Source organism: Delphinapterus leucas, chromosome 18 (assembly GCF_059928025.1).
Source record: "Delphinapterus leucas isolate spDelLeu-1000000601 "Yukka" chromosome 18, BTC_Dleu_Yukka2, whole genome shotgun sequence".
In the NCBI taxonomy this organism is placed as follows: domain Eukaryota; kingdom Metazoa; phylum Chordata; class Mammalia; order Artiodactyla; family Monodontidae; genus Delphinapterus; species Delphinapterus leucas.
Window position 1 is genome coordinate 66,782,513 of NC_143146.1, and position 72,089 is coordinate 66,854,601.

The 72,089-nt window shown below is 41.1% G+C and overlaps 1 protein-coding gene across 2 annotated transcripts; it reads right to left on the reverse strand.

Moving 5' to 3' along the window:
• Positions 1 to 18,160: 18,160 nt before the first annotated feature.
• SERTM1 (serine rich and transmembrane domain containing 1) lies at positions 18,161 to 46,882 on the reverse strand. 2 transcript variants are annotated; one of them, XM_022574675.3, is made up of 3 exons: positions 45,884 to 46,882; positions 44,008 to 44,073; positions 18,161 to 21,912 (listed from the first exon to the last, which is right to left on the reverse strand). In XM_022574675.3, exon 3 carries the CDS (start codon positions 21,733 to 21,735, stop codon positions 21,412 to 21,414), a length of 324 nt encoding a protein of 107 aa, XP_022430383.1. In that variant the 5' UTR covers positions 21,736 to 21,912; positions 44,008 to 44,073; positions 45,884 to 46,882; the 3' UTR covers positions 18,161 to 21,411. The 2 variants fall into 2 exon arrangements, with proteins under 2 accessions (XP_022430383.1, XP_089755794.1); XM_089899668.1 differs by lacking the exon at positions 45,884 to 46,882 and having other exon boundaries at positions 44,008 to 45,835.
• Positions 46,883 to 72,089: the final 25,207 nt, after the last annotated feature.

Here is a 72,089-nt window from a genome sequence, read left to right on the forward strand (position 1 = left end):
TGTTTGCTTAATATTATCAATTCTCTTTTGGTAAATTATCTTTAAGCTAATTGTATTTTTCATTGTTTTATTTTCCATTTTGCTTTTTAAGCAGAAAGAAGAGGCAATAATAGTTGCAGGAACTTCTAAAAGTATAATTTATGTCATAAACTAAGATGAGGGTTGGGGGCAATAACTCTTCATGTTAACATCAGCTTTTGAGGATGGGCTGAGAGTCTTTTTAAAATCCCTAAGCCTACCTTCTTACGGTTTAGAAAAAGCCCATGCTCAAATTCTCAGCTTTAACTTCAGGAGAGCAGTGAGCCCAGTCCCAATGACAGCTCAGGAGAATTGCCAGAGCATTAATATCACCGTGTAGAATGAATCAGGTACAAAATGAGGAACATTACTCTGTGGTTTTGAACCTATAAAACAACCTGGCTTTCTACAAGTTGTATAAACTGTGCATAATACAGAAGGAGGAAAATGTGTGTGGAAAGTTCTGCCTCGGAAAGGGCTTCTTAGCATAAAAACATAAAATTTAACCCAAGAAAATCCTTAAAAATCATTGACCATGAAACCCACAGAGGAAGGTTCAACCAAGAATCCATAACTGTTATTAGAATTTGAAATATGCCAGATGGGCTTCATAAAGACTAAAAATTGACTAATTTCCACAAAGCAGGACTTCGATTCATTTAGCTTAGTATGTAAGTCTTTGTAATAAAAAATATTTATTTTCCCCTTACTGGATGCCAACCGTGGAGCTGAGTTCTGTATATACAAAGGTGCATAAGACATAGTCCTGATAGGGAGGAACACAGACACAGGAGCAACCGATGACACTTACAGGGTGATGAGGGCCTTGAGAAGCATAGGAAGGAGTCAAAGAGGAAGTGACATTTAAGCGACTTTACTTGGAGTCAAAGAGGAAGTGACATTTAAGCGAAATTTTGGAAGATAAACAACAGTTCCTCAGGTATACAAAGTAGATGAGCAGTGTTCCAAGCAAAGAAAACAGAGGCACAGAAACACAAAAGAGCTCCTTAAAGAACTGCAGTAGTTTGGAAGTGGCAAGAGTGCAGAGTACATGTGGAGTAGGGTGGAAGCAGAGTAGAAGGGGTGGATGGAAAGGAACCAGGTCGTGAAGGGCCTTGTTCTTGCAGAGGAATCTAAACTCGATCCCTCAGATAGTGGGATTCACCAATCGGGGAGGGATACTCCTAGTCACATTTTAGCAATGTCACTAAGAGTAGGCTGGATTGGAGAAGAGCAAGACCGAAGGCATGGGAACTAATAGTCCAGGATAGAGAAAACAGGGGCATGAATTAAGTAGTAGAAGTGGCAGGAAAAAAGAGAAAATATTAGGAAGGTTTTTAAGAAGTGAACTGACCACTTGGTGATTGATTAGGTGTAGAATATGAGAAAGAAGGAATCTAGAATTGCATTTTCATCTATTTCCTTGATGTGATTCTGCATCCCTGTTTCTTCCAATCCTTTGTTAGTTTATTCAGTTAACATGTATTGAGGGCCTATTATGTGCCAGGTGTCATAGTAAACACTGAAGATACAAATTCTATTATTTGACAAATATTTCATAGACACCTGCTCTCTGTCAGGCATTGTTCTAGACTCTCCGAATCCAGCAGTGGAGGAAACAGACAAGACATGTTGAAATAAGCAGAAAATCCAAACAAACAAAAAACAAATAGAGGAATAAAAGGTTTCCCTTTATTAACTTGATGGGGAGCAAGGAAGACAACCTCTAAAGCAGCTGCTTCAAAGTGATGGAGAAAAGGAGTCAGTCTGAGAGCAGGTAATGGAAATTCTGGCAACAGAAATGAGAGCAGTTTCAAGCATTCTGGGCTTCAACTTTTAGCAAAACAGAATATTGGTGATGTGGGTAGTCACAAGCAAGAACAAAAGGACCCCAGCAGTTTCCCTGGGAAAGGTGCAAGGGGTTATTTCTTGGGGACTCAACATTAGAGCCAGGTAGAATGGAAAATTATGAGACCAGGGAAATTGAAGACAGTTAGGAAAATATGGGCTTTCAAATTCTTGCCCTCCTGCAGTTTACCTCTAGTGGAGAAATAGGTGATAAACAAAATAAGTTAGTGAATTATACAGTATATTAGAAAGTGATAGATGTTATGGAGAGAAATATAAAGCAGGGAATGGGAACAGGGAAAATGGTGTGTGTGTGTGTGTGTGTGTGTGTGTGTGTTCACAGACAAATGTGTGTGTTCTTTTAAGTGGGATGGCCAGGGAAGGACCCACTGAGGCAGTGACAGATGCAAATAAGAAGGAGGGCCAGTCTGCAAAGAGTTCAGTGTCCTGGTGGAGTCAGACAGGTGCAATACCACGTGAGACGTTCTGAGCTGGAGGAATGCATGGTGGTGTGGCAGCTCGTGCATTGGGTACCTAACCCAGCCAGGCAGCAGGGAGTGGTCAAGGAAAGCATCTCCAATGAGGTGCCACTTTAGCTATAACCTGACAGTTGAGTTAGAGTAAGTCGAGTAAGATTGATGCAGTGGGTTTTGTTCCAGGAAGAAGGACCATCGTACGCCAAGGCATCAAGTTATGATAGTTTGGAAATTTCAGAGAACTTTCAGTAGCTTAGAGCTACTGAGAGCAGGGTGTGCATGGAGGGGTCACAGTGACAAGAAAGGAAGGGCTGGATCATGGATGGACTTGAACATCACAAAAAGGGATCTGGATTTCAGACTGAAGGCCATATGTGTGTGAATGTGCATATTGTGTGCCCATGCACGCGTGAATGCCTGTGTGTGCGTGTGTGACTGCAAGATTTTAAGTACTAAAAGGATTTTAAGCAAACGAATATTGGATTGGTTTTTAGAAAGATTCGGCCCATAGTCATGTTATAGATGGATTACAGGAGACTAGGGAGTAATAGAATCCTATACTAGAGTTAAGGAGACCAGTTTAAAGCTCATTAGTAAATTCAGGCAAGACAGGAGGAAGGCTCGAAGAAGTCAGAGGCAGTGGTAATTGAAAGGCGGTAGCAGGCAAATTCAGGAGCTATTTAGATGGTCTCTGTTGATGGCGCAGACTCTCAGGCCTTCAACTCCATTTCCCCATCCATTCCCTTCATTGCTGGTGGCCAGGAGCCCAAACAGACTCTTCCACTTCAAAACCTCAGCCCAGATGAATTGATCCATCCATCTTTGATGTTACTCGAGCAGCTTCTCTGGAGCCAGTGCCTCCTGTAGTTTATGGTGTAAATCATTCCACAGAGCCGTGCTAGGCATCATGCAGGTGGGTATGAAAGTGAGTGAAACAGTACTACTCACCCTGTGCAGGTCGAGTGAGAGGAGATGGACTGACAGACTCCAGAAAGTGCTTTATGGCAAGAGCATAAGGGACTGAGTAACGGAAAGCAGGTGCTCAATAAATATTTGGAATATGAAGAAGAGAGGCCCAGCTCTGTCTGGGGGAGCTAGAGGAGATTTCACTGAAAGACATTTAAATTGGGTCTTGAGGGAGGAATATGCCGTTTCCAGGGAGCACAGGGCCAGCATTCAACAAAGACAGACTGGTAATGGCAATGGAGACAAGCATAGGCAGCTGTGAAATTCTTTTTCTGTTTTGAAATCTCGCTTAGGTCCACAGCTACACTCTGTTACCTAAATTCAGCCTTCTGATGAGGCAGGAAGGAAATGATTTCATTCTGAAGGCAGAGACATAAATAATCACAGAAAACCAAAAATATGACGCTATTTATTTCTGGTTTTTCTGTTAATGTATCATTAACATTTAGAATAAAAATCCAGGGGGAAGCTAATTCTAATATTTGATATGATTGAAGAAACAGACTGAGGAGAGTCTACGAAAGGCCTGGATCTTCTGTAAGCATCTGAGGAAGGAAGATGTTTAACTTTAAAGTTAAACCAAGAGTCCAGAGTTCCATTTCTTTCCACATCAGTCGTGTCTCACCTCAATGGGTCGAAAGTATTAAACAGACACTAAATGAGGTCATGGAAAGACTTTCAGGCAACATGAATTTAGGAGTTGGGGTTGACCGAAACTTAAAGTTCCACAGCCATAAACTCCCCCATAATTTCTTCTCATTAGCTTTTTATCACCTTTAAAATAGAGCACGGATTCCAATCCAACTGCACATAAATGAGAAAACAGTGAAACTTGCCAGAGGCAAACATTACATTTTGGTTAACACTGAATGAAGTTACAGAAGTTTCTCTGACTCAGCCAGTTATAGATTTGCATTTGCTAAAGATGTAATGTGACAATTGGGTTTGTAGTAAGAATGTTAGTAACTGGTTCTCCAGCTGCTGACATTCAACCAGAAATAAAGTTCTGTGGCCTCAGAGCTAAAGGACAGGTACACACTATACAATCAAGAACTCAGCAAGTGTTTACATCTACTACTTGCCTTGCCCTTCCCTAGGTTATATAGGAAACACAGAAAGAAATTTAAGACATATTTCCAAACGGGCCCTCCAAACAAAGCACAATTAAGTACCCTCCCCCTCCCAAATATTACCTAGTTTTGACTTGTCTGCCCCTGGCAGAAAGAGTGCTCAACAGGGACTGGAAGAGTTGGACAATCCTGTGGAAGTTGTAGAGTTTAACTTGGCCCTGGAGGGATCTAGGAGGAGTTGGGAGTGGGTTGGAGGGGGGAGGAAGACATATCAACTGGAAGGGGAGTGGAGATAGGACAGGCTAGGCATCAGGGCCCTGCAGAAAGGAGATGGTTCTGTCCATGAGGAGGGGGCCTGGGAGGGCAGGAGTATAAATAAGTAGCAGTGGAGCCAAATTCTGAGGGTCTTAAAAGCTGCACAAAGGAATTAAAGACTTGATGTGGAAGGCAGTAGGAGCCATTGTAGGTTCTTGAGCAGGGCTTCGAAGTGGTAAATAATGTATACGTTTGGAAGATTCCTCTGGCAGTGTGGTACAGACTGGATCAGACATGGGAGAAAACAGTCTGGAAATTGTAGTAGTTTTCCAAGTTATTGTAATTATTCAGTTCTGGCTGACCATGTAGGGACAATGGGAATAGAAGGAAAAGAAATCCTTTTATCATCCCTTATTATCCAAATATTGGGTGGGGGTGGGGGTGGGGCTGGGAGAAAATTGGTGTTTGATTAGGAATCTGGGAAAATAGCTAAACAAGTTTATTCACTGAACAATTTGGGACGATGTCATGATTCTCCAGTGTTCCCTAACCTGTAGGAACAGTCATTTCATTTGAAAATGACTGGCTTTGCATTCCTGTCAGTGGAATCCTGGACAGGGAACAAAGTGGTATTTCAGCTGGAACATAGAAGCCAGTATCTGCGGAAATGCAGACTTTCCAAGTCAGAGAAGAAAACTCAGATCCAGAGGGAAATGTGATGGCTGGCATTTCTGTGACAGAGAGCTGTGTGGTGCAGAATCTGCTCTTATCTGGGGGCCAGGGTTACCCAATTGCCTTGGATGGCACTTGGAGGACACAAATGGAAAAGGTAAACCCTCCTAAGGGATTTCTGAATTCTCTACAGAATTTATATTTCTTAAATATACAGAATTTATATTTCTTTGTTCTCAGTCACAGGATTCTTTTATTTTCAAAAGAGTTTCTTAACAATCTCTCTCTTTTCTTCCTGTGGTCTCTATCCTCATCCTTTGTATTAACACCAAGTTAGAAAAGCAGATTTCCACATTTCATTCTTATTTTTATGCATTCGTCTTTATTTATCCATGAATATATCCTGCATTATAGCAACGTGAGAATCTTCATCGTATTTGAAAATAACTTAATTTCTACAATGCTCAATAATCAGTTTCCTTTTTCAGACATAACATTTAAACCATCAATAGAGAAAGGCTTCTGCTATTCATGGTGAAAAATCAAGAGAAGGCTGTTTTAGCATGTCTACTGCAAAACCATTGTTGATGACCAAAGTTCAATTTAGTTTACTAGACTTATTATTTTTTTAAATAGAATTTTCTAACTATGAAATTAAGGAACACTGATGAGATGAGCTATGTTTTGATAATGCCCTAAATATAATTTCATTCATTTAATCCACAAACATTTGAGTGTCTCTTCAGTTTTAGCAGCATTCTCAGTGCTAGTGATTCCAGTTTCAAAGGAAGAGATGACCCTCCTCTTGACCAGGGCTGATCTCAACCATCTATACTCTGCATCTCATTTCCTCCCATCCTCTCTGGGATCTTTTAAGTATTAATTATTTAAATTGTCCATTCATTCATTCAACAAACATTTCTGAAATGCTATACACAGCCCTTTGCTAGGTCTGGAAGTGAAGGGGTGAAAAGACAAACCTGGGCCTGCCATGTTAGATGGATCTTGCCATCCAGGGAGAGAAGACTGTCCCCTTTCTGGTCCATCTTCTGCCTCTCCACTCCATCAGACTCCTTCTCAGCCTATAACACAGCCAAGCTCTTTCAAACTGAAAGTCAAAGTTGATGCAGCCCTCTTTGGACACCTGCTTCTACTCTGCAGTTTATATTCCATGATACTGTGTTCTCCCGCTCCTTGCATTTCACACAACTCCTGCTTCATCTTATTGCTGGATTCCTTTCCTTTTATGTGCCTTTTTTTTTTAAAGCTTTATTATAGAAGTAGTATTTATTGGGTCATGCACTGCACTGAGCAATTTTATTATGATATTTAATTTTTTGGAAATCCTATGAAGTAGGTATCATTTACTGCTCTAAAAGGTTGAGTAGATTATTAGATCTAGGGTTAAAATCTAGTCTGATTCCAGGAGTTGTTTTACTTATAATTAATTCAATACATTTCCTCCCACTAGATTATTACAAAACAAAAGGGATTTTTACCACAATTAAAAAAAGAAACAGGGCTTCCCTGGTGGCGCAGTTGTTGAGAGTCCGCCTGCCGATGCAGGGGACACGGGTTCGCGCCCCGGTCCGGGAAGATCCCACATGCCACGGAGTGGCTAGGCCCGTGAGCCATGGCCGCTGAGCCTGCGTGTCCGGAGCCTGTGCTCCGCAACGGGAGAGGCCACAACAGTGAGAGGCCCGCGTACCGCAAAAAAAAAAGAAAAGGGGAAAAATCTACCACAGAATAATAATTCCAAACAAAAGGAATAAATGTAAGTTTATATACTTCAACCATTAATTGGCTTGTATTTAATAACCCCACTTTGAGAATAAACTCATTATATTAGCTAGGTATGTGTTTTATATAGTTCATTTTAAGGTATAAATCAGAAAGCTAGATCACTGAGCTAAAAATTCTAATGGTTATTGACTGAAATGACTTTATGGCCGAGTTGAAGGTATAGTTCACTTTTTACAAAGAGATCAGACCCCATTTCTAACAGTTTTCTGTCTAAAATTAAGTCATACTCCCTTATAAAGTATTGAGGATTTTACTCTCTGCACTGGAATAGATATAAAACTACATCTTGAGAAAAATCTTGGCTGTGTTTTTCAGTGTTCCTCCAACCTACTCCTCAAACAGAAGCCCATCTCCACACTGAGATGAACTTAAGTTTGTTTCTTTCACAGGACCAAAGCACAGGGGTATGTCTTTAAACTGCAAATGAAATGACTATGTTCATACTTACCAAGAACACCTCAAATGTATGGTTATCAAAAGAAGACTTCACTATGCATTTATTGTTCTACCCAGAATTACTTTCTGAGAAACTCATACAACCACATATATTTATACCCTGGCATAATTTCTTTGTTTCTCCCATAGAATTACCTTTATGAAAGCCATTGCTACTATTACTCTAAAGATTCAGGATTGGTGAAAAATCTTTAAAAAAAAAAAAAGGTTATCAAATTTGTAGGCATATGTTTGTTCATAATACTCCTTTACTATCCTTTGAATGTCCATGGGATCATTAGAAGGATAATAGGGATCAGGAGGGATGGCTCCTCTTTCATTTTTAATGTTAGTAATTTGTGTCTTCTGTCTATTTTTTTAAGTTAGCCTGCCTAGAGGTGTATCAGTTTTATTTTATTTTATGTGTGTTTTAACCCCAAAGTTCAGTCGTTAGCCTCTTCTCTTCTGGATTTGTACAGAACACCTAGGGAATCTCATTCATGTCTTCAGCCTGGCATTCCTGTCAACTCCAGACCCGTATTTCCAGCTGTCTAAAGGACCTCGTCAACAGAGACATCAAAATTGGGACCTCCAAATTCATTATGTCCAACCTTGCAGACCTCCTTCCCACCTTTCTATTTCTTATCCCACTGGATGATATCATCACCACTCAGTTACGTGGGCCTGCCTCCTTCTCCAGCTCCTACAGCTCTTATCACGTTGCTTTGCAGCAAGTTACCACCAGGATAATCTTAGGGAACAGATCTCTCTGAGCCTCTCTTTCTTCTATGACAGAGCTAATGATCGCAACCACATGGAGTCATCGTGAGGATGAAGAGCAATTATATATAACATCTTACATCGTGCCTGTCCTGCAGCAGACACTTAGCTTGTGTTTGTTTCTTCCTTTTCCTTTTTCCTTCCCCTCCTCCCCCTCTCCACCAGACCGTGAGCTACCTGAAGACAGGGTCTGCATCCGTGAGGAGTAATTATTTAGTGAATCACAGAACCTATATGACAGGGACCTAAAATATGCAGACCTTCTAAATCTGTATTTAAAAATCTTTGAGGCTACCAATCTTTCAGCTTTCTGTATTCCTACTGTCGGGAAGTACAAAGAGGTACAAATTTAGGATAAACTCTGTACAGTGATTGCAGTAAATATTAAGGGTTTTACATAGGGTGTATTTTCACATGTATTAGGAACAGACCACCTATAAAACCTACAGTAATGCATTCAGAACACAACCTGTAGCCCACATTTCTAAAATCCACCAAAGTTCTCAATCTGCACATTGTATGAACCAGAGGCTTTCTTGTCCTTGCTTTTAATGGAGTCTTTTGTTTTCATCAAATTTGCATTTCATTGGATGCCAAGGTATAGATTATTTTTGGTAAAATAGCATATTTATCCTGCGAGAAAAAAATCAGAGTAGCACACTTCCTTCATGAGGAATTCTTTGTTGTAGTTTAGCATTCACTATGACAACGTGGCCAAGCGTGGCTGAATTGCCATCTAACCCTGAAAAAAAATTATGATTCTAGCTATGTGCAGCTTATAAGCAGATATTTTCTAATTATACAGAGATCTGTTCAGTGTTTTTCTAACTTGATTGTTGTGTGGTATGTAGTGGTTAATTGTGTTTGCTTGAGCAAAAAAGTCTACTTGTTTAAGAAGGCAGATTGTAAGCTGCTGAGTCACAGAACCTCCTTTGGCAAAGAGAAAGTGGACCCAAAAGAGAATCAGTAAAGCTGGGGGCACACAGTCCATAGGGAGGGCGTAGGATGGAGTGTGAATATTCTCCTCTGGCCTCTAGAAGCTGAAAGGAACAGGTCCAAAGCCTTGGGCAGCCTGCAGATTGGGAAGTGCAAACACTGGAAGAGGCTACTCTGAGCTTTAAGCAGTTAAATGAGTTGGGAAAACCATTTAAACTAAGATTTTTTTTCCTGTTTTCACTCATTTTATGAGGTATTGTGTAGCTTATAAACAAATATTTTTAAGTGAATTTTATTTTGTTTGTTACTCTAAATGAATTCTGTATGGAATTACTAATGAGCCTGAGGGAAATTTAATTCTGTGTTTCATAGATGACACTCAATCATTTGTGGGCTCTTTATGGAGGGAACCTCATGTGCTGGGCCTTGGGCTGTGAGGATAACTTGCAAGCTTAGAGTATCATGTGCCCGGGAGACAGATGAATCAACACAGTGATGTGTGCTGTGTATTTACCAACAGGGAGCGTTGGTAAACAGAAGCATGTAAACAGAAGAAATACCTGACCTGGCCTGGGAGGGTCACAGAAGACCCACAGAGGAACTGACATCTAAGTGATAAGCTAAAGGATGTGTATGATCTAGCCAGGCCTTAGGGAAGGGGAGAGGTATTAGTGTTCACAGGCAAAGGAAGCTGCTTGTGCAAAGGTGGGAGGGGAGTGGGGGGTTAAGGGGGTATTGCAGATCCTTCCTTGCCTTTTGGGGTGGGTGGAGCATGTGTGCAGGACTGGCTGCAAAGAGGAGAAGAGAAGGCTGGGGGAGCTGTAAGAAATAAAGAACAGAGGGGCATTGCCTGAAGGCTTTACAACCAACCACTGGAGAGATTTTATCTTTATTTTAATGGAAAGCTGCTGAAGGATGGTAAATGATGGATCAGATCTGAATTTTCTTAACATTACTTTAGCTGCAGGTTGGAGAAGAGATTGGAGGAGAATGACTGTGGAAGCTGGAATTAATTAATTAAATCAATTAATTCATTAAGGATTGGAGCTAAGTGGCCTGCAATAGAACAATGGTACTGGGGAGAAGTGAGTGAATTCAGGAGATCTTTGGAGATCTGATGGTCAGGCTTTTGAGACTGTTTGAATGTGGGTGAGGCAGTAGGAGGAACCAAGCAGGGAAGATCTCAGAGGGGGAGCGGTTGTGGGGCAGGGAGCGGGAAGATGAGGACATCAGGGCTGGATGTGCTGAGTTCGGGCCCCAAGGTAGCTGGACTGTAGGTTGACTGAGAGTCATAAGCATGTAAACAGAAGTGACTCCATGGGAGTGGATGTGATTATGGATGAAAAGAAAAGATGACCAATGACAAATATCTGAGGAACACTAACATTTAAATGAAGAGTCCAGAAAAAAGATGCAGAGAAAGCGATTGGAAAACAGTGGCCAGAGGAATGCCAGGGGAGTGTGGGTTTGTAAAGCAAGGAGAAGAGAGAGTTTTCAGGAGGGGATGTTCAACAGTGTGTCAGACTCTGCAGGGAGTCCACATGGCAGGGGGGAAGGATAGAGATGTGTCCACTGAATTTAATGACAAAAAAGTTGTTGGTGACCTTCAAAGAGCACAATGATTTTAGTAAAAGGTGTGTGTCTATGTGTATGTGTGTCTGTGTGTGTGTGTTTGCAGAAACCAGACTGCAGCAGGTTGATGAGTGAATGGAAGCAGGGGAGGTGGAGACAGATCTTTTGCATAGTCTAGATGATATGAGGAGGAGAGAGGGTGAAGGCTGAGGTCCCCTTGCTGCTTTGGACCATTTCATGGGCTCACTCAAGTGCCCTCCTAAGAACCACTCTTTATAAACTAGATAATTTCCCTCCATAACTGCTCTGCCTGTTCCTAGCAACCTTGGTTTCCAGAGCCATGTTCCCAGGGTCTTGACATCTTTCCTATTTGCTCTCTCCCCACAACTTAAGTTAGGACCAGGGAGGCCCATCCAGAGAATAAGAGACCGTATCATAAGGAGAAAAACAACCTTTAAAAACGCTACTCTTCATACATGATGACATTCCTTTGCTAAATTATTGTGTCAAATTTGATATGCTGAACATGGCATTAATGTAGGAAGAAAGAGTAGTATCAAGGTTAGAGTGAACTGTTTCTACACATATTTTAGTTATATTTTGGAACAGAGGTAGTACCAAGAGTAAGAAAAAGCCATTCTGCCACCAAAACAAAGCTGATCATTCTAAATGTTTTTTGTGAAGTTGATTATCAAGTAGTGAGCTCTGTCACAAAAGATGGGACCATGCATATTGATGTCATAAATCAATTTCCTCCTTCAATAAGTTCTCATGGCAGTGTAATTGAAAATCAGATCCTATGGAGAAACCTTCATAGACTGGAGTATAAATGTCTCTAGAACATTGGCTTTGCTGGGATCACAGTCAAGACAGTTTTAAGTGGCCCAGGGTGCAGAAGAACAAGCCAGCTGGTGTTGTGGATTCTGAGCACAGGGCAGACAACTCCCTGAATGAGAGGCTGCTTGTTCCTGGGAAGAGTTGAGGAAGCCAATGGAATCGCTGGAGAAGAGGAACCTTTGGGGTTAATGAAGGACAGTATCAGAAGGAAGGGGGAGGGAGGATGTAGCCGAATACACTATTCTCACAAGTTGGAGGGAACCCAAACCAGGAGGCAGTAAAATCTCTAGAGGGGAAAAAGAAGTCAGGCAGAACTGTGGATTTCATTTAGCCTTATAAACAGTGTAGGATAAATTGTCTGCAGGATCACTGAAGCAAAGAGTACAAATAAGCTTGAAAGACTCTGATATTTATATGGAACAGCTGATTGAGAGCTGCCCTAGCACAGACAGCAAGAGAGGTTTAAAGTCTCAAAGATGCCAGATTTACTGAACCGAATAAGATGCTTTTCCCTGTTCAGCAATTTATTGGGTTCTTTGGGTTATTACTACTTTCCTCATGTCCTCATGAACATTTTCAGGACATATGGTATGCCCTGCCTTATCAAACTCCTTCTCAATTAAAAAACTCAGTGATCCAAGCTGTGGTTACATATCTCTCAGCCTGATTTCTTTCCACTGGCTTTTCTAAGCAAAAGAGTATTTTCTAGAGCTTCCAGGATGAAATTGACACGTGGAAAGATTCTTAGCCTCGGATTCAAGTCATTGCCACTGATTTTTTGGATGGTGCCCATGAAATCACTGTGATCAGTTCTCCTCATGGGATTCAGGGTTCTCATGCTGCCCTTCCTCTGGGAGTAGAGGGAATTTGTTCCTGCATGGTTGGTCTGTCTTTCACTTCCTCATGCATTCTGCAAACATCACTAAGCTATCGTATGGCTGGAAAAAAAAGACTTTAAATTTGCAAAGCACTTTCATATGTATTATGACTCCAAGTTTCAAAAAGCTCAGGAAGCATATGGTCATGTCATTCCCTTGCTTATGAGGGCTCCACAGCAAGCCCCCAGCCACAGGATAATGCCCCAAACTCCTGTGGCAGACAAGGCCTGATGGTTTACATCCTGGCTGGCGGGGACCATCTCCCACCACACCCTGTAAGAGCCCTAACTAGCCGTTTTGTCATCCTGGGGTCCAGCAGGAAGCTCACCCTCAGATCCTCAGAGATGGAGGTGTATGTAGGAAGGTGGCGAGGAGGATGGCCTCTTTGTGCATGGCCGCTTGTCCTTGATCTTGGATTTCAGGTTCCCTCTCTCCACCCTGTAAAAGTGCTGCAACAGGTATTGAGCTACAGGCTTAGAGATGCCACGCAGACACGAGGACCCCAGGAATTAAGATGCTGCACCGGGAGCGGAGGGCCTAGACACTTTGGAAGCCGGTCCAGTGCTGATCTGCCTTCCTGTCTATGTGTTATATGCTAATGGCATGGAGCGCTGTATGATTCCTCACACATACTAAGCCCTCTTGACCGCCACGGCTTTGAACTTGCTGTTGCTGCAGGAATGCCGTCTTCAGCGCCCGTATACATGGCAAAGAGCTGGCTCAGGCGTCCTCAACTTGGAACAGGCTTCTTCCTCTGTGTGTTTGCTGTACCTTATACTTACTTCCAGTAGAGCTAATTTTACGGCTTTGTAAATTCTAATAGCAGTTTGTTCCCACCTCTAAGCATTTAGCTGAGGCTGGGTTGGCATGACACAAAAGTGTGCATTCGTGTCTATGAAGTGAAAAAAATCACCAAGACATTTGGAAATGGATAGCAAAAGCAAATGGTTAATATAATTTTTAACTTTGCAACCAGTTGTTTTCATATGTTTATCCTTTGTGTAAATAAGCAGAGCATATAGACCCAATCAACAGATGGAAGACAGAGGAAGAAGAGGTCAATTTGATGTGTGAGGAATTATTACTTTTTTGTTCCTTTTTTTTCCCCAGGTAAATCTGTGAAACCTCTGTTTTGATTTGTGGTCTTTTTGTTGGCCGACTTTGAGTGATTGAAATAATAGAGATTCAATAATTATCTTTACACTGTAATCCTCAGATGATCATCCTTTGGGATGTAATTTCATTTTGGGGAAAGAGAGCCCAAAAAGATGATCTTTGCAGCTCAAATAGCATCATCTCAGAAAGGCCTCTCTTTCTACCTGGTTTAAACTTCCAGTTACACTCAATTCTTTCTATTTCCTTTTTCTACTTTATTTTTTCTCCTATGCACTTAAATTATCTGACCTAAAATGTATTTTACTTATTTATCATGCTATTGTCTGTTTCCTCCACTAGAATACAAACTTCTCGAAGGGCTTTGGTTTGTTTTGCTTACTGTTGAACCCTAAGAGCAAAGAAAAATCCTGGCATATAGTAGGTGAGCAATAAATATTTGCTGAAGGAATGAACATCTCTTCTTTTCATTAGGAATGAGTCTGCCCCAAGGAGGGGCTCTCTGTATGCCTTGTATATGTGTTCTCTGCTCTCAGCTGCTGTGGAGCTGAGACGTCTTTGTGTCCATGCTCTGGAAGTAGGGCCCTTGCTCAGTGTTCCTGGCTCCAACTTGGGCACGTGTATGAGAAAGGAGGCTGTGTGGGACCTGTGTCCGTGGTTAGATAAGACAGCAATAGCCTGTGTTCTTCTCTCCATTTTCAGCAGGTACACATTTATACTGGCCTGGGACATATTGCCAAGTTTAATATTTGGTTATATAGTTATTCCTCAGTCACCGTTGTGAGTAAACATTTTCCCAAATATATCTATTAAAAATGACGATTTCTGGGCTTCCCTGGTGGTGCAGTGGTTGAGAGTCCGCCTGCCGATACGGGGGACGCGGGTTCGTGCCCCGGTCTGGGAGGATCCCACATGGCACGGAGCGGCTGGGCCCGTGAGCCATGGCCACTGAGCCTGCACGTCCAGAGCCTGTGCTCCGCAACGGGAGAGGCCACAACAGTGGGAGGCCCGTGTACCGCAAAAAAAAAAAAAAAAAAAAAAAAATGACGATTTCTGAATGAAAGGAAGAGAGGAGTAAAGAGCAGTAGTTAAGTTGCAGAACTTAGAGCCTGATTCTTTGGGTTGGGGTCCTGATGATTCTGCCACTCACTAGCTTTGTGACCTTCCTCAGTTTCCTCATCTGTAAAACGGGAATAATAATAGTATCTACTGCAAGGAGTGTTAGGAGTGCATACACAAAGTTCTTAAAAGAGTGATGTGCAATAGTGACTATGTAAGTGTTGGCAATTAATGTTATTTGTCATTATTATTATTCCTGCTTGAATAACGGTCTTGAGCTAAATAAGTTTACTTTTATTGCTAGTAGTAAGCATGTTTAATACTTTTAATATTATTACAACTGATATTATAGTAAACAAATGAATCTGGCATTTTATTAACGAGAACTCCCTCCGGACTGGCATTTATGCCTATAGAGCTAAAAATGATGTTTATAATGATAATTCTGGGTCACTGAGAGATCTTGAATTAGCTTCTGAATTATCAACGTTACTACAGCTTTGGGGTTGAGTGGATTTTGTTATAAAGAAACTGTAAATTACTTTTTTGAAATATAATAGTCCAGAAGTAGCAATGTACAAAAATTCTTCAGTAAGTTTACATTCTTGAATGCCAGGGAGAGGTAGTACAAAAACTCCTCAAAATATAAGGGCATAAAGACAGTCTGAGAACCAGTAATATGGTGTGCAACTAAACAGCACATACTGGGAATCCAGAGGTACTGGTTCATTGGGCAGCACTGGATGATTTGGGCAAATATGCAGAGGCACTGTGTTGCCTGACATCTCCAGGCACTGTCTCATCCCACCCTGACTTTCCTAGGGTGATTCCAATTTTGACTGTAACCCCAAATCTCTCCAGCATATTCATGACGCTTCATAAGTCAGAGGGTGCTCACCAGTAGACTTCATTCTTGAACTGTCTTTCCGCCATTACTGCTCACATGATGACACATGACTCTGTCCCCAAAGCCTGCAGACCTTGGGGGGGTGATAGGCTGGAATAAGTCAACAGGGCCTCGTGTTTCTTCGCTGAGGCTATGGGAGCTTAGAGAGGGAGTAAGGGAAGCAAGATGACAGCAGAACAGGTAGGGTCAAATGAATGAAAGGTTAGGTTGGAGGTGTGAAAAAAAGACGACTGGAAGAGGAATTAAATTCATGAAGGTAGAGAGAGTAGATAGTAGGCAGGATAACACAGGGATATTTGAACTGTCAGGAGCCAAACGTTCTACCCAGCGTTTGCTTGATATTTGCACATACAGTACTACTCACCACATATTAAGCAATGTGGTTAGATGGTTTACATACCATTTCTGCTTAATTTTTACAACCTGTAAGGAAGATACTGTTCTCTTTACGTTATTAAGATCATGGAGGCTCAGAGAGGTTGCCTAAGGTCACGGAGGTAATAATTAGGGCTTAAGGATTTGAACCAGCCTCTGTCTGAATCCACACCCTGTGTTCCATGGCACATGGAGTGAGTTAAACAGGGCAGGCAGATAACTGAGCATAAACTACCCAAGAGTGTCAACTATTCACAAGAGGCTAGAATCATAAAGAATAAGCCGTATAGTAGATAAAGCATGACTGCTTTTTCAGGAATGGAATTTTAAAAGTAGCAAAATTTTAAACACTTCAACTTTACTGCAGTATTAGTTTTATTGGAACATTAGGCACACATCACGTTAAAAATACTGGAGGGCTTCCCTGGTGGCTCAGTGGTTGAGAGTCCACCTGCCGATGCAGGGGACATGGGTTCGTGCCCCGGTCTGGGAGGATCCCACATGCCGCGGAGCGGCTGGGCCTGTGAGCCATGGCCGCTGAGCCTGCACGTCCGGAGCCTGTGCTCCGCAACGGGAGAGGCCACAACAGTGAGAGGCCCGCATACCGCAAAAAAAATAAAAATACTGGAGTAAGAGTTACATGGGCTGAAAATGATTGAAAGACTTTAGACCAGGGCCAAATGGGGACAAGTGAGGAGAGGAGAGGAGGGGAATCTGAGTAGGTGGGGAGGTTGGGGGAGAAGGAGAGGGAAAGAGAGAAGGAGGGAGGGGAGAGGGAGGGAGGGAGAGAGGTGAGCGTGTGGAGGAGGAAGGGAGTTGTGTGGTAACACTCGTTCTAAGCTAAGACCGTTTCCATGGCTAGAAGATGAACAGATATTTGTAGCAGGGAGAACAACTCTCCACCCACTCCCATACCCCACCCAGGGTGGATCCGAATAGAACTTTGTGTCCATCTCTGGTCTATTTTCCACAAAGTAGCTAGAGTAATCTTTCTTAAACATAAATTCAGTTATTTAACTTCTCTGCTTAAAACTGTTCAGTGGATTCCCCCTGCTCTCCAAATAAAACTCAAATTCCTACTATAACCTACTAGGCCCTGTATAATCTGCCCCTGCCTACCACTCCAACTTCATGCTGTGCACCTCAGCACTCTGACTTTCCTGCTCACAAGAACTGAGATCTTTCCTGCCACAGGGCCTTTGTACATGCTACTTCCTTTGAAAAAATACTCTTCCCAGCGTGTTTCAATGCTTACATGTGATCTCATCAGAAAGGCCCTTCCTGACCACCATATCTTAAGTGAGTTTCCCTTCTTGTCTATCATTTCACCATTTTATTCTCTTCATAGAGCTAACTGTAATTGTAATTATACATATTGTTTGTTCATTTGTTTCTGTATTTTCTTCACTAGATTATAAGCTTCCTGAGGGCAGGAACTATATCTGCTTGTTATACTTAGTGACAATGGACTTACTTGTTTATTTAATAAATACCTGATGATAATGATGTCTCCCTACAGTGTTCAGGGTGGCACACCCTCCCTCAGAAAGGATCAGAGCTAAGATAAAGAAAAGCAGTCAGTACTTGGAATGGTTTGATGAGGGCTCTGAATAGTCAGATGTGAAGTGACTACAGGAATCAGTGAGCTCTGTTGTAATGAAAGGAGCGTTACTAGGAATTGTCTCTTACAAAATAGAGATGTTTAGGCTGGTTTTGAAGTTGAAGAATGGTTAAGGAGGAGCTCATGTGCTCTGCTCACTGTTGAGGGCAGGGTTATAGTGAAGTCAGTGGACTGTGTAAACTGTGTTGTCTTTGAACACTGAGAATTGTTTGTTCCTGGGAGGTTTGTGTGTGTGCGAGAGTGTATGCTACACACCACACACACACACACACACACACACACACACACACACGTGGGATTCTGAGAGCTCCCCACTGGTGACCAGGAAGAAAGAGCATAGTTGCCCTCTCAGGGGGATAGACTGAAGGGAGCTGGCCTGGGAGCCCCAGAGCTCCCCTTGGACTCTTCCGCTTCAGCCTCCCACCAATCACCCATGGGAACTACCGCCTCCCCGTACACCCTGTTCTGAGTAACTCAAGTTCTGGGAAGTGCAGTGCTGAGGCTTGGGTTCTGTGTGTTGTACCAAGTAGGATGGATCTTAGAGGGCCTCCTAAAGGACAGGGGGACCTGGCATTGGTCTGAAGTGGGAGCCTCTTCAGTGGGGAGAGGCAGACCTCAGGCAGCAAGTCTAGACACTGGGGTTTTTCTTGGAGAACGTTTCCTTTTCATTCGCTGTTCATTCATGTGCTGTTGTTTTCCTTTGCATTGTGGAGATAGTCTAGTTTGGATACTGTGTAAAACATTTTCTCTCATTTGATAAACCTCATCAGTGACCCCCCAGTCCTCTAAACTAGGCTGTTATAGGCACATGATCTTGTGAAAGAGGTGCTGTGGGGAAGAAGGGCTGTGACTTTCCTTAGGTCCCTCTTCCACGGAGCCCAGTGTGATGGCAGCCACTTTCCACCTAGGAAGGTGGCCTGGAGTTCAGCCCCGCACCCCCCCAGTGGGCAGGGCTGTGAGCCGTGTGAGGGGCGAGGGGACACTTTGCTTGGAGAGACAGCAGTTACTTAGGCAGCGGTCCAGAGGTAAGACCTCCCTGTCCTCCACAAATACGCTTGAGCAATATATGCGACCCTTTCTCTGCCACAGTGTGTCCTACTGACCATGAGCATCACCCAGCATCCTTGTTAAAAATACCACTTCCCTGGCTCCACTCCTGAGGTCTGGACTGTGGCCCCGGAACCTGAATATTTCCGAAGCATCCAGGTGATTCTTCTGATCAGGGAAGTGTGGGTCTCACTGCCCCAGAGGGAGGGGACCCTTCAGAGGTGGGGAGAGGCTGACATTTGGGCCACTAGTTATTGACCCTGCTTCAGAGAGGATGTGAAGGAAAAGCCTCCCTAGGAGAGAAGCTTGCGGACGACCTCACTGAGAACAAACAATAAGAGAAGAGCCAGGCTTTCAGTGGGCTTGATTTCTTTATTTATAAACCAGTCTTCCAACCTTTCTGAACTTCTTAACACAAATTCATCTCAAGTTGTACAATCTGTTATCCTGACAAGCTGGGCATGACAAATCCTGTTTTACATCTTTGAATGTTGCTTCCAATCACTCTAGTTAACCTTGAGAGCTAGAAACATCATGGCAGGGGGAGGGGGAGGGGTGTGTGTGACTGCAAATTTAAAAAAAATGTTAGTTTTACTTTTAGAAGCCTTTAGATCTCTTCCAGAAGGAAAGAGTATAAAGTTACCCCTTAGAACAGATCATACTAAGATTGTACTGTTGTGTGGCAAATTTGCTCCTTTATTTTTTAAAATCAGTTCATCCAAGTCCTTTCTTCCTTGGTAACCAAAATAGCACAAGATTAATCAAAGAGCAAAAGTGATAATATAGATGCCTCTGTAATCCTGTGCAGCTTTCACACAACTCTTAATTGGGAGCGTGTGAATATATATATTATATATTCTGAGAATGTGTTGTGTACAGACACACAAACACACACACACACATATACACACACAGAATGCTATAATGGTCTAAAATAGCAGAGTTTTTCTGGTCCAGCATTTATACTACATAATAACATTCTAACACACTGCCATGCTTTAAATGACAGCAAAGGCAAAATTTTCACTAATTATACATTTTAGGGCAGCAACGCTGTGCAGGTCTTATGGTGTTTGAGGACATTTTTGATATATATAAACCTTTCAATGTGGTCTGATTTAAGTGAGGCTTATGGATTTAAAAGAAAAAAAAAACCTTCTGATCTTCACTTACCGATCCGCATTTCTCTCAGCATTTTAGAATGACAAAGATAGACCCTGTGAAAATGGCGGATTCTTTATCCCATCCCAATTCTGGATGGAGATGCCACATAACCAAACCAAAGGGTGGGTTGAAGGCCCACCACTTAAGATTAGTAAATGTTTTGGACAAGAAGGATCCAGTTGCCATGGGCAGACAGGGACATGTTGATGCAGTGGGCTTTGTAGGCTGAATACATTCAGTGTTTACACCGTGGACCATTTATTTTAAAAATTAAATTAAAATTCTTACTCTTAAGAAGCCACAGTTTGCTTGCTTTGTTAGGTTTTTAGGGGCAGCTTGATTCCCTCCATATTCCATGTCTATGTTCAGGTGTGTGGCTCATTTCATGGACAAAGCCTGAGTTCAGGCGTGCTTGGCTGACCACAGTATGGCAGCCCCAGGATCACTAAGCTCCCAGCAGCTACCCAACGTGAGTGTTTACAATTTTAAACATAAATCCACATCCTGGAATCCTAATGTAGAGTATTATGTTAACACACAACAACAAGTTATCAGAGACCTGTAACGTGCATGGAGTATATAATAACATGGACATTAGCTATTGAGTCTTCTAAGTTTTGCAACCTAATGTGAGTGAACAAACATCTGAATCTTGGAGTCTTACTATAATTCTGCACTAAACTTATAAAGACTGTGAAACTGAATAAAGGAACATATACAACTGTGAGGAGTTATTACTGTACGAAATACAACTAAATTAGTATTTTCCATATGTGTGATTCCATTGATGGGAATTACAGATATAAAATAAACATCCTGGTGTCTGTTCTGGCGCTTCTCTTAGTAATAGCAACAGCAATTATCACAAAGAATTCCACCATGTTAGGGGCATTATGACTATAACATAAGTAGGTAAAAACCCAAGAGGCAGAAATACATTACAAATGGCATTATAACACATATTTGTCTTGCTATTAAAAGTTAAAGTCTTCCAGAACTTTTCCACATATGACTTAATTCATCAATAAATGTGATTTAGAAAACATTTAAAATATTTTTGTCCCCGGTTTTAGAGATGTTATACATGAAATCTAAATTGAGTCTTTTTTTAAAATTGGTGTTTCCACTTTATCTTTTAAATATGGATAATATCTTTCACATTGCTCAGACTTCACTTAGCCAGTTTCTGCTGAGTCCATTGATTTTACGGTTTTGTAAGAGAAGCCAAGTGCAGAGCCCTGATCCAGCATCCTCTGCTAGGCCGCCTCAGGTGAGTTCTGCCTCAGGTGTCCAACAGGGTGGCCTGACCCACTGAGAAGAAGCCAGCCCCAGATTCACCAAGCAGTCTGGGTGAAATTCTGCACCTTGCATGCATTTCTGTCAGCATCAACTCCGACATTCACAATGAAAAGCATCATGAACAGGAAAAGAAATCAGGGCTGAAGGAGAAGGAGAACTGGGTCTAATCAGTGGAAGAGAACAAAATGGGTGTTTCTTTCCTGAGGCACGTACTTCATGCGACACTTCCCGAGGGAAAACTCCCCGAGGCCCGCAGCATTGAAGGATTCTTACATTTTCTTCAGGAGGAAAGGTTTGAAAAAGTGGACCTTTGCGAGGAAATACTGCAGACTTCCAAGTTGGTGAAAGAACTTCCAGCGTCGCTTGGATACTCCGGGTAGGAGGAACTGGAGGAGATGATATTTTTGAGCCTCTGGAGGGCAATGATTAAAAGTAGAAGCAGGAAAGCTAACAGGCTGAGGAATATGGACACATAGATGTAGACATTTGACAGGTGGCCTGAGGACGGGTCCACCGATGTGGACAGGGATGTGGGAAATAGCTCGAGGAAAGTTCCATTCTCCATACTCCCCGAGAATACAGATGAAGAGTCAGGTTCAGACATCTTTATGGAAGGTCAAAGAATGCACAGTATATGAAAAGCAGTTTCACACAGGGGTCAACAGGGACAGAATCAGCATTCTTTTTGTCATGATAGCATCAGCAAACATTGCAGGTGGTTAAATCAGTACAGCAAAACTCAGTTTCCAAGCAAAGGCAGCAGGGTATCAGGTGTCCATCACTGCAAAAACAAAGACAAAAAAACCAAAACAACTGAGTGCATTATTCAGAAAAAATTACATTTGAATCTCACTTCCAATTTTCATTTCAGCAAAGGCTTAATTATAAAATCAACCGGGGAGGGAAAAGAATGAAATAATTTCCCCAGGAACAAGTAATGTTTCTGTCTTTCTATTACAAATGATGATATAAAAATGCACTTTTATTTGATCTCCACAGTACCCTAGGTGCCAGGTTTCTGCAAGGAACTAAAAATGAAATAAAAAGGAAAATATATTTCTGATACGTTCCATCTGCTGAGATTTCAACAGATGCTCCAAGTGCATGCTCTGAGAATAGGACCCCAAAAGTTAGCTCCAAACCTTCCTCCTCCAGAAAATGAATTCCCCGCACTCTCCAGCCCACTAGCATAATTCCAGACCAGTATTTCCTTCTAGTATGCTTAGGAGAATCACTGCACATGTAAGTTTGCTTTTCATAATTTGCTAATTTGTTTATTAAAATATATCTTCTTGAGCTTGGAGGCCATTTCTACATAGTTCTTTTCTTTTAGGTCTACCTCTGTACTTTGTTCTGCATATGTTAGGCATTCAGTAAAAAACCTTTAGATTAACTTAGAAGAATAAAGGTTTGATTTCCTCTGAATGGTAGAAAGAGTACTAGCTTTGCTGTCAAGAGATTTAAGTTTGAGGCCTGAATTCTCCTTTATCTTTGGGAAGTTGGGCAAATTGCCTACATTTTCTGAGCTTCACTATTCTCATCTGTAAAATGGTATATAGTACCTGCCCCATTCCCTCACTGTGTTATGCAGGGATCAAGATAATAGACAGGGAAGCACTTTGTAAATTGTTAAGATTGGGCCAAAATGAGTTTACTGTGTGTGGGTTGTGTGTGTTTGTGTGTATATGGTGGTGGTGGTGGTGTGTGTGTGTGTGAATGGGTGCTGAGAAAGAAATGCTCTTGGCCATGTTCCCCCTCCTCACGGGGTCCCTATGAGGAACACTGGAAACAAAGTGGACTGAATCAGGCAGATAGCCCTGGGGCAGAGTATGATTCTGCAGGCTCCAGGCGCGGGGGCGGGTGCCGTGTGTCTCTGACACCCTCGCGTCCGTGACTGGGGAAGTCATAGCCAGCTTCTGCCTAGTTTGTGCGGGGGCGAGGGAGGCAGCCTGAGGAAGAATGATCCCTCCCGATGGATGACTGTCTTTCCTCAAATCCAGAAAAGATGCTCTTCCTAGCTCTTTATGGCATTAGATCATTTTGTTGTAAATTTCCAATTTCCTTGCATCGGATGTAGGGAAACGCTAATGCGAAAATATCCACTCTGCCCTGGCTTTCCCTTTCCCTAACCTCTGCCCTGCATTTTACCTTGAAAACTTGCCTTTCCCTTCCGTTCCCCAAATCTAATTAAGTGGCTGATTCCTTGAGGGGCTGACAGTGGCCGCTGTGGCTGTGGCTGAGTGGCACTAATGATCCCTGGGAAGGAGGGGACCCTCCTGAGAGGGCTGCCCTGTCGGCAGTCAAGCAGGCTACTCATCTTAGTGGCTCCTCAGAGGGGCCACGGCAGTTCTAGCGCTTCCTAAAATAATTTGACTCCTAGTCCTCATTACACTTTGCCTGCTGATTTTAATTCCACTAAGTCTGCTACAGGCTCCTAACAACCCTTAGAAAGAGAGAGGGAGAGAAAGAATCACGGTGGGACTACAAATGTGTCACAGTGATCTGGCAATACCTTGTCTCATACAGCACATAAATGCTTTAGGGGAAAACAGCAGCATCTCAGAGATAGCATGATGTATAGGCAAGAAAACTAGGAAAGAATCTCATGGGCTGGATGAAAAGAAATCTTCAAGATGTTTTGGTAAGACCTCCTAAGTCTAGCTGAGGAAACTGGGAACAAAGAAGCTGATCGATTTGACAAAAGAAATGTATCTAATTAGAAGATAAGCCGGGACTTTCAGCTCTGCCCATCCTCACCCTTTATACCATCCGGTCTCAATTTTCCTACCGTTTGGTAGTAATGATTTTACATACTCTTTTTCTGGAATGGGCAAGAAGGTAGGGGCTGTGCATTTTATGTTGCTCCTCACACAAACTAGTTTGTAAGGGAGGTAGAGCAGAAATTATTATTCCCATTTTGCAGATGAAGAAACTGATCAGCAAAGAGATTGTGATTTACTCAGGGTTCACAGCTAGTCAGCAACAGAGGACTGACAAGAACCCATGCCTGAACAGCATTCTTAGTTTCCTCAAATATGGTAGGAAGAGAAAATGACGAGACTCAGGTAATTAGTTCCCACCTGCCACTTATTTTGAACAAGCTAACAGTTCAGTCTTGATATTTCAGTTTTCCCATTTGTCCAATGACACCTTTCCTACCTCTCCACGAGATCCTAAGTTAGGATGTGATCCCGTGTCCAAAATCATACTTCGAAAATGATAAAAGGCAATCCAAGTAAAGGGCTGGTAGACAGTTCTTTCTCAATGCCTAGAAAGACTAGAGGAACTTCCAGGTCTCTGCTAGTCCGGTAATTCTGACACGTGCAGGTCATCGATTCAGCTGGAATTGGCTGATTTTTCTAAAACCACCTTCGCTACCCAGAACTGTATAATTTTCTGAGGGTGAGGTTGGAGGCACAGATAATGTCACTGGCAATTCAATGGCAGGGCTCACAACTGGCTGCCAGACCACTTGCTAAAACAAAGGTATCTCTTTACAGTGTAAATATTCCAAGAGCACTTTTCACATCCTGAAGATCACCTTCTTTCAGACAAAAGCCCACTGTGAGCCTCAAATGTCTATGGAATAGTTTATAGCAAATGAGGTTAAGATTTGGGGAAAGCATCTGATCTTCCAAGTGACATTGGAAGATGGTAGAAATCAACAGATGAAACCTTGTGTCCTTATTTGACATTTCACAATTAAGTAACTTCTCTAAACATCCTCCCCCCAATACTTTAGATTTAATATTACTTCCAGAATACTTCTTAATTTAAAATGACAGATATACGAATTTCATTTCACTCTTCTACTCTGAAACAATAGAGCATATGCAGTGTTAGAAATCATTTTAATTTGATGACATTAGTTCTCATTTTCTTATAGATGTTTTAAAAATTGATAAATCTTCTTTCTCTCTGGTGAATGTTTTGACAATCTATGTATAATGCTGAGGACGATCCAAATTGTGTGTGTTCAGGCACTGGGACAGTGTGAATGAGGCCCAAGGAGGTACTGTGGAAACAAAATCAAACAAGTGTGTTTCAGGATGCTGCTTTTTGGGCTGTTTCTTCGAAACAGATTGGGTTCAAAGGAAAGAAGAAAGTGACTTCATCTTAAATGCATAGCCTTGACCTATCTAGGGGCAGCGACAGCAGACTCTCATTTCAGGTAGCACCTAAAGCCATGTGGGGATTGTGATGCTTTTTTTCTGAGCCATTCTCAGAAAGTGATTTTTGAGAAAGGAAAATGAGACAGTGAGATCACAATATTATAAATGAAGATCTGTGGATATGTTTAAGTTCATGGTCAGCCAGCTTTCCCTTTGTCTCTTGGAATAAAGAACTGTGCTGAGGAGAAATCTACAAAAGGCAGTCACCTCCTGAAGTGAGCAAGGACTGACTATAATCTCACCGTGAGCCCAGCGGGGTGGGAGATGGAGGGACCTCAGGGATAAGTCAGACCTTGGCGGGGGGTGGGGGTGGGTCTCTGCTTCCATGTCACTCAGCGCCCAGCCACTGTGACTCCTCTGAAAGAATGGAAGCTTTCCTTCCCATGGGGTGATTAGGGCTGTAAAGTTTTGGAGGAACAAAGCATACTCTCTGGTGTGTACCTTGCTACTTGGTAAAAGGAAGAAGAGCTGACAGGCCCTCAACTCTTGAGTTCTCTCACCTAAGCATCGCCAGACCCCTGGCCGCCAGCCTGTCTGTGGGCAGAGCCTCTGCCAGGGCCTTGACTTCTACAATGCAACGTGTATAAAACTCTGCCTACAGTCAACCTCAAACCTGTCACAGCAATCTCTTGAGTTTCTGACATTTATTTAAATACATTTCTATGTGAATAACAACCCTTTGAAAGTTTTTTTTTGTTGTGGAAAACTGGGACAAGCTGCTTTGTTCCCTTGCAGACATTATTCAGAGTCCCCTAGCTGTTATGACGTCAAATCAACATTTCATCCTTATCAAGCCCTGCTGTGTCATTCTCCAAAAGGTGTTCTCCCAAACCATTAGCAACGATTTGATAAAGTATTAATGTGATACGGTAAAGGCTTTTTCTGGTCTACAAATGTAAAATTTAACAGTATAACGTAATGAATAGTTTTAGATGATAAACTGGGTTTCTTTCTCTGTAGAATACAGAAACTACCATCTCCAGAATCTAGAAGGGAATTTGTCACATCTGAGCACAGCTGCTTTTAGTTCTACTTAGAAAACAGCATGTTTATACAAGACCTTGTTAAACGTTAAATATTTTATACAAGACCTTGAGCTTTCCTGTACAATTTGCATGATTATCTTTTCCCTTAACACTTTCTCTTTGCCTAGTGGCCTTTTAGGTTGTGCTAGGTGAGAGAAGATTGGTGCTGACAATGCAGACTAGCCACTCACTCTTCTCTAAAGGTAAATCTTGACCAGCAGTCAATGGCAGCACTTACCCCTGGGCTTGCAATAGTGAAAATAAAGTTTATTATCTTACTACTAAGCTTATTCAGAGCTGATTAAATCCATCCATATATTCGCCTATTTGAGAACTGCTCCTACTTAATCAATACAATGCTTTGAGAGAAGAATTTTGTGTGAAAATGAGTAGAATCTCACTGTGATTCCCAGTATCAGCGCAATAAAAAGCAAAAGCAAGTAAAGAAAAAAAACTGAGTCTAGGGCTTCCCTGGTGGCGCAGTGGTTGAGAGTCCGCCTGCCGATGCAGAGGACACGGGTTTGTGCCCTGGTCCGGGAAGATCCCACATGCTGCGGAGTGGCTGGGCCCGTGAGCCATGGCCGCTGAGCCTGCGCGTCCAGAGCCTGTGCTCCGCAACGGGAGAGGCCACAACAGTGAGAGGCCCGCATACCGCAAAAAAAAAAGTCTATCTGCTATCTCATAGGGTTCGAGAACCATTTCATGAAAAGAAGTGTGGAGAGATGAAGATTCTGAATAAGCCCTGGAATTCATGGTCTAGACTGGACAATGGCAGCCAAAAAAATTAAAATGAACAGTCATCTTTATCTGGGGTTCCAAAGAATGATCAGAAAATATAATCAGAACTTTTTTATGGTACTTTGGTGAAAATTAAAGAAATGTCAAAGTAACAGCTTGGTATCTGTGATTTATGTTAAAAGTCAATCTCTAGGGTAGGTCATTAGGTGGCTTTGGATTCAGTCCAATCTCTTATTATCTCTCTTTACCTTAGTGATGACTTTTTTTTTTTTTTTTTGCCGTACGCGGGCCTCTCACCGCTGCGGCCTCTCCCGTTGCGGAGCACAGGCTCCGGACACGCAGGCTCAGCGGCCATGGCTCACGGGCCCAGCCGCTCCGTGGCATGTGGGATCTTCCCGGACCAGGGCACGAACCCGTGTCCGCCGCATCGGCAGGCGGACTCTCAACCACTGCGCCACCAGGGAAGCCCTTGGTGATGACTTTTATCTCTCTGGATTAGCCTCAGGCTCAGCAAAATAATTAAATTATATTATATTCAGAATACTTTTCTGTTAGACTAATTATTTTGTCCTCATTTTTAAAAGTTAGTTATCCACATAAGGTATAATCCACAGACATTCAGAATATACATTTCTTGACATGCAAAACAGTGTAGACTGAGTAAAGCTACTAAAAAAAAAAAACCACACCAGAAAGTATTTCAGAAGGGAATGTAACTGTTTTGACCATCTTATCTTTGTATAGCCTAAAAAGTAATTATATTGATAGATATGACTTCCCTTGCATTTATATAGCAGTGTTTTCCTGGGGAAATCAAACTATTATTCTTAATAAATTTTTGCTGTATCTAAATTTCTTGTGAAGATTTTATGTCCAAATCACTGCCTTAGTAAGAATAATTATTTTAAAATGATACTCCCTTAGAAAAAGAGTTTAAGTGGATAATTTTCTGGATAAAAAGGTCAAATATAAAACCAGTTCTAGGCATAGTATTTTTCATGATTCTTTTATGATGTCTAAAGAAGACCAAGGAGGGCTCTGTCCTGTGCTTTGGGGAAACTGGACCCATCTTGGTTAACACACTTAGTCTAAACCAAAATGAGAAAAGTGGCAACTTAAAGGTTGAAGGAAGCATGAACTGGTTAAGAAGTAGCAAAACAATGAAAGTCATCTTTAGGGAGGAGGAGAAAAGGCTATTGGCTAAACACTTGATTTAGAGAAAAAAACAAACAACTAAAGAAATAATGACTTGAAGATCATAGGCAAGGTTGAAATGAATCAGTGTGAAGAAAGATGATTAAGAAGAAAGATCAACCTTTCAAGATGTTACAGCATTTTTAATGAGGACTTTTGGGTTCAGTTCTCTCCCTCCACTCAGCTTGGATCATTTCTAATATTTTAGAAGAGTAGTAAGAAAAAATACTCTTTATTCTTGGAGCAGCTAGAATTGGTTAAATTATAGCATTAGTATACACAAAAGCTTGCTTATTTTAAATTATACTAGACATGTTTTTGAAAATTCTCATTCAGCCATGCTCTGGTTGGAGAATGGCATTTCTTCCTTTTCCACTGTCTTTCATTCTGTCTCCACAGTTAAAATAATTTGTATCAAATATAGTTTTTGTCCAATCAGGAAATGCTCTTAACAGTCTCCTTATAGAATATGATACATGGAAAGATTTTGTTCTCGTAAACTTAATTTTGTGATTGTCATAACTCTTTTTTTGAAACCTTTATAGGTAGACCACAAGGTATCCCCCAGTCTACTCTCTCACGCTCCAGAGGCCTTCGGGTGCCTCTAAAGCTGCTCTAAGGAAACAGGGAAGAGCTTGGAAATATGGGTTTTCTATAAGCATTTGATGAAGTCCACCCTAAATTTAAGCAGACTCCTCAGAAGTGGGCAGCCATGGGCCACTGGTGCCACACAGTATAAGAAGAAAATAAGAGAGCTTGTACAACTCCCGACAAATGCCACTCCTTCTTTTCTTGTTTCTACTGTTACCTCCCTCTTTAAATACATATTCCTCTGTTTGTGGCTAATTGTCACCACTGATCCCTCCTTCTCTGAATTCCTCACTCCATTTCCCTTCATCTCCCATTGGCATCCAGGTTAATGTGTTCAGTGAAAACCTTTCTGTTTGTGTATGTTTCTGTAAATGTCTATTGTTTTGTGTACGTTCTCTTGTAAATATTCGTCTTGTAAATTTTCAACATAATAATGGATCTATAGTAAATGTTTCATTCACTCCATAACTTAAACCCCAAACTTAATTTCCACTTAAAATATCTTGAGAATTGAGACATATGGAAGAGAAGAACATAAATTATCTAATATATCCACTTCTCTAATTTTGCACTTAAGAATATGCCAAAAACTAATAACCATTCTCTATCTATAAAATAACATGTACAGGTACAATTTGGAAAAAAAAAAGTGATGACATAGGTTGTCTAAAAAGAACTTCAGTATTAGAAAATTAATGAAACAGGCCACTATTTATATTTCTCTATTGACAACTATAGTCATGTATTTGTTTAAATTAAGATGTTTTGTAGCCTATTCCTTAGAAATGGATTGGAATATGACAAGTATGTATAAGGGTTTTAAGTCTTGCATTTCCCAGTGGGGACTCAAGCTCATGGAGTCATCTACATGATGACATTTTTAACCAAGGCATAGTGTTTACTTGAAATAATGAACCATCGTCCCTCATAATACAACTACAAATAGAACCGTAGTTGATTACATAGTGTATACGTTGCCCATCCATTCTGGATATTAGTCCAGTGCTTAGCATAATTCATACATATGAATTTTGCTAAATAAGTTCTCTCATTCTTCCATGGCTGGTAGTCAACGTATGATGATGCTTTCCATAGTGAAATGTATATTTAAAAAGAATAATGCTTAGTAATCGGCAGCTTAGGCAGGCTAAGTTCTGGTTACATACAGTTTTGGCCATATTACATTATTTAGTAGTCAGCTGAATAATCAGAGAAGAAAAAGTAGGATGCAGATTTCAAGATTTATCCTCTAATGTGATGAAAGATCCTTGGACCAATTAAAAGAAAAAACAACATTGTTATAAAGGACATTATTAGGATAACGGGGGAAATCTGGACATAGACTGTACATTGGAAAATTGCATTATATCAATATTAAATTTCCTAAGTGTGATACAGGAGAATGTTCTTGTTATTAGGAAGTACATGTTCAAAGTATGTAACTATAAAGTGTCACAGTTTCAGCAGCTAACCCTCAAATGGTTCAGCCAAAATAAAAAAATAAGTACACATACACATATACATACAGAAAGAAAAGATGATAAAGCAAATGTGTTAAAATGTTAATAACTGATTAGTCTAGTTAATATATAGGATATATAGGTGTCCATTGTTATTATTCTTGCAACTTTTCAGTAGGATTGGAGTTTTTCTACATACGACTTGGGGAAAATGATTTATCCCCAAGGATATTAAGAAATATGCTTAGTATAATATTCAGTAAGTCAGCCAAAATGTTAGAAGCTTCTAAAGAAATACACTGATTAAGCTTGATTCTTCAATGGGCATTGGAGAAGTTCAAATATTTGCTGCTACCATCATGCCCACTAATCCACAGGTATAGGAGGTGAAGCATCAGAGAATAAGTTAGAGGAAGTTTAATATGCCCAAGGGAACTGGATCCATGGTGGTGGGAGATGCTGCCTGAAGACCAGGAATGGTGACTGGCCTTCCAGCCTTGCTTATGACTTCACTCTGCCACCATCCACTGGTCTGAATCTCAATCTGGGCCTCCAGGATCCATGGGATCCAGTTATGTTCATCTTACATCATCAGTCATCTTCAGAGGAAGTCAAGGATATCTTTCTTGCAGTTTAAATACCCAGTCAAAGGGAGGGGCTTTGGAGTCATCTTGAGTCAAGAGAGAGTAGTTTTCTTTCTTTTTAAAAAATTGAGATATAATTGACATATAACATTGTATTAGTTTGGGGGTGTACAACATAATGACTTGACATTTGTATACTGCAAAATGATCACCACAGTAAGTCAACATCTGCCACCATCCATAGTTACGTTTTCTTCCTTGCGGTGAGGACTTTTAAGATCTACTGTCTTAACAACTTCAAATATACAATGCAGTGTTATTAACTATAGTCACCATACTGTATGTTATATCCCCATGACTTATTTGTTTTATAACTGGAAATTTGTACCTTTTGACCGCCTTCACCCATTTCACACACACCCTACTCCCTCCAATCTGTTCTATCTATGAGCTTGTTTTTTTTGTTTTCGGTTTCCTTAGATTCCACATATAAGTGAGACCGTGTGGTATTTGTCTTTCTTGGTTTGACTTATTTCACTTAGCAAAATTCCCTCAAGGTTCGAGAGAGAGTTGTCTTCTAATGAGGACTAATGTGTAGGTGGACTCTGGGGAAGCTCACTGAGATCCCCCAATAGACAGTGAGCTCCAGCTTCCACACAGGGCCCGAAGGAAACAACAGCAGCAAATAAACACAGTACAAGTGGGAGACTTGATTTAGGCAGTAAGTGCCAAACAGTCTTCAAACACCAAATTCAGCAGATTAAAGAACTCACACTCCTTACAACTCTTAAGCTAGCAACCACCTCTCTGACTGCCCTGGTTTGGGTGAATCCTCTAGTGTGGCAAGAGGCTAAACCCAACCACATGAACTCTCTTACAGTCCAGGGTCCAGTATCTTTTGAAATAGGAGCCAATAAACAATTTTAAGAAAATCTAGTTGTCGCAAAATGCAGCTGCAAATGAAAAGAAAATATGGAGCATTGATATTAACAGTGCTTTTCATCAGTCATCAGCAATCATATGACTGAGGCTCTAGCTAGGTACCCTAAATTGATAAGTACCAGATGAGTCAGATTTTAGGCAGAGGTTACATAAAACACCAACCCTATAAGGAGACAAAGTGCTCTCTCATGGCTTTGAAATTACTCTTCTACCAGGACTTCCAGGTTTACCAGGGAAGGCAGAAGACAGAAAAGAGGACATTGTGTCCTTTATCAGGAAAGCAAGTTCCCATGTGGGACTTCCCACGGTCCTGCTAATCCTTTGTGTGAACAGAGCAGCAGAGCTTGCCTTAATATTCTCTCATGCATCCTCTCTCTCTCCCTCTCCCTCTCTCTCAGGCAGCACAATGAACTCAAAAGTCTGGCTAACAAAGAGAATGTCTACATGTTCCTTGTAACATGGAACAAAATGACATGGCAGGCTATCAAGTGTGGGAGGAAATCAAGTCCCCAGCAGCCTGTTGTCATATGAGATAACAACTCAAGACCAGAATCTGTCAAAGACAATATGGATGCAGTAAACAAGTGTAGGCTCAGATTCTCCCAGAATGTATTTCAACTTAAAAATGCAAGGAGGTCAAATTGGAAAATAATGAGTAATTATTTATAGAAAACACACTGCTACACTGATGACCTATATAAAAGTTACACATTCTTTTAAAAAATATAAATAAATATGGTTTTACTCATGGAAATCATGAGTATCTTATACAAGATTTAACAGACTTTGGCTTTGCCCTTTATCAGGGTTGAGCTCTTCACCTTACCATTTAAGGTTGTGTGCCCTGTGCTTTTTATCTAATTGTAGGAATAGCCTTGGTCAGAAACACACATTCACACATCACTCACTGCTCTTACATCTAAGTTCTCTTTTATTTCAGTCATGTGCCCTGGGATGTAGGGGGGCACATCATGCCAGAAAAGTGGTAGGAAGTAGAGGGGAGGGGATGGTGGGAGCATCCCCAAATCATTGTGGAATGGGAACAGAACATGACAGGCAGGGAAAGGTGGACCTGGGATGCTTGCGCAGGAGAAGGAATGTCCAGACAAACTAGTTTGGAAAAACAACAAAATGAATGACAGCAGCCAATATGTATTAAATAAAAGCATATACTAGTTGTCTGTGTGTGTGTGTGTGTGTACATAGTGCAGGTGTATATTCTTTAATCTTCACAGCTCTCTACTCTAGTTATTATTATCCCTCACCTTTCTTTAACCAATGAGAATATTAAGGATCAGAGAATTTAAAAGCTTGCCCAAGGCTACCCAGCCACATAGAAGCAGGACTGGCATTCAAATCTATATCCCTATGTCTCCAAATTTTATGTTCATTACACTTCTTCTCTCTGGGGTGGTTGGAGGTAAAAGAGGGATAAATTTGAGACCTATGGTCCTTGGTGATGTTCACATGTTTCTGCCATTCTTCCCTCTGTCCAGGTATGTTGTAGGGCTGCGTGTTTCCACCCCCTCTGAAATGAGGGTGGCCACATGACTTGTTTTGACCAATAAAATTTGGGGAAAAGTGACATGTCACTTCTGGGTAGAAAATGTAAGACTTCATGTGAGATTTGCCATATCCCTTCCCTCTGCTGCAATAACTGTGTGAGTTCAAGCCAGCTTCTGTCAGTATTATGTTAAGTGCCCTCTATGCCTGCTTTCTGGAGGGGTTTTATCATAAATGGCTGTTGAATTTTGTCAAAAGCTTTTTCTGTGTCTACTGAGATGATGATATGGTTTTTCTCCTTCAACTTGTTAATATGTTTCATCACATTGATTGATTTGCATATACTGAAGAATCCTTGCATTCCTGGGATAAACCCCACTTGATCATGGTGTATGATCCTTTTAATGTGCTGTTAGATTCTGTTTGCTAGTATTTTGTTGAGGATTTTTGCATATATGTTTATCAGTGATATTGGCATTTAGTTTTCTTTTTTGTGACATCTTTTTCTGGCTTTGGTATCAGGGTGATGGTGGCCTCGTAGAATGAGTTTGGGAGTGTTCCTCCCTATGCTATATTTTGGAAGAGTTTGAGAAGGATAGGTGTTAGCTCTTCTCTAAATGTTTGATAGAATTTGCCTGTGAAGCTGTCTGGTCCTGGGCTTTTGTTTGTTGGAAGATTTTTAATCACAGTCTCAATTTCAGTGCTTGGGATTGGTCTGTTTATATTTTCTATTTCTTCCTGGTTCAGTCTCAGAAGGTTGTGCTTTTCTAAGAATTTGTCCATTTCTTCCAGGTTGTCCATTTTATTGGCATATAGTTGCTTGTAGTAATCTCTCATGATCCTTTGTATTTCAGCAGTGTCAGTTGTTACTTCTTTTTCATTTCTAATTCTATTGATTTCTGTCTTCTCCCTTTTTTTCTTGATGAGTCTGGCTAATGGTTTATCAATTTTGTTTATCTTCTCAAAGAAGCAGCTTTTAGTTTTATTGATCTTTGCTATTGTTTCCTTCATTTCTTTTTCATTTATTTCTGATCTGATCTTTATGATTTCTTTCCTTCTGCTAACTTTGGGGTTTTTTTGTTCTTCTTTCTCTAATTGCTTTAGGTGTAAGGTTAGGTTGTTAATTTGAGATGTTTCTTGTTTCTTGAGGTAAGATTGTATTGCTATAAACTTCCCTCTTAGAACTGCTTTTGCTGCATCCCATAGGTTTTGGGTTGTCGTGTTTTCATTGTCATTTGTTTCTAGGTATTTTTTGATTTCCTCTTTGATTTCTTCAGTGATCTCTTGGTTATTTAGTAATGTGTTGTTTAGCCTCAATGTGTTTGTATTTTTGTTTTTGGTTTTCTTGTTTTCTTTTGCGGTACGCGGGCCTCTCACTGCTGCGGCCTCTCCTGTTGCGGAGCACAGGCTCCGGACGCGCAGGCCCAGCAGCCATGGTCCACGGGCCCAGCCGCTCCGCGGCATGTGGGATCCTCCCAGACCAGGGCACGAACCCACGTCCCCTGCATCGGCAGGTGGACTCTCAACCACTGCGCCACCAGGGAAGCCCCGTGTTTGTATTTTTTACAGATTTTTTCCTGTAATTGATATCTAGTCTCATAGCATTGTGGTCGGAAAAGATACTTCATACGATTTCAATTTTCTTAAATTTACCAAGGCTTGATTTGTGACCCAAGATATGATCTATCCTGGAGAATGTTCCATGAGCACTTGAGAAGAAAGTGTATTCTGTTGTTTTTGGATGGAATGTCCTATAAACATCAATTAAGTGCATCTTGTTTAATGTATCATTTGAAGCTTGTGTTTCCTTATTTATTTTCATTTTGGATAATCTGTCCATTGGTGAAAGTGGGGTGTTAAAGTCCCCTACTATTATTGTGTTACTGTCAATTTCCCCTTCTATGGCTGTTAGCATTTGCCTTATGTACTGAGGTGCTCCTATGTTGGGTGCATAAATATTTACAATTGTTCTATCTTCTTGGATTGATCCCTTGATCATTATGTAGTGTCCTTCTTCGTCTCTTGTAATAGTCTTTATTTTAAAGTCTATTTTGTCTGATATGAGAATTGCTACTCCAGCTTTCTTTTGATTTCCATTTGCATGGAATAGGTTTTTCCATCCCCTCAGGTTCAGTCTGTATGTGTCTCTAGGTCTGAAGTGGGTCTCTTGTAGACAGCATATATATGGGTCTTTTTTTGTATACATTCAGCCAGTCTATGTCTTTTGGTTGGAGCATTTAATCCATTTACATTTAAGGTAGTTATCGATATGTATGTTCCTATTACCATTTTCTTAATTGTTTTGGGTTTGTTATTGTAGGTCTTTTCCTTCTCTTGTGTTTCCTGCCTAGAGAAGTTCCTTTAGCATTTGTTGTAAAGCTAGTTTGGTGGTGCTGAATTCTCTTAGCTTTTGCTTGTCTGTAAAGGCTTTAATTTCTCTATCAAATCTGAGTGAGATCGTTGCTGGGTAATCTTGGTTGTAGGTTTTTCCCTTTCATCACTTTAAATATGTCCTGCCACTCCCTTCTGGCTTGCAGAGTTTCTACTGAAAGATCAGCTGTTAAGCTTATGGGGATGCCCTTGTATGTTATTTGTTGTTTTTCTCCTGCTGCTTTTAATATTTTTTCTTTGTATTTAATTTTTGGTAGTTTGATTAATATGTGTCTTGGTGTGTTTCTCCTTGGATTTGTCCTGTATGGGACTCTCTGTGCTTCCTAGACTTGATTGACTATTTTTTTTTTCCCATATTAGGGAATTTTTCAGCTATAATCTCCTCAAATATTTTCTCAGTCCCTTTCTTTTTCTCTTCTTCTTCAGGGACCCCTATAATTCGAACGTTGGTGCTTTTAATGTTGTCCCAGAGGTCTCTGAGACTTTTGGCAATTCTTTTCATTCTTTTTTCTTTATTCTGCTGTGCGGTAGTTATTTCCACTCTTTTATCTTTCAGGTCACTTATTCGTTCTTCTACCTCGGTTATTCTGCTATTGATTCCTTCTAGCGAATTTTAAATTTCATTTATTTTGTTGTTCATCATTGTTTGTTTGCTCTTTAGTTCTTTTAGTTCCTTGTTAAACGTTTCTTGTATTTTCTCCATTCTATTTCCAAGATTTTAGATCATCTTTACTCTCATTACTCTGAATTCTTTTTCAGATAGACTGCCTATTTCCTCTTCATTTGTTTGGTCTGGTGGGTTTTTAACCTTGCTCCATCATCTGCTGTGTGTTTCTCTGTCTTCTCATTTTGCTTAACTTACTGTGTTTGGGGTCTCCTTTTTGCAGTCTGCAGCTTCATATTTCCCATTGTTTTTGGTGTCTGCTCCCAGTGGCTAAGGTTGGTTCAGTGGGTTGTGTAGGCTTCCTGGTGGAAGGGACTGGTTCCTGTGTTCTGGTGGATGAGGCTGGATCTTGTCTTTCTGGTGGGCAGGACTGGGTCTGGTGGTGTGTTTTGGGGGTGTCTGTGACCTTATTATGATTTTAGGCAGCCTCTCTGCTAATGGGTGGGGCTGTGTTCCTGTCTTGCTAGTTGTTTGGCACAGGGTGTCCAGCACTGTAGCTTGCTGTTTGTTGAGTGGAGCTGGGTCTTAGCATTGAGATGGAGATCTCTGGGAGAGCTTTCACTGTTTAATATTACGTGGAGCCGGGAGGTCTCTGGTGGACCAATGTCCTGAACTCAGCTCTCCCACGTCAACGGCTCAGGCCTGACACCCAGCCAGAGCACCAAGACCCTGTCAGCCACATGGCTCAGAAGAAAAGGGAGAAAAAAATAAATAAAGAAAAAAAATACAATAAAATAAAGGTTATTAAAATAAATTTTTTTAAAGTGTTAAAAATAAAAAAAATTAAAAATTAATAAAAAAAGGAAAGAAAGAAGAGAGCAACCAAACCAAAAAACAAGTCCACCAATGATAACAAGCACTAAAAACTATACTAAAAAAAAAACAAAGGACAGACAGAACCCTAGGACAAATAGTAAAAGCAAAGCTATACAGACAAAATCACACAAAGAAGCATACACATATATACTCACAAAAAGAGAAAAAGGAAAAATATATCTATATATATATAAAAAAAGGAAGAGAGCAACCAAATCAATAAACAAATCTACCAGTGATAATAAACTTTAAATACTAAACTAAGATAAACATAAAACCAGAAACAAATTAAGTGCAGAAAGCAAACCCCAAGTCTACAGTTGCTCCCAAAGTCCACCGCCTCGATTTTGGGACGATTTGTTGTCTATTTAGGTATTCCAGAGATGCAGGGTACATCAAGTTGATTGTGGAGATTTAATCCGCTGCTCCTGAGGCTGAGGGCGTCTGTTCTGCTGCTGCCTGAGGGCGTCTGTTCTGCGCCCAGACAGGATGGGGTTAAAGGAGCAGCTGGGGCTTCCGTGGTGGCACAGTGGTTGAGAATCTGCCTGCCAATGCAGGGGACACGGGTTTGAGCCCTGGTCTGAGAAGATCCCACATGCCACGGAGCTACTACGTCCGTGAGCCACAACTACTGAGCCTGGGCATCTGGAGCTTGTGCTCCGCAACAAGAGAGGCCCGTGCACTGCGATGAAGAGTGGCCCCCGCTCGCCGCAACTAGAGAAAGCCCTCGCACAGAAACGAAGACCCAACACAGCCAAAAATAAATAAATAATTAATTAAAAAAAAATCAGTACACAGCAAAAGCAGTAGTAAGAGGGAAGTTTATAGTGATAAGTGCCTACATTAAAAACAAAGATTTCACCTAATTTTTAAAAAAGAAAGAAAAAAAGGAGCAGCTGATTCGGGGGCTGTGGCTCACTCAGGCCGGGGGGAGGGAGGGGTACGGAGTTCGGGGCAAGCCTGTGGCGGCAGAGGCTGGTGTGACACTGCACCGGCCTGAGGCATGCCGTGCGTTCTCCCGGGGAAGTTGTCACTGGATCACGGGACCCTGGCAGTGGCGGGCTGCACAGACTCCAGGAGGGGAGGTGTGGAGAGTGACCTGTGCTTGCACACAGGCTTCTTGGTGGCGGCAGCAGCAGCCTTAGCGTCTCATGCCCGTCTCTGGGGTCTGCGCTGATAGCCGCGGCTCGCGCCCGTCTCTGGAGCTCGTTTAGGCGGTGCTCTAAATCCCCTCTCCTCGCGCACCCGAAACAATGGTCTCTTGCCTCTTAGGCAGTTCCTGACTTTTCCCGGACTCCCTCCCGGCTAGCTGTGGCGCACTAGCCCCCTTCAGGCTGTGTTCACACAGCCAACTCCAGACCTTTTACTGGGATCTGACCTCCAAAGCCCGAGCCTCAGCTCCCAGCCCCTGCCCGCCCCGGTGGGTGAGCAGACAAGCCTCTCGGGCTGGTGAGTGCTGGTTGGCATCGATCCTCTGTGTGGGAATCTCTCTGCTTTGCCCTCCGCACCCCTGTTGCTGAGCTCTCCTCCGTGGCTCCGATGCTTCCCCCCGCCCCGCCACCCCCAGTCTCCGCCAGTGAAGGGGCTTCCTAGTGTGTGGAAACCTTTCCTCCTTCACAGCTCCCTCCCTGAGGTGCAGGTCCCGTCCGTATTCTTTTGTCTCTGTTTTTTTCTGTTTTATTTTGCCCTACCCAGGTACGTGGGGAGTTTTTTGCCTTTTGGGAAGACTGAGGTCTTCTGCCAGCGTTCAGTAGGTGTTCTGTAGTTGTTCCACATGTAGATGTATCTGTGGGGAGGAAGGTGATCTCCACATCTTACTCCTTCTCCATCTTGAAGGTCTCTCCAAGGATTCATCTTTCTATCCATGATTCAGTACAGTTTCTGGTATAAAGATGCTCAATAAGTATTTGTTGGATGGTTGCAGGATTGAAAGGATAAAGGAATGATGAAACTTGAAGCTTCTTAGAGAGGTAGTTCCTATTCTATTTTTGGTTGCATGATAATATTTATTGAATGAATGAATGAATACATGATCTTGTATTAATTCATATTGATTAGTCAAAGGGTAATTATTCAATAGTAAAGAAAAATTATGCACACTCACTAAATTTATAAATATTTTAGTTATGGCAATAAAATTAATAGTTCCAGGCTCTAGAGGAAACTCTGACCATGCTTTTATCAAACAATTGTGTCTCTCAACAATATTCAACAAAGATTTTATTGAGTCAAGTGTCCACCAGGATAATTGAGGAAAGGATGGAGGAATCTGCTGTTAATACTGAAATACATTATCATGAACATAGCTGAGTGGTTGGAACGAATGTATTCTGAAGAGCACAATAAAAATCGAAAGGGAGTTTACCACAGTGAGTCAGTGAAGATGTGACTGGATGTGGAAGTAAGATGCATTGTTTTTTATTTAAAGTGTTAAGTTAAATTCTATGATAATCCCATCCTTTGAAAATTACCAAGTCCCTTATAATCACAACCTTTGTCCCTGTGCTCATCTGTGGAGATAAAAAGGGTCAAGGACAATACGCTGATCATTGTAGGGAAGGGTATTATAATTTACTGCATTCAGCAACATCATGTACCATGGTGCTGTTAGTCACTCTATCTCAAGGATAAACACACCCTCCCCTCAAAAAAACCCCAATTTCAATAGAAAATCAGTACAGAAGGAGAAAATGTTTACATTTTTATAAATTTCTCAATTTAACTACAAAGCCCCACATTAGAGATCAATGCCGCTCAGAGTAGCCACTTGGCTCCCTCAGGAATATATGGGTTATGACTCCTTGTGAGAAGAGGAACTTGCAAAGCACTGCTTCCTTCATCAAGAAGGTCTTACCACCAAAAAAGCCATCTAAACTAAAAAGTGTGCTTAGTGCCTTACTTGATTTATATTCTGACTCAAGTTCCATCTCTCATGGTGAATGAGTAATTAACAATTCAAGGGCTGGCACTGGTGCGTGAACTACTTTGAGTAGCACTTCATCTAGATCATGGCCATGGTGATGTGAGCAGTGATCAGTATTGTGCTCACTACTGTGCTCAGCCTGAGAGTGATCAGTATCAGCAGTATTGTGCTCGGAAACGGATCCAGACCTCAGCTTCTCAGAAAAATAACACAAGGAATGAAAACACATGGACAGAAAAGAAGCAAATATTTTCTCTTCTCATTCATTGTGGAACTAACTTAAAACACTTTTCATGTATCTAACTCATTCCGTCTCTCCTTACGGTCACTCAATATTAACTTTCCTCTATGAAAAAACAAATCTAACAATACTAAAACAAAAACCAAACAAGAAACAACAACCACAACATTAAAGGAAAACGTTTTTCATAGAATTGAGGAGCTGGAAGTCCTTAAAAATCAAGAAACTGAGGTCTCCAACAAAAGTTAAGTAAATTTTGAAGGTCATTATTTGTACTCCTTAAGACAAAGGGTGGCAGAAGGAGACAGCTGGAGACAGAAACCACAAACTGAGAGCCCAGGATTCCTTTTCCAACTCTAAATCCATCTATACTCATCTGAGCTGGGTGGCCAAAAAGAGGAAATCAAATGAAAAACAAGTTACTCAGTTTCTTTTGTTATCGAAAGTTTATCATATCAATCCAAATATGAGCCAAGCAGAATCGAATGGATAAATATAAGACCAAAATTGCTAGGGATGATAAAGTGATAAGAGGACAGAATGAAGGATCTTGGAAACTAATTCAGCTGAACCAGGCCAACTTTGTCGACAAGGAGTCCTTGAAGATCTGAGAAGCATCAGTCAATATTCCACTGTCAATCTTAAAGGCATAGTTCCCATAATTTAGCACTCGACTATGAAAATCAAGGTCAACAAACTCACGAAGGACTTTCTCGTGAGTAATTGTTAGAATAATCAGTTGGTTGCCAAGGCACATGAAGAGCACAGAGGAGGGGATTGGTAAATATTTATTTTTGACCTGGATTCCATTTATATGAGTGTGTTCAAGTTGAACACATAAATCATAAACTATGTACTTATGACTTGTGTGTTTTCTCTATGAATGTTAAACAGCAATAAAAATTGTTATTTAAGTGCAAAAAATAATGTTGGGCATATAGAAGACACTCTGGCTCACAGTGGGGAATATCTACTACTTGTTGGATGAATTATTGAGTGCTTCCTTTTTTACCCAAAAATATATGGCATATAGGCTAATAATATAAATAATGAATTCTGATAATTTACCCTATGGGGAAAAAATCAGACAAATTTAAGATGCACATGCACAAAGATGTACGCTGTAGCTAAACATTGGAGCTACCAAGATGACCATGAGTCAAGGATTCATTAAATGAATGATGGAAGAGTCATACAAATGGAGGATTCTGGTGTAATCAAAAGGATTATATGTTCTAGCATGGAAAGATGTATGGCACTATCACGGCCACTGCTACTACACATGCGTCCACAATTTTAGAGGCATGCAAAACAAAACAAAACCAGACTAAACTAAACTAAAGGAAATAAGAGGTTATGCACCAAGCTGTTAACATATGATTTGTTAGCGGGTGATATTATGGGTATGTTCATATTCTGTTTTGTGTATGTCTGTATCTGAATGTTGGTACAAAGAATATGAATTGAATTTTAATCAGAAAAACAATATGGGTATTTTCATTAAGAAATAGAAATAAAATTTAATTATAGCTTATGCAGTGAAAACATAACTGATTTTTGAGCCCAGAACTCTTTCTCTTCCTCCTCTTCCTTCTTTTTTTGTAATGTATACACTTAACACAAGCCTTTGAAATGATTCATATGTACCTTTTATTTCAAAGTTTAAGACTCTCAGGCTGAGGCCAGTAAGTCAACCTGCCCAGTAGGACTTGACTGCACTTTCTGTTACAGTTGCATTTTACAGCATGTTCTGAATGTTCTATTTAAGAAATGAGAAGATAAATCCCTCTGCTATAATCCTGGTCATAGGAAAATTGAAAGCGAGTAAGAACCAAACCAGCTTAATTGGCAACAGTTGATAGATAGCCAGGCACTGTTGATCAGTACTAGACTACCGTGACAAATGAATCAGGAAGGCTGCTGTCTTGGCTACCCCTGGGGAGGGAATCTATATGTTAAATGTTCCCTGAATGAATTACTTTAGTATTTTAACTATGGTTAAGTCATCCTGTCTTTCTGAGTCTGAAACAGGTTCTTACAACCACCTATGCTTTTGTTTCCCATCAAAAATTGTATTCAGGGCTGTTACCTTCTTAAGTCACGATTTTTAACAACTGTTATAGGCTAACAATTTTCAGACCTGTTCACTGTTGCCTGTAACAGCATCAGCATCAATGTTCAAGCCCATAATACAAATCATAAGTCTGGACCAACTGATCTCCCATCTTAATACAACCTGATAAATAATCATTTAAAAGTTAGGAACTCAGGAAATATTAATGACAGTCTATCCTGTTCCTGATATGAATTTAGAGGATTGAAATATTGACACTGTTCTGGCTGCATTGTGCCATGTCGTGTTTAGAGATACTGTTAAATTGTATATGGCTACTTGACTACTCAGAATCTCCATTTTTTTGTGGTTGTTGTTGTCAAAACTTAGTGTAGACTAAATAATAACTATTTCCTGGTAATGCAAGTGCGAGCATGGATTCTATTCATAAGAAACTCTTGAAGAAGGCATTCTGTGTCACGCAACTAAGCATCTCAGAGCGCTCTCTCCCGCAGAGACATCTGCCACAAATCAGAATCAGAGGTGACGAGGCCCTAGAATGTGGCTCGGTAGCCTGCTACCCTGGACCTGCAAAGACAGTGGATGCACAGATGGACTTCCCAGTTCTGTGTCAAAGGCTAGTCCACATGTGGGTATCATGGACTACTGAATCAAATCAGGCCTCTGGCTTGATTTCTGTAGGTACATCTGTTAGCTAAAAGGAATCCTGCCAACTCAGGCACTTAATTTGAGCTTCCTCTCTGTTGGGTTCCCTAATTCCATTAACTAACTTGAAGGCTTTATTGTTTTTTTAGTTGTCATTATGAACAATAATGAAATAGTCTATAAAAGTTAAGTCTGTGATGCTTTGTATTAATGTAGTAATGTAATTATACAATATGTTCCGTATATATCTATTTGAAGAAAATTCTTCTGCCACACTACTTTTTGGCTTCTAGTTTCATTTAACAAATATTTACTGAATGGTTCATGGGTGCCAGGAGCCAGGCAAGTGGGACCTACACCAGTGCCTGATGTCAAAGGCTTTTCATAATTTTCCAGGTTCTTAAATTACTATTTAAAAAACCCAAATGAGCAAAACACAAAAATTCAGCCATAATTTTACTTTTTGCTTTTCCCTAATAACTAAGTAAATCTTTAAAAAATATTTAAATATAAAACAGTTAAATATAAATTCTACAGACTTTACAAGCACAGGGAGAAGAGTAAGCCCAGAGAAGAAATATTATCAAATGGGCTGAGACTTGATCTAGAGTAGAGACCAAATCAGAGAATTTTGCCTGTGATGGCTTAATCTTTCATTCTTAGAAAAAAATGTATGACTCCAAGTTTACTTAATGATTAGTGTGATTAATCATTCTCACCAATCAGCTGTCATCCTTCATCTGCCCTCATTAAAAAAGAAAAATAAAAAAGAAACTCAGGAAGCCTGCAAATAAACCTTCTAATAGATTTGAAGCCACACACCAGCATACCGTTATTTATCTCTTTACATCACAGACATCCAGTAAAATCTGTTGAATTGAACTAACCAACAGCAGGGAGAACAGAATCTTACCTTATGTGAGGCTTCTTTAATGAGAACCGTAAATGTGTGTGTGGTGAAGCTCTTCAAGCACTTTGCCTTACGTAGAGGAATCAAAAATAGTAAAAATAAATAAATAAATAAATAAGCCAAATAAATAATAAACACAAACACAAAAATGGAATACCCCACCCATTTTCTGGAACTCACTATTCCCAGAATACTTCAGAGGTTGGCAAATGGTTCCCCACCTCCACAATGCCCAGCATTTGAAGGTTACTGGAACGTGCTCTGTGGGGTGGTGTCAATGCGAGACAGTCTCACTAACACACGCTTCAAGAGCCCATTCACGTTACCTGTGAGCTACGTGCTGATTATAAAGGGTGTAAGTGGCGGGGCGTGAGAGTGAGGCAAAATGCCTTTATACTTAGCAAAATAAAGCAGTTTAGTCACAAAACATATTTAAGCATGTCTAGGAGCTAGATCACGAATAAGCTAAAACACAGGCTAAATACTGCTTTTTTTTTCTTTTTTTTAAGGATGCATTGGGCTGCAAGACTGCATTATGAGGTAAACCTTTGAAGAAGAGTATTGCTTATCTTGACTCTTCTCCCGTTGATAGGCAATTGTCTGACAATGAATCTGAAAAATCTAAAATGAAAAGCACCTGAGAAGAAAGATCTTGAGGCATGGTCCCTCGGGTCGGCCTAGGACTGCCCAGGACCTAATCGCTGCCTATTTCCCGCCCTTTGCACCTGGTGTCTGGACTGAACCAAATGCAATGGCTTTGAGACGTCATGCAGCCATCGGATCCCATTATCCCCCGCAAAGAACCACCCAAGTGCTTAATACTTCAGCAGAGAATTTTCCGAAGGAAATTTAACGGGCAGAGGAAACGAAGGACAATAGGAAACGGACCCTGTCTCTGGAGTCTGACACCAAACCTGGGACCAACGGGGCCCCAGGCGTCTGGCAGTGGAAAGCAAACAGGTGCAGCCCGCTAACCTGGTCTGGTACTCAACAAGATGTTTCTGTGAATGAAGGGGTCCTTCTACTCCCCGCAGGACGGCACATCACACACCTCCCTCCTCAATTAGAACTCAAACAATTTGCCCATGATGCATGCACCTCGGCAGGGAAACGCAGGATTCCAGCGTCTCATCAGATCAGGGAAAAGGGAAAGGTAGCTGGTGCGTTTTCCTACAACCAAGAGCTCGGGAAACCACGGCTGGGGAACGCCAGGATGTTCTGCGCCAGGTAGAACTTAACCGGATTTGGAGCCGCCGGAGACAGGTGAAAAGACTCACGCGAGCAAGGTAAGGTACAAAGCGGCTGTCAGTGTGTGCGCGGCGAGTCCCCAGGAAGGGACGGATGACCCCAGAAATCCAGGTAGGCGCCAAACACAAGCGTGACCGCACACACCACAAAGGCAGGAATAATCAGAATGCACCTAGAGACACGCTCCGCAAAGTGCAGAACTGTCTGCACTTGCACAGGGAAATCAATCAACCTCTGCAGCGGCAGACGCGAGGGCAGACCTCCCCGGCTCCCTGCGTCCGGGACAGAAGCGGGTCATCCCGGGACCAAGGACATTGCGTCCTACTGTAGCCCCATGAAGTCACCCCGAGAACAGGGAGAGCCGGGCAGCGGAGGCTGCTAGCCGGCAGTAAGGATGTAGCCGGCACGAAGGGGACAGATTCGGGGGTGTCCAGAGAAAGGAACCAAACCGCTGAGAGCCGGGGAGAGTTTGCGAGGCGGCTCAGGAGGGAGCGGAGCCTCCGCGACCCGAGGCCGCCCCAGGGGAGGAGACAGGGCGCCCGTGGGCAGAGGGCGAGCCCCCTTCCGGGGCGACCCCGGCGCCCACTTCCCTGCGACTGCTCACGGGCGGCGTTGGGAGCCCCTCACTGACCTGCCAATAGGGACGCGCTGATCTGCCCCGCCGGCTCCCGCGCTCGGGGTGGGACCGGGCTGCGCCGACCTCCTCGCTGGCGTGCGGGTCCCGCCGATCCGCGCCCGCGAAGCCGTCCGCGGGAATGTGGGGCTCACTGGGGCGGCGGGCGCAGCCAAAGTCTTCCTTCCGCCCCCAGCCGCACAGCCAATGACGGCGAGCGGGACCCACTCCCGGCCGCCGCTCGGGCGGGCGCTTGGGGCTAGGACTGGAGCCCCGCTCGGGCGAGGGAGGAGCTTGCGCCGGCGTTGGAAAATCCTGGAGGAGGAGGAGGCGTTTGCGCAGGGAGCCCCATCTGGGGAAAGCAGGTGTGCCCTCAACTTTTGTGCGCGCGTGTGTATTGAGGGAGGGGACGCAGTTTCCTTGGGGACTCAAGGACCTCTCTCTGCAGGCAAAAGCATCTACTTCCTGCCAAGTTTCTTCTCCTCTTATCTTTTATGAGTCCGCGCAGCACCCAGTCCAAACCACGAGTCCAGGTGCATCACAGCAAGCCCAGCTCTGAGCTGTTTGGGGCCCTCGCCCGGTCCTGTGGGCCTCGCCTCAGACGTCTCTCCTTCGGCGTTTCTCTTCTTTCCCCTCTGAATCCTCTGCCTGATCATCAGATGAGCTGAGTAGGATTGCAGTTTCTCTCACTGCCAGGGAGACAGGCAATCATAAAACTCCCTGTTGGGTCACTGGCTTAGAGAGAATGATACATCTTAAAAGAACTCTGAAAAGGGAGCCTTTAACTGATATGACTGACTCCGGTTACTAGTCAGCCCTGTGACCTTCACCCAGCGATTCTAGATTCCTGTTTTTCAACCGGAAAGTGAGAGGTTTGGATTATTTGATATCTGAGGTCTCTTCCACTTTGACAGTCAACAATCCAGGTGGCTCTATGGCCTGCGAAGTGCTGAGCCCTGGGAGGTGTTGGTGTGGCCACCTTTTCCTCCAGTCCCTGCTCTGCCTGTCCTGCTGTGTTCCCCCTGACATCATCCCCCTGTGGCCAAGAAAGCACATCATACAGATCAATATTAAAAAATGCTGCTCAAGTCTCAGTGACCATATAAATTTGCACAAATACTGTCACCTACCAGTGCCCAGCTCCTGGGATCATGGTAGCTGTGCCCATGTTCGGTGGTTCTCCAGGTAGAGATGGGTGGGGGTGGCGGGCTTAACTCTGAGGCCCCTTTGGTAAGTGAGCAAAGGCTCTATCTCTCCCCTTTCCTTCTCCAGGAGAATTGTCTGTGTGTCAACCTTTTCTATATGAATCTTTCTATATAGGATCTAAAATGCAGGATGTTGGAATGAGCTGCATTGTCCAAAGGGCAGATTCTGAGACCTGCTTCTCTCCCAACACAATTGCATTTGTACCCTAAACTTTACCCGTTCACATGCCACTTTCATGAATTTTATTACATCCATCTACCACCTGCTCTATTAGGTACTTAGATTTTTACTTAGATTCATCATAAGCAGTAATATCCATGAAATCATTGCTTTGCTATATACCAATTGCATTTCAATACAAAGTAAGTAATAAATAAATAATCTCTAAGGGTTTTCCTGGTATGTCCTGAACTTGGTTTCTTAGGGCTGCTGTAACAAATTGCCACAAGCTATTTCAAAATTGATAGGGAGGCAAACCTTCCTATGTCTTTATTTTATTAAATTTCATGTACAAATGGTCTAAAAACTTTTAATTGTCAAATTTGCTTCCATAGAAAGTCTTCAAAAGTAGGTCAGACACCACTCAAGGTCCTGGGAGTTTGCAGGCACAGTTTAGAGACATAGTTCCAAGCTTCTAGCAAGCATGATCATCCCATCTTTCCCCCAACCCTTTTCTGTCTTATTCAGAGAGAGATGGATTGGTGAAAAAAAAAAAGTGTGGAATTCAGAATCAGTTGGAGAGTCATTACATTCTGATGCTGTCATTTATTATCTCTGTGACTTAAGCCAATCACTTAACTTCTCTAAGCCTCATTTTCCTTATCTATAAAATGGAAATAATAGTGCCTACATTATTAGGTTGTTGTGAGAGTTAAACACACACACACACACACACACACACACACACGATTCCTAGCAATTGTCTTGCATATAATAAGTGCTTAAAAATATTAGCTCCATCTTTTCTTCCTTGCTGCCATCAAAGCAGCATTCAGAATTACTTTGTCTGTTCTCTAATTTCCTTCTAGGTTATCAGGAAACTTACATTCTGTTTCTAATACTCCCTGGACTCTCTGCTCCCTTTCCTTGATTCCTTCATCTCTGCCCCCCTTTTAATGATTCCTTCCCAAACTCCGTCCTCTCTCTCATGCCTCCATGTCTCTTTTTTCAAGCAGTTCCCACTTTCCATCTGCCACAATTTCAGAGATCTCTGCCCTGTGAAGGAACTGATAACTCGGAGGAGAGCGTGGGTCATAAAAATTCTTACTTCTTTTGCCTTTTCATGATGTTTCAATAGTCCTTCTTGTTTATTTGCTTGTTTAAATCATGGTCTTCCCAAAAGCATGGAGAAATTTGTGTTATCTAATGCTATGGGAAAATTCCTGGACCACAGTCTTATTAAATTCATCAGACATTTTTGGAGCATCTGCTATATGCCAAGCAGTGCCCCAGGCACTAGGGAGATAAAAATAAAGAAGACAGAGTCTCTGCCCTAAAATGCTTACAGACCAACCAGGCAGACAGACCTATAAACACCTACTTTGAATATAAGTGTGCCTTGTGAGGCTTCAAACAGTGCACATGAAAGAATTCCCTGTGCTTTTTTGGTCATGAGATTGTCTTGCACTGGCCAGTCAAAGGGCCTTCCTTGCCCACAGCCCCCTTCTGAGTGAAGAGCACTCTTCTGCTCCCCTGAGCAGAGCTCACTTACTCTGCTTCGTGTGCTGGGTGTCCACATTTTTTTCTTAGGTGCCCATCATCTAGCCACTGTTTGAGACTTGGTGAGAGGCAGAGCCCATCTCCCACTGATGAAGCCTGAAAGGCTGTATACTCTTTCCTGCTCTCCCATCACCACCCAACCCCCATGCAGCTGGGGTGAGAGTATGTGACCTAGACTTGGCCAATCGAATATACCTTCCTTAGACCTGGGATTGGGACTGGGTCACACAAGGGAACTGAGATGAGGAGGGCTCTTTCTGGCAGTGATTGAAACAATGTCCAGTTTCCAGGGTCAGCAAGGGCAGGGGGACAAGCAGTGAGATCTGGTTTCCAGTGCCCAGGTGTCAGTTACAAGTTACAGCTCCTCCTGTTCAGTGATGGCAGTAGTGTCTGCTCTCAGCTAATTTGGAGGTATGATTTGGCTGTGATTCAGGCTTCTCAGCCTCCCTTTGTTTCTGTTCATTTTCTGAGCCTCTCTCTGAAAATCCAGTAGCCTTTCAATAATTTTTTTTTCCCTTAAACCAGCCAAACTGATTCTTAGCAAATAAGAGTGCTTTGGCTGAGGCTGGTACAGAGGCTCTACCTCAACAAGCACAATGCTAATAAACTGATCCGGGTAACTTCTTCTTCTAGGACATTCAAACTGGAAATATGTGAGTGGGTCAGTTAGAATCCAGAACAGAAGCTAAAAGCACACACCCAGGGGCTATGTGTAGGCTGAAATTGTGAGTAAGCAGGAGTTATGAATAAGCAAAAGTTGTGATCTAGCAGATGTCAAAGCACATGCAGAGGAGAGGAAGAGGTGGTTGGCTGACAGCTGCAAGGAAGCAGAAGCCAGAGGCATTAAGTCCCCATGATGGTGAGGGAATGGATGAACCCCTGCTCTCCAAGCTCTAGATTTTCCTTGAATTTGAACTATTTTCCATTTTCCAAACTGCATTTCCATTTCTGTGAAACTAATTAGCCATAGCTATTCTTGGGTTCCCTTGAAATTCCAGGTTCTCATTTCAATGTATATCCTTACAATAACTTGCCTATTATTTTGAGGTAACCAGGATAAGACTATTCCATATGACCAAAGGGTCCCAAAGATTACAGTGATGCTATGACCAGGACACAGGAAACAGCTGTCAAATAGTATATCTCAGAAGTCACTGACCTGCCTCTCCAAAGATGTCCTTTCTTTTCCTATCTTCCTTGAAGTTTTCCAGCAGCAGAACCCTTCCTCTGGGCTGGAAAATAATGGTTTATAAGAAGTCCCTGTTTAAAATGTACTCTATTGCCTGGAGGGAAAGAAGAGCCAGAGGTGTTTTTCTCTGCATTAGCCATTAGCACCTGAGCAGTTCATTCTTAAATTTGAACGCTTAGAGGTCTGATACTTAGGAGATGAGCTGGTTATAGGTCAGAAAAATCAGACACAAGGGAGGGGAGGGTGGAGAGTAGATAATAGAAAATGGCGGTGAGAGGTCCCAGGGACATTCTAAGGGACTGTCTAATGGAACATTACCACGAGGGAATGTCCTGGTGGGCAGCCAGTGTGAAGAGTGCTGGGGGAAGTGCGGCCAAAATGGCAGCAAACATTCTCACTTCACAGTCTGCCTTCTGCGGCCCTGGAGTACGACCTTGCATAATTTCTGTTACCCTTCAGCTCTTACAGGAGGTGGGGCTGGGCTAAGGTGGAGAGTAAGATGGTCGTCTTGTCTGCCCGCTTTGAGATTCTGCTCAGAAATTACATTAGTCGTGCCTTGGGGTTACTTGCATTCATTGCCGCAGGCTTCACTTCATCTCCTGCGACATACAGTGCCCTCTCATGTCTTGTGCAAAAGGAAATATCTATGTGTCTCACCTAGTCAGTAAATGGTACACATTCTAGAAAAAAAAAAAAAGTGATTCTGTTAATAAGGCTTGACACAGAAAGGAACGAATTTACGCATGCTGCTGTGTTTGAAGGGAGAGAAGATGCAATGAAGCTGCTTTAATGAAAGCAGAAGTCTGAAGTTATCCCTACAGAGCTTTATTTATTTTCTCAAAGTCTAAAATGTACCTCAGGGTTTGGTGTTTTTCTTCTTCTGAGACTAGTGGGTAGAACTCTTCTCGGAATAGCAGTGAGTCACATCAGGGTGCAGGTAGGAGAAAAATATTAATGCTGGGGACCCATCTTTTCTTTCTTAGATGCTGGGGGCTGCGTTTGCCCATCAGCTATGTTTGTGTGGCCAAGTGACTTACTGTGGGTTATAAATCAGGGATGAGCAATGTGAAAAGCAGATGGGGAGTTGAATGCATCCTCCACATCTCTGTCGTGTGACTGGCTGAAGTCCATGTGCAATTTTGAAAAGGATGTTTGAAAAGGATATTCATCATTTTAAATTGCTCCGTGGGAGCTTTGCAGTTCATAATGTGCCTCTTAGGTACTTCTCAGAGATGGGTTTGCCTTGATGCAGTTTGTAATTTCATAACAGCAAAAGGGCAACTTGGGCTGTTAGGAGAGAAAAGCTAATTTTGAAAGAATTAGCAAGAAATAGGGTTGGGAGGGAGGGTGAAGGGAGGGAGCTAAAGGGGCTTGAAATATTTGGGCTGAATTCTATCCCATAGTGTCTGTCACTGGGAATTCCCAGTGTCTGACAATAGCTTTGCTATCCATGCCTCAGTCCAACACTCAAATATTGTTGGGAAAATCTACTTAGGCATGAGCCTTCAGGTGGTGAAAATATACTTGCTCTTGTGGAAAAACAGTTAAAAACCCAGAAGTATAATAGTTTAACAATACTAGAGTTATTCATCTGCAAGAAAATAGAAAATCGTTACTGAAATGGTTCTGAGCCAAACACATCTGCTCTATTCTTTGCCTTATTTTGTGGCTTTACTCGGAGGAATCCTCATCAGCAGTGGTGTGAGTGATGTGAGCAGTGACTGTGAGTGGTGTTGACTGTCAAGTGGAGAGTTGGTGTGTGGGCACCACCTCCCCAGACATCCAGGTGAAAACAAATCAGCAATCAGCAGCCTGGGAAAATATGCCTCTTGAGCAAATGTGCTCTAAAGTCAAAAAGAGAAGAAAACAGAATTGGATCTGATTTTTTCAGCACAATAAATATGAGCAGAGTATTATGTGTGCAGAATAGGAGAGCATGAGATTTCCACAAACCCTGCAGGGGAAGGGCAGTGAAGAGCAGCAGACCCAATAGGGCTACTATTGCAGAGTGGGCTATAATTTTCATATGTTAAAAATGTCTTTTAGAAAACCCCCAGAAGGTATTGCTATACAAAGTACATGTTACAAAAATTGGGAAGAGTTGCTGCAAAACTATAAATATAGTAATTGTATTTTCAATTCTTGCATTGATAGTCAAGGCAGATAGGTAGAGAAAGCTTTCCCTGAATAGTGCCTTGCAGCCTAAATTTCATAAATACATTCCATTAGTCAACACATCTTTTTTGAGCGCCTCCTGTGTGCCAGGAACTTGTCCACAGTCATGAACAAGATAGACTTGAGCTGGAGTAGATGGTCATCATGAAGATGTCTGAGAAAACAGACCTTCCTGGACATGCTGTGGTCCTGGTGCTTCCCCCTGTGTCCCCCCATAACAGTTTGCAAACACTCCCATCTTGCCTTTCTCATTTTTCTCTCCTTTTTTTCTTAAAACAAATTATATTTCCCATTCTCTTGCTGGTTTTCTCTTGGTTTTCCTTTTCCTACTTCACCATGAACTTCCACTTAACCAATTCTCCAAACCAGTGGCCCTACAGCTTTTCACAATTGATCATCCACTCTTTTTTTTTTCCACAGAATGTGATTTATTTTTCCTCTATGTATATACCATATTTGGGGGAAGGAGGAGAAGGGAGCCCATATTTCCCTAAAAATAGGCAGTATACATTTCTTAAATTTCTTAATGTCCTCTTAGAGCCACATGATTTTTGAATTCTGGCACTTGAGTAAGTATGAACTAAATCTAATGACATCCTGTTTTTTAATTTATTACTATTCCTTTTTCTGTTCTTTTCTTTCCTTTTCAGTTATTGTCACTACCTCTTGTGATTGTTCATCATTCACTTTTGTCCTCACTTCTCTCCTTACCCCCCTGAGATTTCACGGGTCCTCACTTCAGTGAGCTTCAAACTCGGTTCCCATAAGGTACAGGAAGGCTTTCCAAGAGAGAACTTGTGCAAATGATAGTTTTAAGGAAAACTTCAACTTCATATTGATTATTTTTCTTAAATTGATCCCCCTGAGAACTCACAGGCATTTCTAATACCCCTACTCCTACTACACTAGAGAAAGGCATATACCTCAATTATCCCAAATCTTACTGTGGAAAATAATAATATAATCGATGGCCTATATTTGATATAATTTAATCTAGAAACAAGTAAATTCACCTATGGATGAAATAATTAGTTAGAAAAAAGTGTCCTCCTTTATTAAGAGAAGAACTTTCAATAAAATATTAGTTTTTATGTTTAATAGTTATTTACAAAATTTTAAAATAAATTTATGTTTCGGTAAAAAGCTTTAATATATGGAAAATTTTGTCAATTGTACATTAATAATAATTATAATAGTAATTGATCTAGAAGAAAAATTTTAACACTTAGAGCCTTATGCTCACAGAAGATGTAAACTTACATTAAAACTTCAGTTTATAGACAGTTGACCCTTGAACAATGGGAGGGTTAGGGGCACCCTCCCTCTGCACAGTCAAACATTTGAGTTTAACTTATAGTTGGCCCTCCTTATCCACTGTTTCTGCATATCTGCGGTTCCACATCCTGGGATTCTACCAACCCCAGAACCTGTAGTACTGTCATATTTACTATTGAAAAAATCTGTGTATAAGTGGACCTGAGCAGTTCAATCCCAAGTTGTTCAAGGGGTCAACTCTATATATTTGTTGCAGAGAAATGAAGGTGATAAATACAAAACTTGTGAGTACAAAAATACAATATAAAATTTAGTTGCCAGGGAGGATACATGGACTGGAAGTACAGGTTCACATAGAAAGGAAGATGTAAACTGTCAATTTAAAAAGCACTTTTATGTATTTTTAAATGGATGATGGTGGGAAACAAATTTATATGGTATTAAAATTCCTTGATTACTGCTATAGACTGAATGTTTGTGTACCCTCATAATTTTTAAATTGAAAACTAACCCTCAGTGTAATGGCATTTGGAATATTAACCAGCCACCCTCTGGCATCGATCAGCTACTCATCTGTGATGTTGGTTAGACAAGGATAAGAGGGAGAGAGGAGAAAGTTTCTGATCCCTAGAAAAAGCCATACCTTGAAATTTCATTGGGAAAAAATGAGTACAAACTGCACAAACAGAGCAAATCAAAGCACATCAGTGTAAGCAAACTTATTCTGTAAATGGCCAAATAGTACCTATTTTAAGCTTTTCAGGTTGTATGCTGTAGAGTTTTTGTGACAACTTCACCTCTGCTGTTGTAAGCAGCCATAGACCATATGTAAACAGATAGGCCTGGCTGTGTTCCAATAAATCTTTATTTATAAAAGCAGACAGTGGGCTGGATTTAGCCAAACCCTGGTATAATATATGATCCACGATCCACAAGAAGACTGATGCTCTATTGGGCAGTAGCTGAATCTCGAAGTTACCTAAAGGGAATATTTGCCTCACATTGTCAAGATGCAGATGTTTGGCTTGATACTTTGGCCTGTCACTGAAGGCTAAGGTTCTCAAATCTTTTGGTGTCCTCAAAGCATGGCAGCTGGCCTCCCCCAGGTTTTCTGAGAGAGAGCAAGGAGAAAACCACAATGCCTTTATGAACTATTATAAGTCACACATTGTCACTTTTGTTACATTCTGTTTGCTAGAAATGAGTCATTAAGTCTGACCCTCAGAAAAGAAGAAATACCGAAGGCCAAAAAGCACATGGAAAGACACTCAACATCGCTAATTATTAGAGAAATGCAAATCAAAACTACAATGAGGTATCACCTCACATCAGTCAGAATGGCCATCATCAAAAAGTCTACAAATAATAAATGCTGGGGACAGTGAGGAGAAAAAGGAACCCTCTTACACTGTTGGTGGGAATGTAAATTGGTACAGCCAGTATGGAGAACACTATGCAGGTTCCTTAAAAAACTGAAAATTGAGCCACCATATGAACTAGCAGTCCCACTCCTGGGCATATATATGGAGAAAACCATAATTCAAAAAGATACCTGTGGGACTTCCTGGTGGTCCAGTGGTAAAGAATATGCCTTCCAATGCAAGGGATGAAGGTTCGATCCCTGGTTGGGGAACTAAGTTCCCACATGCCGTGGGGCAACTGAGCCCGTGTGCCACAACTACTGACCCTGTGTGCTCTGGAGTCCGTGTGCCACAACTAAAGAGCCCATGCGCCACAACTAGAGAGAAGCCCACACGCTGCAACGAAAGATCCTGCATGCCGCAACTAAGACCCAGCTCAGCCAAATAAGAAAAAAAAGATGCATGTACCGCTCCCCACCACTGCAATGTTTATTGCAGCACTACTTAGAGTAGCCAAGACATGGAAGCAACCTAAATGTTCATTGACAGAGGAATGGATAAAGAAGATGTGGTATATATATACAATGGAATATTACTTAGCCATAAAAAAGAATGAAGTGATGCCATTTGCAGCAACATGGATGTACCTAGAGATTATCATACTAAGTGAAGTAAGCCAGAGACGTATTATCATATGGTATCACTTATATGTAGAATCTTAAAAAAATGATACAAATGAACTTACATACAAAAGAGAAATAGACCCACAGTCATAGAAAACAAACTTATGGTTATCAAAGGAGAAAGGGCAGGGGAGGGATAAATTAGGGGTTTGGGATTAACATATACATACTACTATATATGAAATAGATAACCAACAAGGACCTACTGCATAGCACAGATAACTATATTCAATATTTTATAATAACCTATAAGGGAAAAGAATCTGAAAAAGAATAGATATACATACATATATAACCGAATCTCTTTGTTGTACACCTGACACTAACACAACATTGCAAATCAACTATATTTCAATAAAAAAGGTCTGACCCTCAGAATTCACCTGTTGAGGGGAGGATTGTCAGAGAATCTGTGGACATATTTTAAAGCTACTACCAAGTTGTTGTGATGTCTTGTTTTGGTTGATATGTTTTAAGAAATCCCACATATATACTTGGAAAATGGAGTATTTTAATAACCTTCTCAGATAGTTTGTGGCTATTCTTAGATGTGACACCAGATGCTGGTTTCTAAAAAGTGAGTTGCATTATGGAATCTGAAACCATATCCATGAATTTTTCAAATTCTGTTACATTAAAATTTATTGGTTTATTTTGTACTTTAAATCGATATTTTACCCATATATTTTGTAATATGATGCATTTTTTAACATGATGCATTGGTCATTTGGAATATTGATTCACTGAATTATGCAGCTCTTTCAAATGTTGGCATATTTCATTATACAGTGTAAACTGTTATATTTGTTAATGTTACTAATCATCAGAAAAGTCTTTGAGCATTGGAAAGCTGCCAAGCTTACACTGACAGATACAATTTTTCTAAAATTCTAATTTTCACTGCAAAGCTTGAATTTTATCCTTGGAAACAAAACTGTCAGTTGTTTTCCTTGAAGTGATGGTCTCATTGGTTCATTGTTGAGAAACTGTCTGCCAAATACCCAAGTCTAAATAAACATGATTCTTTACCGATTCAAGTAAAAAATGGTGTTCTGTGAAAAAAGTGGCTAGTTTAGCTCACAACTCAAACAACCATCTAAGTGCTTCTTTTTGAGACAAACATCATACTTCGGTATGTAGTAGAGGTACTTTTTGCATACTTCCCATTTCATCAAACAGAGTATAAAAAATGATGTACATCCAAGGGCCTACATTTAATAAAGTTAATAATTTATATTGCTTCATAACAGTCATTGTAAGGTGAAACTCTTCTCTGGCTTTTTTTTTTTTTTCTCCTACCAGTAAGTGGCAGTGAAGTACGTACATTATAGTAGCACACTGATTTCACATTAAACTAGTACATGATACTGGTACAGTTTGGGGCCATTGCCTTGATTTGTGTTCAGCCACCAACAGTTTTACCCATCATTGCTTCTATACCATTGATGCAAAACAATGCAATGAAAAAGGCAAATAATGTCTTAGTATTATTATGAAAATAGTTTTGAATTTTCAAATACTCTGCAAGTGGCTTCAGGGACCCTCAGAGGTCCATGGCCTATACTTGGAGTACTGCTGTCCTAAGGTGTTGGCTAATAGCCAGTTTCTCCTGAGAAAGTCAATGAGTCTTCTCACAAGCTTTAACCTTGATCTTTTATCTCCCTGCCTCCACCCCTTGCCACCCCTTCCCACCCCCCATCTCCCACCACCAATGCCTTTACCTATTGGGCTGAGCAGTTGTACTTTTTTAAATATATATATAAATATTTATTTTATTTATTTATTTTTGGTTGCATCGGGTCTTCATTGCTGCATGTGGTCTTTCTCTAGTTGAGGCACGCGGGGGCTACTCTTCGCCGCGGTGCACGGGCCTTTCACTGCAGTGGCTTCTTTCGTTGCGGAGCACGGGCTCTAGGTGCCCGGGCTTCAGCAGTTGTGGCACGCGGGCTCAGTTGCTCCGCAGCATGTGGGATCTTCCTGGACCAGGCCTCGAGCCCGTGTCCCCTGCATTGGCAGGCAGATTCTCAACCACTGCACCACCAGGGAAGCCCAGTTGTACTTCTTATCTTAGGAGAGACTGTCTTCTGACTTTTAAGTTTTGTGGAGAATATTAGAAAAATATTTATTTTAAATATTGAAAGTTTATTTCATTCAAATGATAGAAGTTACCTTAAAATAATTTGTTTTTAAAAACAACCTACTCCATCTTGACTACAGTGGAGGACTGCCATATCCTTGTTATTAATGTGGGTGAATTTTCTAGGGTATAGGACATGTTACTAAGTCATGAAATTAAAAGTGAGAGGAATATGTTTTCCTAATTGGGTGCCGACCATTTATGTGCTCTTAGCTCATCTCTTGCAGGATAATTGACAAGTATCAGTGAATCAGAAATGGATTCACATACAAGTTGTGATGCCTTAGCTCAGCAGAATAGAGTCAGCAGAATACATGGTGTTCAGAGGGCCCTGTGAGTCTTTGATACCTTTTTTTTTTCCTCATACTGGCTTGAATATCTGTTCCATGTTATTTGTCATGATATGCACTGACGGCTGAATCTTCTGTGTCTCTGAACTCAGTTTTTGCTGAGAGATTTCAGGTATAAAAGGAAAATCAAAATGGAGTTGGTGTTGACAAGAGACATATCTAAAATAGAGCTGGGAGGGCACTGAAGACGTGTGACTCAAGCACCTCTCGGCCTGGAGAAATCTGAACTTGGACCACTTCTTATCTTAACATAGGCACCCAGAACATCTTCCCAATGTTCCAGAAACTCAAGATGCTTATCCGACCCTTACTCTAAAACAGTTTGTGACAGCCTATCCCTTAAGGTCAAATGTTTCCTTTATTGTATCAAAGTCAGTCATAGTTCTTGAAAAACCTTGTGGTGGCTTTTGCCTTTGTAAGTCCGCAACTCTTTCTGATCTCCAGGAACATTCTAAACGATTTTATCAGAGTCTGTGTCTCCTGAATTGCAATTCCTAAGACCTCAAATGAAGCTCTTTGTTCTTTGCAGCCTCAGTAGTGATTATTGTTTGACACAGGATAAATTATGCCTTTTCCCTTGACTTTTACTCGATGTGTCAGAACCTCATGCAGACCCTGTAGGAGTTTCCTACCTGGTAATAAGATTGAAATTAACATCTGCTTGATCATTTTTGTTGCACTAATCCACCTAAATAAACTAGGGCCCTCATTTGCCCCTGAGGCCTAGTGTTCATGTCCTTAACTCCAGATATCCAAATGATGATTTATGCAGACCGTTTGGCTATATTCACACAAATTACATTGGAGGCCTTGGTGAAGCTAATGAAACTTAGTTAGAAAATGTCAACTAAACAGATTTTTTGCAACAAATTTCCTTTGCAATGAAATCCTTCTTGCTGTTGGACAGGGACAGATCTAGGTTTTATAGGGCCTGAAACACATGATTTTGGGGTGCCTCTAAGAAAAAAAACTACAAAGTTATAAAAGGGATCTTCGTTAAAATGAGGAAATAAATCACAACAAATTATGGAAGGCTTGAAGATTCAGAGATCTCTTTAGGCAACTTACCAGAAATGAATACATAAGAATGCTTTCTGATTAGATCCTTGCTTGCTGGTCCCTCCTAGGACATTAGGACATTCATAGCTCATGACATTCATAGCTCTGTGCAAGGGAGAGACCCTGAAGGGTCACCTTCATTAACTTCACTGTGGATCCATGTTGGCGTTGAGAGAACTATCTATTCCAGACAGTGCCACCTTTCAAATCCTGCTGTCAAGCATGGGTGTTTTTCAAGTGACCCTAAATCAGACAAAGTAGAATCCTGAAATATGTTGAAGTGACAAAGACACTTAATTTCTTGCTTTTCATTAAGCATTTAAAATGTCATTTTAAAATGACATTTAAAAGCGCTACTTATTCTAAAATTATATTTAACATTATTAAACAAGAAAACCTCCCAGAGTGAGCCAAATACCATCTTTTTCTATAGGAAACTTGTAGCTGTTACTGAAAGGAGATGCTACAAATTTCACAAACTCAATTCATGACTCCCATTAATTTTTTAAAGAGGACTGCCCCTTAGGAAGGCAATTTGAGAGGCAACAGTTTAATGAGCTCCACTGGAGATCAGATAATTCATTATCCCAAATATCATGTTTATTATATTAATAGATTTACATGCTAATAAAAGGACAAGTCCCCGTGCTTATGTTTTATAGTGAAAGTAAAACCCTTGGAAGGATGAGATTAGAGTGATGTTAGTTAAAACAGCAGCAGAGATCTGTAAGAGTGATCTTTGAAAGCATGCAGCAAGGTGGTCTCTTATAAGGGATTTTCTCTTTTCATCTGCCAAGGTTATTTAATGGTATCCTCTCTTCTCCAGCGTATCACTTACTTCAGTAAATGCGTAAGTACAAATAAGAAAATTGAAAAAAAAAAGTCTACAGAAAAATTTGTGAAAAAATTATATTTTATAAATACTATAGGTAATAGAGTCATAAAGAGTGAACACATATATAATCCATCATCTTTTGTAACATCAGAGCAATATATGTGGCTTTTAGAGTGTGATTCTCATTACTTGGATAGAACTAGAACATTCTAATCATATGATTATTGAATCAACCATTCAGTTTATTTATTTATGTGCCACAGAAAAATCGTGACAAATATCTCATCAATTAATTCATCAGCTAGACTTTGCAGTGGTTTGAATCAATGTTAGAGATAGCTGAAACCTCTATGTCCATCTCTTAATGAAGTATATTTGAGATCTATAATACATATTTTTAATTCAGTGTAGATAATGACAGAATCATAAGGCTCAGACTTGAAAAAGGATTGTAATTCATCCGTGCATCCTTCTGCCTTCAGACCTTAAATTTTCCAGATAGATAATATATCTATTTTTAAGGAAGTTTACAGTATATTTTGTATACTACTTAATGATAACATTCACCATTAGAAAAATATATTTTATATTTAACATAAATTAATGATACAATGCCATAGATTAATTAAATTCTACAAGTGTTGAGTGTCTATTCTAAGGTCAGTCCTAACCATGATAGAAGTTCCATGGAGGGTTACATGACAGAAGGATTACAAGTTGAAGGACTGGGATAGATTTCTCCAAAGGAGAAACACCCCAGTGAAACATTTAGTCATAATGACAATGTATGTGTCAATCTTTGTGGTCCCAACCGTAAGCACTAAAGGAGGAAACCTGAGAAGATAAAGTTCAATGTTAACGGACTCATCTGGGGAAGGTTTAGAAAGACCTAGGTCTTGTCTAATGACATTGAAGGGAAGTTATATTTGGGTAGGTGGAGAGTAAAGGAAAGCCACATTTAAAATGGAAAGAACAGCATGGGCAACACTTTCCATTTAAAATGGAAAGAACAGCATGTGTAGAAAACATTTATTATCTATCTCATTAGGAGAGCTAAAAAGATTTTTTTTTTTTTTGTACTGAGAAATTATTCAGGCATCCCTTCGGTCTCTTCCTTTCAAGTTACATAATCCCATATCCTCTGACCTTTCATTCTACACCCTATTTTCCAGCCCTCAGCCTTTTCTGAGGCTCTCCAAGCTCTCTGTGTCTCTCATGAGCCATATGGCCTAGTGGATGGAGCCTCAATTAGGGGTTCGGGGTTCTGACTTCTACTTGTCATTCTTCCTACTGTGTAGTCTTGACCAGGTCCTTACAGGACCTCAATTTCCCTCTGTAATTTAAGGCACCAGACTATGGTCTCTTGACTTCCTTCTCTCTCAAAATTCTGAGCCTTAAATTGTGAAGCCTATCATTTGATATGAAGTTCTGGCCATGTGGAATAAGGTTAAAGCGTTAATTTCCAATCTCCTTCATCCTTCATCCATATTTCTCTTTGGACATTCCAATATCATAATTATCTTTAAAAACCCAGAGTCCAGAAAAAAGTCTAGTACCTACATAGAAACTGGGTTTCCTTGTCCAAGACTTTATCAACAAAAATGTCATTTGTATAAAATGACCTTAAGTTCCAACCCACCCTAAATATGGAGTAAATGTATTTTCCTTTTAGGGATAATGACAATTTCTTTTTAAAGAAGGATTTAGGCTGCTGACCTATAAAGTACTTTAAATATTATGTTGTGGAGGATTGCACTGGAACAGTACTGAATGCAGATTGTTCTCTGACCACATCCTTCCTTACTGAATCATTCTTCAAGATGTTGTCTCTATCTTTTACTTCTTTTTTCCCCATTGTGCAGCAGTTAGGAAAATGAAATTATGTCTTTTGCTACAAAGCACAAGCCAGTTATGTGTATGCTCCATCAGAATAAATTTCATCCATCTTCCTTAACCTTGGATAACACAGAGTATTTTAACCTATTAAAGTAAGTATTTGATTAACAGGTAGGGTGTTTGGAAGTAGGGAAGTTCCAAAAACTGAGGCAAAAAATATTGCTTGAAATGAAATAGATGTACTGTAAAGAGGAACCATGAGTCATAGTCACAAAGATATTCCCCACCATGGTTAATGACCCGAGCATGGGTGCTGGAGTCAGATGGCTGGGCTTGAATCCCATTTCTACCACTTACTGGCTTCATTGCCTTGGTCAGTTAATTAATCTCCTCGAGTTATAGTTTTCTACTCTGTAAAATAATAGTGCCTGCATCACAGGTTGTTCTGAAGGTTGAAGACGGTAATGCAAATAAAGTGCTCAGCACAGTATCTGACAAAGTCAGAGGTCAATAAATATTAGCTGTTGTTATTGTTATTACCTGAGCTTGTAGCTCTTAGCATTGTGTTTGACAGTGAATAATGAAGACCCACAGGATAGAAACTTGTTTCTGTTTCACATAGGGATCCGGGAATAGAAAGCCCAGAACTACTCCTTGAGGTCCTCAGGGACCCTGGCTCCTTCCAGTTCATTATCCCACCATCCCTAAGATGTGACCTTTCTCCCCATGATCCAAGATGGTGCTAAGAGCTTCAGCCATGTTCTCAGCAGCAGGATTGAGGAAGAGATAAAGAAAAATGGGAAAGATGTTTAAAAAAAAAAAAGAAAAAGAAAAAAGGGAAAGTGGTGGCATGTCCTACTAGCCGTGTTTTAAGGAAGAATCTCAGGAGATGCCTGAGTGTTTTTTGCCCATAATATGTGAAGGACTGACTTTCATGACCATCCAACCCCATTTCAAACTTTTAATTTTTAAAGTATAACAAGAGTTTTAGCCTACAGTCTCCTGGGGCTCACTATGACCATGGAATCTTTTTCTGTTATATGTCAACAATATTGATTAACTAAAACATAAAACAGTATGACTAAATTGAATGTCATTTAGGGTTTTGTATCAGGCTGCCTTTGAAATGTTATTGTCTCAGTGTTTTGAATGTACCTGAATTGTTCAGATTTTAAACTCTGAAATCTAAAATATGATTTTCCTTCCCCTTTGGGAGTCAGTGGCAAGTTAAGCCCCAAAGGTGAGATTTACATTGTAGGCTGATTGTATAACAAATGCTCCGTCAAGAGTGCTCTGGGACAGAAGTGGCCAGAAAGGTTGTATGACAGAACAACAAGGTTATATGGCAGGAAGATTAGCTTTGCCCTAGGATTCACATGAATAATAGATGCAATGCAGAATAAAAAAAAGATTAAAAAAATTTAAAAACCCACTGAAATGACAGCAACTCAAGGCCACACACCATCCTGGGTATGTACAAGTGGGATGGATCACTGTCACAGTGATGTCTGAAATGTGGTTTCTGTGCTCCCTCCGCTGTTAAATGACTATTACTTGGCTATTAATGAGTAATGACTATTACTCATTAACATGAGCAGTAGGATCACTGAATATAAGGCAGTAGAGTGTAGTATCTCTTGGTCTACGGCATGTTATATCTTGTAACTGATCAAAATGGTACATCCAGGGACATCTTATTCAATATTTCTAATGACAGTAAAACCTCTACTGATTCAGATTTCTAAATCCTAGTGCTGCTGCCTTCGCACAGCAATCAGTAGATCACAGTCTTGTAGAGATGATACAGAAGTAGGTATATTTGGGAGTTAAATACAAATTCGTTAACAGCAAAATTGGACTAGTTTCGAGAAGCAAATATATTAGTTCTAAATATAAGCCCTAGTAATGACTAGGATTCAAGAACACAAAATAATTATCCTAAGAAGGATAAAGTCATTTTCTTGAGTTGAGATATTTCTTTTAAATCAGTTCTCCCATCTGCTGTAAGAAATGGGTTGATGGTGATTGACAAGATACTGGCTTTCAGATGACAGGCTCACTACCCCTTTGGCTCATTAAATAGAGAAGCAAGAGTAAGTGAACATTGCTTTTTCTTATCTAATGTCTAATGAGTATTAATGGGCTTCTTTTGAGTAGCTAATGTAATAAACTATAAAATATACAAATGATATCTCTATTAAATATTACCTATTAAATATCTTCCTGCTTGCTGCCAGAAGCCAGATTTTGTTAAGGGTGGAAACATTAACCTAAATACATGCTTATAAAGCCTCTTTTGCAGTTAGAAGTGTATTGCAGTTGTGGCCAGTGAAACAAAGGTGGAATTTGGCTGGGCTTTCTAGGAAAGCATTTGCTTTCCTGATAAAAATGGACAGATGCAACTGGCATTGCTCTTTTCCTTTCTGCCTTCCTCTTTCCTTGAAGGCATGATGTCTAGACCTGTAGCAGTTTTCTTGCAACCTTGAGGTGAAATGCACGAAGTAAAAGCCCCCAAAATGGCTGACTCTGGCTCCGATGTTTATGAGTGCTGACAATGCTAGCAGCCTACTGCCTCCAGACTTCTTTTGGGTGGATCCCACTTATTTAAGTCACTGGGTTTTTTGCTATTTACAGTCAAGTGAATACCTAATTAAAACCCAGGCCCATATAGAACTTGTTGCCAATTGGCATTGCCTTAAGAATCATGTAGAGTATGATATTTCAGTGACTCATAAATGAGTTAAAAGGAAGACACAAACCTTATTTTTAAAGCTGGGCTGATAGGATGTATTAAAAATTATGGGGGTTATATTTATGCTGGTTACTGTCCATTTACCACCCCTTTGGTCCACTCTGTGCCCTTCTCAACCCTCCTCTGTGCCCTAGGAGGCTGACCCTATGAACTGCAACTCCTGACTCTGGCTTCTGTTTGGGTTCAACCAGTGGTCAGCACCAGTAGGAGACTGGAGGTTGGGAGGTGTAACAGGTAATATCTCAACTCAAGAACTGGATTTTCCTTTTTAGAGTAACTGTTTTGTGTTCCTGAATCCAATGACTAGGACTTAGTACTGATGTTTAAAATGAATATATTTGCTTCTCAAGGTTAACCCAATTATGCTGTTACCTTGCACTTGTATTTAGTTCCCCAAATACCTAATTCTGCATCAACTCTGTAAGCCTGTGATCTACTGATTGCCATGCAAAGGCAGCAGCACTAGGATTTAGTGATCTGAAGCAGCAGCGATTTTATAATCAAACAAAAATATTGAATGAGATGTGAATAAGGTAAATGGTGGGAGAGAGAGGTTGTGCTGTGTTTTCCCTGTTCCATCCCTGCTTTGGGCAGAGTTTTCTGGCAAAATCTGGATTCCTCAACTCCGTGGGTTCCTGAAATGTCTTATCTTCCCTGTCACTCTGGGTCCAAGAGTGGTAACCACTTATTCTGGCTAATTTCTAGGGGCATCAACATCTTCTGTCAGTTCCTTATCTTGACCCACATTTTAATGAAATTTCCTTGAACCACCTGATTTAGATTCTGTTTCCTGTCAGGACTTTGTCTGATACAATATTCTTATACCCACATTTCTAAAACTGATGTTAATTTACTTGATGAAAACCATCAAATGTCTTTTAAAAAATTGTCTGGATTTGGCATGTAACTCAACTGAAATTGTATTGATTTGTGTGGCTAAGTGAGCAGTGTGATCCATTGTTCCAAATTAACTCATTAAGGGCAAAGGGATTTTAATATTTGCTAATATATTTATATTCCATTCTCTTTTTATGGCAATGATGAACAGTCTAAGAAGTTCCAAAGTTTATTTCAACTGCAAAGATATGTTGCCTGGAGTTAGGTATTCTGATCTAATACAATATTTACAAAGTAATTTTATAATAATTTCTAAGTTAATCCTAACAACCTTCCTATGAACAGGGTCAATGTTATTATCAATCCTTATTTTAGAAGTCTTGTTTCTGAACAAGGAAGAAGAATGTTCCCCAACTTATACCACTTGCCAGTTAAGGTCTGGAGCACAGGGTTCCTTGTTCTTGTTCTCGAGGTACTGCTTTAGCTTCCCTTCAAAAATTAATTCACTGTCTAATTCAGTGTCACGCAGGGCAGAGCATGTTGCATGTCTTGCCTTCCTGACAGCAACCCATCATATTTAGTGTGTGTTTGTTGATTGTTTCTGGTTGCTTTGAGAATGCCAAGAAATAATGGATGGTCTTATGATCTTTTTTTTCTTCTCAGTTCTCTTATTTTCTTTCTTTATATGCACTACTGCACTGAACCCACTGCTACAGAGATAGAAGAATAGAGATTCTGAGGTAGGAGTGGAATTTTCTAAAACTTCTGTGAGTTCTACTTGTCCTCCCTAAGAGAGGAGTAAGTGTCTGATGGATGATGGCTCGAAGGCCAAATAGTGCCCTCCTGCCTTAGTCTCTCAACCTGATCTTTTTAATAAAGCCTTTAGAATTGTTTCAAAAAGCAACAAACCCATTTAGCCCACATGCACACACTGATATGTTTAACTATTTTTTCTAAACATGGGAAGGCTGAGTTCACTTGCCACATGTGGGATACTTGTCACGAAAGGAAGAAAAGGTTCGTTGGGAGACTCTGCTGTGATTTGTACAAGTCATGTTCATTGCATGAAGTGATCAAGATAATAAGCTTTCTTTGCGGTCCTCCCCTAACCACTACCAGTTTTTATCAAAAATGGGACTCACAATCTTCTCCCCAAAACGTTCTTCCTGGGTTTCTTATGCCCATCATTTGTTCCATTGCCCATACATCAGGAGTCATTTTTTCTTCATGTATGTCTTGTACAGCCAACAGGGGGAGAGGATTCATTCTCCTTTTCCTTTCCTAAACTGCCTGAACTCAGTGATATCATGGATTCTAAAGACTAGCAGAGAGCTATTTGGGGTAACGAAATCACAGTTTCTTAAGAGAGTCACAGGTTTGGATGTGTATGAATCATGCATTATCTTTCTGTGACTCCTGTTCCTTCACCTACTCGCTAAAGGTTAGTGTTCCCCAGGGATCCATCTTTGGGTTTCCGGTTTTCTTACTGTGTCTTCTCTGGGTGACTTCTCTCAAGTGGATACATTCTGTTGCCACCTGTGCAGTGATCAGTTTAGCACATCCCTCCGCTGAGCTACAAACCCAGGTGCCTAACTATTGGGTATGTCCACTTGGACGTCCTACAGGCAACCCAAAAGCAACATGTTTGAGTTGTATTCCCTTGCAATCTGGTCCTCCTCCTATATCCCTGTCTTGATGACTGGCACCTCTGCCCTCTGGTCCACCTAAGTCAGAGGTCACCGGGAGTCATCACAGTCTCCTCCCTCTCATTTTCAGCCCTCCATCCTTTCTCTTTCTAACTGCAATCCATTTTCTCCTCTCCTTCACGACTGCCCCTGCTTTATTCTGCTTCATGCAGGGTTATTGCAAGAGTCTCCTAATTAGTTCCCTCACTCTTCCTCCCTCCTCAGGACCCATTTCAATTCATCTTTTGCACTGCTGCTATTCGACTCATGTAGTTCCCTGCTTAGAACCCATTATGGAATATAGAGCAAGCACCTTATCTTGACCCACAGGGTCCTAATGATCTGGCCACTCTACAGCTGTAACTCCTGCTATTCCTCCATACGTGAGTGCCCTTGCCCTGATGTTTCTCTGTTTTTGTGATTTTACACCTGACATTTCTTTCCTTCAAATTGCCTTCCCCATCTTTAAGTCTAGCAAACTCCTACTCAGACTTTTAAGAGCACTCTCATTTTATTTATTCTGTTTCCTTCCGTTCTTATTTCATTGGTGCAGTCTATGTCTCTGAGATATTAATGACAGGTTTTCTTTGTAAATTATCTTCTCCTTGCATTGTTTCTATTTCTTCTGAGTATCTTCTTTCCCCTATTTATTTACTTTAATCCTCAAACATCCAGCAATCCTTGTCTGTCTGGTCCTAATTAAGAATGAGGCCAACCAGTTGTTGATTGGAAGTTCTGTGTGAAAATAACTTCCCTGTTTGTTCACTGCCGGGCTTCACTCTAGGGTGATCTGGCTGCCCTGTTTCATTAGGGGCCCCCAATCCTTCTCCCTCGGGCTGGTCAGATTCTGTCTCGGGCTGACCAGAACTGTCTTCCATTCTCCTGCGTAGGGGGCCTGGGCCTGGCTCCCAGTGGTCTAGAAGGCTTATGGATGTTGTGGGCTAGGCAGGGGTCTTATAAGTCCCTAAACTTTTGCCTAATTCTTGTTTTTACGACAGTGATCTCACCCGTCGTCAGCTGTGCTCTGTGTTTCCTGTCCAGAATACCTCTGGTTCACCCTCTCCAGGGAGTAAACCTCTAGTCTTTGGCAAAGGTGCTTCTTAAATATAATGCTATTTTAACCAGTCTTGCTGTCTTCAGCCTCACTTTTGCCCTTCCTTTTAGAGGCAGCTGGTACTGCCAGTTCCTGACTTGCTCTGAGCTTCTGTGGGAAAATCACATTGCTTCTCGGTTTCCACTTCTGCTACTGTGGATTCCAGCAATCTCTGGACGAAAATGTCACCTGCTTCTCCTCTGTTTGTTTTTTCGTGCCCATGTGTTATGTTCACGACTGTTCCTCAGTTCCAGTCCTCTTTCTTGCTATGGTTTATGTCTTCAGCTGTCATTTAGTGGGAATTAAAGAGAGAACAGATGTAAATGCCTGTGTTAAAGCCCACTTTAGCCAGGATAGCCCTCAGTGTTTTATTCTCCAGCACTGGCCTTCAGTAGAAACTTGGTAAAAGTTTATTGGATGAATAAGTGAAATCTGCGTATAGAGAGGAAGCCTCAGGTTACGTACACATTCCCTGCTTAGCTGTGCATTCTGGTACCCAGAGAAACTGCCAGAGGTAAAAACGAAATTATGTCTCTCAAGCACATACTGTACTGCTGGACTTTTGACGACAAATCTTTGTGTCTCAGGCCTATCCTGAAAAGCCTGGCAATGCTCCAAAAGTGGGCAGCACTGGATGTTTAGGAAGTCCATTCTCTTTACATGAGTGACTCAGTCTTGGAACTGGAATTTACATGTGTCCTGATGCCTATAGCCCTCAGCTCTTGAGACTAGGTCAGTCTGTGAAACACCAGGATAGTTGGTGTGAATTTTACTCTACAATTTTGAGTGTAAACATTTAACATTCTTTTAAAACCCTTAAGTCAAGATTAATCTTCAAGCCCCCATCCTACCAGGTCACCATCAAATTCCATCTCAGGCATAATGGAGACCCCTTCTTTTATGTCTAGGTGGACAGAGGGGTTTCAGCATCTGGGAAAGAGCCCCCCTCACTCCTCACTGGACTATGTCCAAGGCCACGGGGTCCTGGAGGGTGGAAGCCCTGCTGCTCTGGGTCAAGGTCAAGCATGGGTCTTTAGTGACACCTCCATGGCCTCAGCAGCCAGCGTACCATCCACAGCATTCCTGATCCACCCCTTTAGAAGTTCTGCCACCTGGTAGCATCTCGACAAGGGAGTGGAGGGATGGGCCACCCCCCTATTCCCTTTCCCAGTACAGGGGCAGAAGGAGCACATGGAATCTCCTTCAAATCTCCCTGCTAACAGTGGTGTCACCCTCCATCCTCTCCTCCTCCAGGATTATCCTGCATAACCTTTCTTAGATTTTAAAACACAGTGCTGGTCTTTCTTCAGAAGGATGTGGAAGAATGAGAGGGTAAAACTAGTCAGTTTTTTTTTCCTTCATTGACAGACTTGGGAAAACCAGTATTCTCGGGGATAATCAAAAACAACTGAAGATGAGTCTTATTTTTTTAGATTCCACATGTAAGTGATAAAGTATTTGTCTTTCTTTGTCTGACTTACTTTACCAAACATAATATTCTCTAGGTCCATCCACGTTGCTGCAAATGGCAATATTTAAGGGGAAAGGGATGGGAGAAGGACAGATTAGATTAACAGATACAAACTACTATACATAAACTAGACAAGCAACAAGGATTTACTGTATGGCACAGGGAATTATATATAATGTCTGTAATAACCTATAATGGATTATAATCAGAAAAAAATAACTGAATCACTGCTGTATAGCTGAAACTAATACAATATTGTAAATCAACTATACTTTAAAAAAAACCAGAAAAACAAACAAACAAACAAACAAAGAAACCTGACTGATGATTAGAACAAAGACTTTGAGCCCAATCAGGAGGGTGTGTCTATTGGAAACCTTCCCAGCTGCACTGAAGTCCACTTACTTTTCTTCCTAAGGTGTAATTGATCAGTGTCCCTCCTCCCGTGCTAGGCGACACATCTTACAGAAAGATTTCTCTAATTTTGCTTTTGTTCTTTCTATATTAAATTCTAGCCAGATGCTGGGGAATAAAACAATGACATAAAGAAGTTGGATTTAACACAGGCATTTATCTGGTGAGGGCTGAAAATAATATAATTACCACTCAGTTCTGTTTTATTCTTTAAGGGGTGAATTTTTCTAATGTTTCTTTCTTGATTAAATTCCTTTCTTGTGTCTTTTTTGCAATTGTTGTGAGAGGGATGAAGAAAAGAAAATAGTACATTTGAGCAGTGGCTCTGGACCTTGACTGTGCATTGGAATCACCAAGGGAGTTTACAAAATACTAATGCCTAGGAAACTAAACCCCAGGAACTCAGATTTAATTGGCCTGGGATGCAGCCTGGATGTGGGATTGTTAAGCACTCCTCACCTGATTCAGATGTACAGGAAAGACTGAGAACCAAACCTTAAACTATACTTAAACTGTAAAAATAGATGACTTGTAAAACAGATAGCTAGTGGGAAGCAGCTGCATAGCACAGGGAGGTCAGCTCGGTGCTTTGTTTCCACCTAGAGGGGTGGGATAGGGAGGGTGGGAGGGAGACGCAAGAGGGAGGGGATATGGGGATATATGTATACATAGAGATGATTCACTTTGTTAAACAGCAGAAACTAACACACCACTGTAAAGCAATTATACTCCAATAAAGATGTTAAAAAAAAATAGATGACATTCTACCTTAAGTAAACCAGCAAGTCACTAAGTTAGTAGCAGAAATTTAGGGAATGAGCATTTAATCCCAATAAAAATTCTGGGCACAGAAGTGCATTTTATGGTTTGCTTTGGTTTGTTTTGTGTATGGATGTAGCCAGCACAACCTGGCATGCCACAAAGGCGTTGTATGGAAAGCATTTGGAAGCAGTTAGGAAGTCATTTTCCTGTTATGCTCTAACCCCAGAATTTTCTTCATCATTGCCAGTTTCCCAGGCAATGTTTGGCTTCCCCAACTGTTGATTTCCCCAGGGTTTGCATTCAGCTCTCACAGATCATAGACTTCCTGGAGCAGGCTGATGGAGGTGGAGATTTTCTCAGAAGGAAACAAAAGCCAAAGGATGTTCCTGGTAGAGAGGGACCAGACTTCAATACATCTCCTTAAAGTGCTGACTGAACATCTTCAATGGTCTCTCTCTGCTTTCTCAAATTTCGCCCAGAGCTCTAACACTACTTTTGGCTTGCTATATTTTTGTTCATTGATTTTGTCCACAGTGTTCCAAGGATGCATTCAGATTTCTCTGCATCTGATTCACAACTGTAGACACCCAATCCTAAATTAATTTTAGTGAACTTGTGCTCTATTTATTAATGATGATTTTGACCACACAGTCATGGCTAGAAGAAAGGTTTCATTTGAAAAATAATAATGTGACTAATAATGGATGTAGATGTGGAGTTTACTAACACTCAAAACTGTAAAAAGGAGAAAATAGAAAGACCACGGATTGTGATTTGTAGAACTGGATTTATCAGAGGAGATTGGTAGGAAGCACCGGCCGTCTTGACAGTAAATCAGGAGACCTGAGCCCGACTGCTGCTTCTATTCTGCAATAACGGGTGGCCTTGGGTAACTCAGTGACAGCACTGTGCCCCTGGTTCTTCATACAAAAATAGAGTTCATGGTATCTTCCCTGTCTACCTTCCAGGATTGTTGTAAAGAGTTTATTTACGTAACTCTTTTCACCACGTCACATTACTAGGCTGCAGGGCTGATTTAATTTTGTTTTGATACTTTAACATATAGAGTGGTGTTCAAATTTTAATCTACATCAGAATCACCAGGAGGGCTTGTTATGACAGTTTTCTGGACCCCATCTTCAGAGTTTCTGATTCATTAGATGTGGGCAGGCTCCCAAATTTGTATTTCTAGCAAGTTCCCGGGTGATGCTTGCTGATGCTGCTGGACCACACCTGGAGAACTGTGACTCGAGAGCTTGTTCCCTCATGTACAAGGCACAGCAAACCCTAGTGTTGTGACCTGAATTGTGTCTCCCCCTCCAAATCCATATGTTGAAGCCCTAACCCCATTGTGACAGTATTTGGAGATGTGCCTTTAGGAAGGC

Bases quoted from the DNA above. Each gene is read 5' to 3' on its own strand.
- SERTM1 (XM_022574675.3), bottom strand. From the start codon at position 21,735: ATGTCTGAACCTGACTCTTCATCTGTATTCTCGGGGAGTATGGAGAAT.